The 72,089-nt window shown below is 31.3% G+C and overlaps 3 protein-coding genes across 3 annotated transcripts; all 3 read left to right on the top strand.

The window, feature by feature from the left end:
- The first annotated feature begins 13,884 nt into the window (after positions 1-13,884).
- LOC124939142 (caffeic acid 3-O-methyltransferase-like) lies at positions 13,885-15,757 on the top strand. The gene is made up of 4 exons (XM_047479651.1): positions 13,885-14,309; positions 14,404-14,723; positions 15,321-15,385; positions 15,461-15,757. The coding sequence occupies exons 1-4, from the start codon at positions 13,885-13,887 to the stop codon at positions 15,755-15,757; spliced, it is 1,107 nt and encodes a 368-aa protein (XP_047335607.1).
- A 35,086-nt stretch (positions 15,758-50,843) lies between these two features.
- LOC124939132 (NAC domain-containing protein 43-like) lies at positions 50,844-51,993 on the top strand. Its single transcript, XM_047479644.1, has 2 exons — positions 50,844-51,027; positions 51,131-51,993. Exons 1-2 carry the CDS (start codon positions 50,856-50,858, stop codon positions 51,991-51,993), a joined length of 1,035 nt encoding a protein of 344 aa, XP_047335600.1. The 5' UTR covers positions 50,844-50,855.
- A 17,487-nt stretch (positions 51,994-69,480) lies between these two features.
- On the top strand, positions 69,481-71,102 carry LOC124922697 (protein IQ-DOMAIN 18-like). Its single transcript, XM_047463413.1, has 4 exons — positions 69,481-69,662; positions 69,745-69,873; positions 70,276-70,458; positions 70,529-71,102. The coding sequence occupies exons 1-4, from the start codon at positions 69,546-69,548 to the stop codon at positions 70,994-70,996; spliced, it is 897 nt and encodes a 298-aa protein (XP_047319369.1). The 5' UTR covers positions 69,481-69,545; the 3' UTR covers positions 70,997-71,102.
- The last annotated feature ends 987 nt before the right edge of the window (positions 71,103-72,089 follow it).

Below are 72,089 nucleotides of genomic sequence, written 5' to 3'. Positions count from 1 at the left end.
ATTAATGCATATGACTTAGGCTTAACAGACTTCTTTCTGCTAGCAGCTGATCTGTTAACCTTAGAGGACGGTTTTTGCTTAAAGCTCCTTAACTTCTTGTTAGGTTTTGTTTTGCCAACCTCGCTGAATGCTTCCTTCATAGGTTTCATCCATCTTACAGTTGTCTTGACATAAGCAATCTCATCCTTTAAGGTTAAGTTCTCACAGCTTGGATCAGTCCCTTTATCAATTAGAATACCCATGACAAAGCTTATAGTCTTAAGTCTATCTTCCACTAGGTTTAACTTCTTAGATGACTGGCCTAGAGTAAAATTGTCAAATCCTAAATCGGATCTACATTTGGCAGGCCTCAACACACTTATTTGTTGTTTGATTACATCTCTAGGCCTTGTCCAGGAACTGACCACATATGTCAACCGTTGGTTTTCAGAAAACAGTGTTTGAACCTTTTCTTTGAGCTTCTCATTCTCAGATGAAAGTTAAACCACTTTATTTTCAAAAACTTCTGATTCATAAGATTGAGATGAAGAAGAGTTATTAGTTTCATATGTCAATCTCATTTTATTACAAGAATCAGACAACTTCTTGTACTCAATGACCATGTTAGTAAGTGCATCAGTTAATTCATCTCTTGTAAATTCTACAAAAGAGAAATCAAATACCTTAAATTCTTTTTCTTCTTCTGCCATGAAGCATGTGACCTCTTAATCATCACTATCGTTGGATGATGAGTCATCTGAGTCGCTTTGGGCCCACTTGGCTTTGCTTTCAGCCGCCACAAGAGTCTTCAGCTCTTTCTGGTTGTCCTTCTTCTCATCTCACTTTGACTTCATGCACTCCGACTCGAAGTGTCCTAGTTTATCATAGTTAAAACACTTTAAGTTAGTCTTATAGTTATTCTTATCATCATTGCTATTTTTTGAAGAGCTTGAGTTAAAATTTCTCTTCTTAATGAATTTGCCGAATTTCTTCACGAAGAGAACCATGGCGTCGCTGCTGATCTTCTCTACAACAGTCTTCACATCATTGGCAGCATGTGGCTCCTCAACAGTCACCAACACCTTGGTTGCAATAGCTGATGTGGAAATCTCTTCTTCATTCCTAGAGTTTATCTCAAACTCATAAGCCTTCAGATCGGCTAGCAAGTCAAAGAGCTCCATCTTGTTGAGATCTTTAGACTCCCTCATTGCCATCGTCTTGATATCCCACTCTCTGGGCAGAGCACACATGATTTTGATTGAAACCTCTTTGTTGATGTACGTCTTGCCCAAGGTGGAAAGAGTGGTGATAATCTTGCTGAATCTCCCATCGAATTCAGTCATCGTCTCTCTAGGACGCATCTTAATGTTATCAAACTATTGTGTGGAAAAGATGAGTTTTTTCTCTTTAGTTTGCTCGTTGCCTTCAAAGAGTTGAGTCAACCTCTCCCAGTTTTCTTTGGTAGAGTTGCATGATATGATGTAGTTGAACATGTTGTCATTCAAAGTTTTGTACAAAATATCTTTGGCCATGTTGTCGAGATTGTTCTTCCACATGTCTTCATTGGTCCACTCAGATCTTCCCTTCTTAATCTTTATCGAACTTTCGGTTATGACAAACCACATGTCATCATCTATGAAAGCTAGATGAGTGTGGACTCTCGCCTTCCACACGACATAGTTTTCCTTTGAGAACATGGGAACCTTGTTGGTGATAGCCATATACATGATTTAGATGATGTTGGTGCTTGAGAATAGAAAACGAGGCTCTAATACCACTAATTGGGATCAATGTTGGTAATAAATAATATGGTCTGACTATTGTGAATAGCTTACTATAAACAATTCGATAATAATCCTGTGAGGGATTAGTATATGTTTCTATTCTTCGCAAATCTTCCAAACTCTTAAAACAGATTCAAGTGCGAAACTGTTTGTTGGATTTAAAGCTTTAGATAACTGAATGCAAATAGCAGAAAGTAAAGAACACAAGGATTTTTATGAATATTCGTAGATAAAACTCCTACGTCACCCCTTCTTCCACAACTAGAAGGATATCCACTAAAGACTTTAAATTGGATACAACTCACTGAGCTAACTAACTATCTGTTGAACAGAAAACCGCTGTTCAACTTACAATACTTGAGATTTCTCATAGTGAAGATAGTATGCAATTATAATATGATCACATCTAGACAGACAATAAGAGTTATGTATTCAACAATTGTTCGTTTGTTTTTCATTGTGAATTTCTATCAATTGATTTTTCTAGTAATTTGACCGTTGTCCTTGAACTTCTATTTATGGTTGAAGTACACCTACGGTCGAATATTTTTGAGGACATGTGGCATGTGTCCGTCGGATGGCCTCCTATAGTACCAGAGTATAGCAAACTCTAAGTAGTTGGATCGTGGCCGTACCAAACAGGTAGTGCGCCGAGTATCCTCTAATCTTGTCTTGTAATGGAAATATATTTAAAAGATATCCGCATATGTGGCATTCTCATTTGATAGAATTAGCTGGCTTGTCAGACTGTTGAAGACATGAGTAGCAGACAATAGAGAGATCGTGGTTAGACGGATGCTTCCTTTAGACAGCTACTAAAGCGAGGCATTAGACGTATTTCTTTAGATCGATTCTAAAGGAGTTAGAAGTCCTCGTCTAACTACGCTTTCCTTTAGACCGCGTCTAAAGGAGTTAGACGTCCTCATCTAACTACGCTTTCTTTTAGACTGCGTCTAAAGGAGTTAGATGTCCTCATCTAACTACGCTTCCCTTTAGACCGTGTCTAAAGAGTTAAACATCCTCGTCTAACTACGCCTCCCTTTAGACCTCGTCTAAAGGAGTTAGACGTCCTCATCTAACTACACTTTTCTTTAGACCACGTCTAAAAGAGTTAGACGTCCTCGTCTAACTGTGTTTCCCTTTAGACCGCGTCTAAAGGAGTTAGACTACCTCGTCTAACTATGTATCCCTTTAAACAACGTTTAAAGGAGTTACACTACCTCGTCTAACTTCGTTTCCCTTTAGAACACGTCTAAAGTAGTTAGACTACCTCGTCTAACTATGTATCCCTTTAGGCGTCTAATGGAGTTAGACTACCTCGTCTAACTACATAAGACGTCTAAGACAACCTACTTCAGACCGCGTCTAAACTAGCAAAGTCTTTTAGATTTGTGCTTACACAACACAAATAGATATCTTAGTCTTATTAAAACTACATCATCAAAATTAGCGATGTAAATGAGACGATCCGAGCCGAACAGTATCATGCTCGAGCTCGACTCGTCTAGTATATATTCAGACTCGAGCTCGGTTCGAGCTCGTTTCGAGCTTTTACAATCGAGCTCGAACTCGGCTCATATGGATTTATTTGAGCTCACGAGCCCCTCGTGCTCGGCTCGTTTAAAGCTCATTTAGAAAGTTTGTTTAGAAAGCTCGTTAAGAGCTCGTTTAGAAAACTCGTTTAGAAAGCTCTATTTATTAACCCTAAGTTTAATTATAGCTTTATAGGTTATTATTATATTAATATAAATATAATCATGTAATAATATTAATTATTATAATATATATTTATATATTACTATTTTTTTAATAATTTACAAATTATATTTAAACAATATTATAATCGAACGTGTTCGTGAGCCTATAAACGAACTTGTTCGCGAGCTTATAAGCGAGCCTATAAACGAACATGTTCGTGAGCTTACGAGCCGAATACCGAGAAGTTCAAGCTCGGCTCGTTTAAATTTTCGAGCTTTTAAACGAGCTTGAGCTCGACTCGTTAAGACTAACGAACGAGCTCAAACGAGATTTTTGTCGAGCCAAGATTCGAATAGCTCGCGAGCAGCTCGGTTCATTTACATCCCTAATCAAAATTATGTTCCAAATCATAAAATTCGTTTGTATTCTTTTAAAGTTAATTAAGCTATTTTATTCTTGATTAACTTTCTCTTTTCTTTTTTTCTTTTTTCCCAACAAATTATTATAATAATTATTCCAATTAATTTTTTGATTTTGTCTTAACTTGATTATTTTGAATTTATTTATTCAAAATAATTATTAAAACTTTATGAATTGGGTAGTTAAGTTTTAGTGCTTACAGAATTCCCCTTTTGAACCGAGTTTGTAAAAAAACAAACTAGTTTTTGAAAATGTGAGTTCAAGTTTTGACATATGAACACTATATTTTCCTAGACAATTCATGGTTCTATTATGAGAGTAATAGAAAGATAGAACCTAGAGGTGGTGATGTTGGTGTTACATTCGTATTGATGTGTGTAACCGTTATCGAAATCTTCCATTCATTCATCTTTGATTATCAATTTTTTTTTGTATGTATTAGTGATTATCCTAACAAGGACCTATTCCTTACATGGGATTGTTTGACCTAGTTTTGTTTATAAATCATAACAAACTATAAGTATAGATTAGCATGATCATAGATATTGTCAAGAGATTGACTTTTATCTTGATTTAACGTGAATATCAAGTATTTATCCATGTTAAATAATATTTTTAGAACTATCGGCTAATAATATTTGGTTGATTGTTGTTTCTTTAGAATGATCATATATAAATGATCTTTATTAACATCATAAGTATTATGTAGATAATATTTTTGAATAATCATGTATAAATGATTGAAGTAATATTAACAAATTGATTTAATTTGTTTTGAATATTAATAAACTATTTATGTGAGTTACTAATAAGTCGTGTTTAGGGCGAACAAATATATAAATGATCGTGTTATTATCAATAGATATGTTTAATTTGTGTAAATGTTAACAAACTATTCACGTGAGTTACTAACAAATAACGTTTAAATTGATCATATATAAATGATTGTATACTATCAATAAATATGTTTGATTTGACGTGAATGTTAACAAACTATCCTCTGAGTAACAAACAAGTAATATTTAAAACGATCGTATATAAATGATCGAGGTACTATCAATATATAAATTTGATATGACGTGAATGTTAACAAATTATTCACGTGAGTTATTAACAAATAACGCTTAAGGCGATCATATATAAATGATCGATGTACTATCAACAAATAGGTTTGATATGACGTGAATGTTAACAAATTATTCACATGGGTTACTAACAAGTAACATTTAAGGCGATCATATATATAAATGATCGAGGTACTATCAACATATATGTTTAATTTTATATGAATGTGAACAAATTATTTATGTGAATAACTTACTAGTAACGTTTAAGACGACCATATATATAAATGATCGAGGTATTATAAACAAATATGTTTGATTTGACATTAATGTGAATTCATTATTTACGTGAGTAACATTTAAGTCAATCACATATATATATATATATATATATATATATATATATATATATATATATATATATATATATATATATATATATATATATTATTTGACGTTAATGTTAACAAATTATTCACGTGAGTTACTAACAAGTAAGTTTAATGCGATCATATATATAAATGATTGAGGTACTATCACCATTTAGGTTTTAGTAAAAATTTTAGTGTTTACAATTACATATTTGTAAACACATTCAATCGTATTTGATAATTTTAAATGCATATATCTCAAAACAATACTTAATTTAAAACACAAATATGTCTAAATTGGTAAACTGTACATAAAGTTATGTCGTTATAAAATTTATGAAGAATAAATACCAAAATTATCTCTTTTCAAATTTTTTTCAATATTTTTATATTACATATTTTTTAGTCACTCAAATCAAATTCGACAAATCAAAATAAGTAAATCTTGATAAAAATACTAGATTTAAAAAATAACAAATTAAAATCGTAAATCTTTTTAAAAATACTAAATTTAAATAACAATATCTCCATAAATATTATTTTATTTACAAACGTGGTAAATTAATTAGAAAAACAAAAATAATAGGTAAAAATAAAAAATTGGGCGTTTTAAAAATTTTATAAAATTTGATGGTTCAAGCCTTATATGACATAATTTAAAATTCAATCCCCACTATTCAATTTCAAATCTCAAAATTAATTGAGTCCTACAAATAATAACCTGGCAAGCTATTATGGTTGATTAGTGGACCGGAATTGCTAAAATTTATGAATTCCTACTCCACGGCTAACTTAAATCCCAATAATATAAGAGGATCTCGATCTCGATTCATTCTTGGTAACTCAATCACTGCAAACCATTGTCACCCAAAAATAATTATTGTTAATTATACAATATAACACAACATCCAAGAACAAAGTCAAAGCATTCATTTTCTTTGCATTATGGAAGAGGAATTATAAGTCAATGCGTAGGCAACTCACTTGCATTGATGTCGATTGCATGATGTCGACATGCTCGAGATCATAGCCAATGAAGATCCTTAGAACTTTTGGGTAGGTATTTGTGCACTAGTTTTATTATCCCTAAATTATGAATAAATCTTGAATGATGAGATAACAATGAGATGATATCAATTTCAAGCCAGGTTAATTCAAAAATATCACATGATTCGATTTAATTAACTTATACCTCATCTTTTTATTTTATTGAATAGTTATATTAATAATTTGGATTAAGACCTAAATGCCTAATAAGTTTTGAAGTTCAATAAATTGACTAGAATCAATCAAATGGAATGAACATATTATATAAAAAAAAATATAAAAATAAAAGATTAAAGTTGAAGAAAATAAAGTGAATTAAATTTTGGCATTTATTAAAACTTAAATTATATATTTATTAAATTATAAGAGAAAGACAAGTTAAGAGTTGAGTTGGAATTTATATATTTTGAATTTAAAGCTTGGGTGTGTTAGAGTTTAGGTCAACTGATTAAATTTTTTATGTTTATATATATCATTTTTATTATTTTATCAAAAAATGTTAATTTATATTTAATAAATTCAAAAGAAAACTTTTTAATTAATTATTCAAATAAATGAATTTATGTGATTGATTTTATAAATAAAATTTTCAAATTTTATTTATATTATTTTTTATCTAACTTATACACATTTATATATAATATATAACTAATATTTTTATAAAATAAACCCATACTATTTAAAATAAACTTTAGCATTTTATGAATTAGAAGACCAATAATTTAAAAGTAAACTATGAATGTCAGCTTAGTTAAAAATAAATGAGTTTAGGATTTTTAGCCTACGACTCGTCGCATCAAAATATATGATTGTCGGGTCAAAAAAATTTAGTTAATTTAGATACCTAGATGAGTGTAAATGTATTTCGGACGATTTCGGTTTCGGTTTGAATTTGAAATTAGAATTGGAATTAATATTGAAAGTCAAATTTTAAATTCACACAAATTGACATTAAATTACAATTCAATTCTCATGTTTGAAAAAAATATAAAATTATATTTCAATTCCAATTTTTATGTTTGAAAAAATAAATAAAAATAATTTGAATATATTTTATTTATATTATTAAATACCTGTTCGCAAAATCTATTAGAATAGCTCAAGAATCGAGATCGATTGACAAAAAAATATTGGTTCGACATGTTAATTTCCTAAATTAAAAAATAAATATTAGTTGAATATTTAAATTCTTAAATAAATAAAATATTATTTCAAAATGTCAACTTAAAATTTCTAAAAAATAATTATTGGTTTAATACGTTAACAATGTTGTAATTAATAAAATCATTATATAATTTTGTTTAGAAAACATAGGTAAGTAATAAAATTTCACCAATCAAATTTATAAATTTTAGAATAATTATTTTGATTAAATAAATTCTAAATAATTAAAATTAATCACAAAACATGAATAACTATTTAAAATAAAGACCAAGAAAAATAAATAAAATAATTTGAGATAAACGTTGTATTTATTTTATCTCCAATTAATTTTAAGCGGTAAAATGTTTTAAAAAAAAGGTTAGGATAAATGTGATATCCATTTTATCCCAAATAAATTATTTATAAAATTTTAAATATATAAAAATAAAATTAATTAATAAAATAAATATTACGTAAATTTTAAATATTTTGCATATTTTATAAATTGAAAACTAAGCCATTGATGAAAGAAAATTAATTTAAAATAAATATTAAGACTAACAAAGGATTGTGATCTACTGAAACCGGAATTAAAAGAAACTTGTGTAGCAAACCCCACAGCCAACGGATGAGCGCAGTAATCTCATCCAACTCCCAACATCTTGGCGCGTCGCCAGCTCCAATGAAAGAGAGACGCGTTCGCGAAGCAGCAGATCAACTAACAAGCGACTCAATGACGTTAGTCAAAACGCACACGAAGCGTGCATCACTGACGGAACTCCCAGGCGTCCGCGCTTTGGACAAAAACGACGTCGTTTCAAGACCCTCACAATGCTTAAACACAAAAGAAGCAAATGTCGTCGTTTTCGCTCTGGTTTGTCTTCTTTATCGCGACGAACAACAATAATGTTCGGTCGAAACTTTTGATTTTTTAAAAGTGAAACTCGATCGATACTCAACCAAATCAGCTTATTCAAATGTTGAAAGGATCACCCTAACATGGTGATCATTTCACCTACGATTATAAGAGCAATCATGCCCTATAATGATCAACTAGATGAAGAATAAACAAAATCTATTAACGACGTTTTGTCTGAAATTCGATCCACTGAAAAAGATCCCATCAACTAGAACGAAGGTAAGAATCGGAATCCTAAACTCTCAATCCAATTCATACGAAATTAGCGATTAAATTTTCATTAAAAATTTTAAAATTTTGTATAAGGCTCTAAGGCTCGATTCTGGGCAATCACAAAACTTTTAAAAGAGTTCAGAAATGTTCTCTAACTCAATATAAGCTTACATTCATGTTGTAATTCAACTTATGAATTCAAATTGAAATTTTCAGTTCGACCAGATTTATATACTGTTTGTTTGTTCAATTCCTTGATTGAAAAATGATCCTGAGATCATTTTCAAACTTTTTGTCTAAAACAATTTGAATCAATTGATTCAAATCAAAATTACCGAAATTTGATTTTGAAAACTTTTCAAAATCGGGTTTCTATTTTTTAGTTATATATCTATCCAACCTTCTTAACACGTTTCTAAGGGTTTCAGGAGTATATTTAGACTAATTTCAAGCAATCCCGGTCATATTTAATAAAAAACTAATTTTTTTATAAAAATAAAAATTTTAGTTCTTTAATTGGTTAAAATGAACAACTAGTGTTCGTGTTTTGGTTTTATTCGATTATAATATGTACAAGGAAGTTGTTGGTAAACTCCTTACACCTGATAAAATCTTTAAAATAAAAAACACGATTTTGTCCAAAACGGTTTGAATCTAATGGGACATCATCCAAATCGAATGATGCATCGGGATAATGTTATAAATGATCCCTAGGACTAGACGAAGTTCTCGGTCATTTGGATTGAAGGAAAAATGCCCAAATCAAAATCATCAAACCTGCAGTTTGATGTTCTTGACGTTCGACCGAAGTTCGACTTGAGTTCAATTTCCGACAAAGAAACCTCGCACCCGACCGATGGATTTTTAGCCTAAGCTTGATTTTCGACCAAGAAAATATGCCCGACGTGGTTTTTGACTGATTAATATTATCCCGACCGATGACTCCCCTACACCTGACCGATGATTTCTAGCCCCGACCAAGAACTCCACTCACCCGACTAAGGATCGCCCGCATCCGACTGAGGAATTTTAGCCTCTAACGAGGACTCCTTTGCACCTGACCGAGGATTTCAAGCCCCGATCGAGAACTCCCCACACCTCGATCGAGAGCTTCCCTACACCCGACCGAGGGATCCTAGCCTCGATTGAAGATCCCTCGCAACCAACCAAGAGTCTAACGCCTACGACCAAGGGGATCGGTCCTAGGGTCCGTTGGTTTGGAATTTTTAATTTTAAAATTGTTTTTTAAATTAGAAGTCTCAACTATTTTCTAAAAATTTGAAAAAAAAATAGAAAACAATTTCAAAATAACTTAGAATATTTTCATAAAAAAAATATTTTGATAATGGCTAGTTTGAATTTATTTTTAAATTATAATGACTTAAACTGATATTTTTCAGGTACCCTTATCGATAATCATCGACATCAATTGCATGTACCATTATTTAAATATTATTATACAATTTTAGATGAAAGAAAAATCTTTGAATGTTTAGGACTTAAAGAAAAATTTGTTAAATAAAACATAATCAAATTGTTTTTTCAAAAAATCAAGATATTTATAAAGTTGAGACAGTTCTTTAATGGGTTTAAATAATATAGTGCGAAAGCTTTTTTCTGAGTATCACCAAACACTGAATTTAAAATAATCTCTCGTTAATTATACTTTTATATACGTATACAACAAATTTTATTGATTTTAAATTAAAAATCAATTAACGACACTTTTATTAAATAAATAATCTTTTAAATTAATTATTTTTAATTAATTAAAAAAAACAAATTTATTTTAATTAAATTATAATTTGATTATTTTAAATTCAAAGATTATTTAAAATTGATCATAAAAAATAATTATTATTATAATGTATTTTAATTTTTCAAAATATAATTTGTATAAATTTTTTAAATAATATTTTATTAAAATATTTTTGACATGCAAATTGAGTTTGAAATTTTTCGAATTTCGAAGTTTTCCGGAACAAAGGATTTCTGAGGATTACAACATAGAAGACATGTTTTTGAAATTATAATTCTGAACAAATAGTGAAATCGAGAATTATAAAAATACACTCATTTGAATTATATTGAAATTCTAATTTCAATTATTCCTCAATCATAAATGCTCCATCTTAGGAATTAGAATTAGACTACCTTAATTATATGGTTTACCCAACACATTTAAAATAGTGATTTTATTAAAACAAATTAAGTTATTTGATTTTTTAAACATACAACCATCTACCTCTCACCTTCTTCTTTTTTCTTATAAGTTTGTTTTTGTATGAGCTTTCTTTTTAACAATGTTAGATATTTAGAAAGTAGAATGTTGGTAAATGAATTTTTTATTTAGATTGTATGGTTCGTGGTTCTATTTATTTTATGTGTATATTAAAATTAAGTAAAAAAAAAGAGATTTTGAATAACTAAGTATTTAGAATTTAAAAATGATGTGATTTGTAATGTGAGTTGAGTGATTTATTTTAAGTTGTTAGTTATATAATTATATATTAATACATATAATTATAAATATAAATCAATAATTAAAATTGATCTTATTGTTAAAGTATTCATAAAATATTAAGTATAAAAAATAATAATAATTACATTTATTGTAAAAAAGAGTAGTATTATTTAAAAGACTAAAATAAAAGTAAAGTTAATAAGATTTTTAATAAAATTAATTTTGAAACAAAATTTTAAAAAATATTTAAACTAAATAAAAATACATATAACTAAATAAGTTAAATTTTAGAGGTATTGAGAATTGTATTTTAGATCCTTCTTTTCCTCTTGTCAAATTGCCAGTATAAAATAAAGTATCATGGCTTTTCTAAGGCCTGGTTAATAAATGTAGATACCAGGTTGCTTAACGTCAACAACATATTATTAATACTAATTTTATTTTTCTTGGAATCATTAAGATAATTTGCAGCCTGAGCCACGTGCTAGGCTTTTCCTTATTAGATTATTACTTAGACTTATTATATAAACTAATAAAAATAATTTATGATTAAAAGGCATCATTTCTAGAGGGACGTAAACATTATGATAAGATTTATTATACATGAAAAAAAATGGGACGGCAGGTTAAATATATAACACACCCGCAAACACACTTAATCATTTAACTATATGTAAAATTTTCTGTTTGACAAGTTTAAACTCAAGACCGACCTTAATGACGCTAAGAATATTCATCTCGTATTGACATTAAACTAAAAGAGAGTATAAAATTAAACAATGGATTAAACAATTATTTTATGAGTAGGATAAGAGTAATAAATTAAACGTGAAAAGATTGTATTTATAGTTCATATGACTAGATATTATTGTAAGATGTCATCAAATTAAATTAATTTATAAATAATCTCAAATAGGGATTCAAAAATTATAATTAACTTGGACTTACAAAATAAAAAATAGTTAATTTAAATGAGTTAGATAAAATAAAGTGAAAATACATCAGTTACGAGAAAAAAAATTACTATTATTATTTTTAAAATTTTAGAATATGTCTATAATTCGTTATATCTTTGATATTAATTATTTAAAAAATAGTTATTTATTATAAAATATTATTTGAATATAAAAATTATATAAACACAATTTAAGAGATTGAAAATACTCATAAATTATAAAATCACTCAAATAATCATATCAACAAATCTTAAAAATAATTATCATCCAAATAATTATAATTAAAAAAACTATAACTAAAAGAGAAGTTCATCTCGCATTTTTTCCCTCCAATAGAAGAATTATAAATGCAATAATAAATTAATGGAGGTCATTAGGTATGATTTTTGATCTTTTATATTTATCATGGAACTCAAATCTCTTCTGTTCCAAATTTAGTATTCCACTCTGCATCACATTTATAAAAATTGGTTATTTTGTAAAATAAGTCAAAATTAATAAAAAAAAATAATGAAGAGTTAACATATATTCTGTGTGAAGGTGGTAGGCGAAGCATTAAATTTGAAACAATAAATTGAGGTGATCAATACAACTTTTCATTTCATATTTCAAGTCCTATAAATAGGATATATATTAAACATTTTAATACACTGATTTGGATAAGCATTAAGAATTTCTATCGCTTCATCTTAAAAAACACTTTGTCATCATCATGGGTTTAAATTGGTTGAATAAAAGCTTATTTTATCCTAGGTTATTTTATATAGGATCATGTCAATGGTCCTTATTCTCGTGGCTATTTCATTTTTATTTTTTTCTGGAAGTCTAAAATTCATACATCCCCTCTTCTAGCCTAGTGGCAACAAGAGGTGGATATCCCCCAGGCCTCCATGAGGTCCTGGGTTCGAGCCTGTCAGGCGGCAAGTTCTGCGCCTGGTTAATTGGTACTCATATCTATCATGATTCATGAACATATACATCATCATACCATTATTCTTCATAATAAATAAAATAGAGTTGCCACCCTCAAGCAAAGTTGGGAAATGCTTATGTTTTTAGTCTTTCTTTCAATTTAAAAAATGATTCCAAGTCAAATAACTCTTAATAAAAATATACAACCATTATGCAATTTTTTTTTTGTTGAACGCAAAAAGAATTTATTTAAATTATATAACAATACATGTTGAAATATAGTAAGTCGAACAACCTAAACCAAATATTATAAGATAGTGAAAATTGTACTTAGTCGATAATCGATAAAAAATAAAGATACTATCAAATAATAACTAATTACAAATACTCTTTATTAAACACATGAAAAACATCTCAAATCTGACCGCTTCATCTCTTTTGCGGCTAAAATTTGACAATAAACTAAAAAATATCACCAACACAATCGAAAAAAGATGAGTAACTAACGATCCATTAAATACTAAAGAGTATTAATCAGATTTTAAAAAATTCGATTAAAATAAACAAGATACGTACCAAATAAAATACAAAATGAACCCATCTAAATATATTTTAAAAAAACGCATTCTAATATTTAAAAATATGTTAGTGAATGCGGTGAAAATAACAAAAATAGTCAAATCAACTTTATTTATATATATTAGCCCCATTCATTTAATAATAATAATAATAATAATAATAATAATAATAATAGAACATACATGATTAGTGGAATGGACCCGTTTTGTCAAACCTTTCGATTCACAACAAACTTTCTTGTTCAAATCCCAATATAAATAATCTAATCTTCATTCTTGGTAACTCACATCAAAGTCATCATCATCCAAAGAGCTTTCCATTGTTAGCTAGACACAATGACCAAGAACAACGACTCCACCATTCATTCTCTTCATAATCAGAAAGACAACAATGAAGAAGAAGAAGAGGAGCACCGAGCATATGCAACCCAACTCGTTAACTCAATCGCGCTTCCAATGACAATGCAAGCAGCCATTGATCTCAACGTGCTCGAGATCATAGCCAAGGAAGGTCCAAAGGCGATGCTTTCTCCTTCGGAGATTGCAGACAGAATCCCATGCAAGAACCCTAATGCTCCCTCCATGCTTCAAAGGATGCTAAAGCTTCTCACTAGCTTCTCCGTGTTGACAGTAGAATCTCATGATGGCCAAGAACGTTACGGGTTGGCACCGGTTGCCAAATATTTTGTGAACAACGAACATGGCGCTTCTTTGGCGCCATTAATGACCTTGGTTCAAGACAAGGTCTTGGTGGCAAGCTGGTAATATGATTTTTCTTTTTCAAGTTTTGATTTCACTTTATTAAAAAATATATATATATCGATACCCTTTGTGTATGTATATGTACATATATAGGTATCGCTTGAAAGACGCTGTGGTAGAAGGAGGGGTGGCATTCGACATGGAAAACGGGACAAACGCGTTCGACTATCAGGGTGTGGACCCGAGGTTCAACGATGTGTTCAATAGTGCAATGATAAACCACACCAAGACTGTGTTGAAGGAGTTACTACTAGCATACAAAGGCTTCCACGAAGATATGGAGAACATGACATTGGTGGATGTTGGTGGGGGTCTCGGTGCAACCCTAAACATCATCACATCCATGTTTCCGATGATCAAAGGCATCAACTTCGACTTGTCACATGTTATTTGTCACGCCCCACCTTATTCAGGTATATATAAAATGACCTAGCTAGCTAGTCCCCCTTAGAGTATCCTCATCGGTAGGTACAAATCTGATGTGGACAAAATTTGTACCTGGGTACACTAATGGGGAGATGGGTACAAATAAGGAGAGAGAAAATTGAGTAGCAAAGTTTTGCTACGGGGTACAAATGAGAAAAAGTCAAAAAAAAGTGGTCCCCACCCCCACTTTTTTATGAAAAAAAATAAACATTTAAAATTTTTAAAAAATAAATCGTTTTATTTAATTTTTAGTTTTTAAAAATTATTGATTTTTTTTAGTTTTTAAATATAATTTATAAATATTAGTTTTATTAATTTAAACAAATTAATATAATAAAAAATAAAACAAGATTACTTGAATGATTGAATTAAAAAATATTGTATGAATTAGATGATGTGGATGGTGGGATCACAATTGTATTGAGATGGTTGGGGAATAGAGGTATAAATTGAGAGGTATAATTTATTTGTGATGTGCCTGCTGATGTGGCACATATTTGTACCCATGTATGGGTACAAGGATGGGGATGCTCTTATGTACAATATTCAAATTAATGAATTGTTTGACGAATACAATTTATAAGGTGTGGAGCACGTAGGAGGCAATATGTTTGAAAGTGTCCCAATAGGTGATGCAATTTTCATGAAGGTAAATATATAACAAAAGAAAATAAAGATAAACCTTAAATTAATTTTACGATAAATGAGTGAATTTCTTATGTAGTGGATACTTCACGATTGGAGCGACGAACATTGTTTAAAGTTGTTGAAGAATTGCTACAAGGTGCTCCCGTCAAATGGGAAAGTGATTGTGGTGGAAGGAATAGTTCCTGAGGTGCCCAGTATCCAAACAAGCGTGAAAAGCATTTATCAACTTGATATAGTCATGTTAACCGTGAACCCTGGAGGGAAGGAGCGAACCCTCAAACAGTTTTACGACCTAGCAATCAAAGCTGGTTTTGCTGGCATTAGATTAGAATGTACTGCCTTTAACTATTGGATTATTGAAATGTACAAATAGAAGAAGTATCCCGACATTACACCTGGCTACCTCATGCAATAGTTCATGAATTTATTTTTTATCATGTTTTTTCTGTGACATTCAGTTGAGAGTTCTAAGATGTTAGTGAATCTTTTGCTTGTAAATGTATAAATTTCAATTGTTCTATCTTGCCTTTGTTTAATAAATTGTAATGATTTGTGACAACTCAATTGATTTTATTAGTTTTCTCGTCAATATTGGATATTTTGATTGGAATTGTAACATTAATAAGTATTTTTTATTCTTATTTGTGCGTTTAACAAATAAATATATAATAATAAATTATTATTAAACAAGTATTTTTCTTCAAATGCAAACAAAATACTTCTAAAAATTCTATGTTTATTTTTAAATTGAGTTATTTTGAGAAATAACATTATATATATATATATATATATATATATATATATATATATATATATATATATATATATATATATATATATATATATATATATATATATATATATATATATATATATATATATTGTTGGGTTTTGCAACAGCAAAACTATGGATCTTCTTCGAAATCAAACCTGTAACAAATCAGTTTCCAAATTGTCTATGACGACAAACAGATTACGAAGACTGAAATAGCACAAAGCAATAAACGACAACACAATATACGTGGTTCGGTCAAAATCGACATACGTCCACGGGAGGGATAAGTTTCACTAAATCAAAGAAATGTCAATAGTAAAAACTTACATGCCCTGCTCTCAAATGAAAGAAGTGATTACACTAGGAATGATTGGACTACTCCACAATTAAAAGCTCCCCCAATCTTTCTCTCTGGATCAGCCAAAGAACAAGAAGAAGAAGGAAACCAGAAAATCCTAGATCTGTAATTCACTCTCTCTCAACCTTGCTCTGTTATAAGAAAAATACCCAAAAAAGTATTTATACTCTAACCCGTTTTCATAAAAGAAAACTCTGACTCATTTACCCGGAATTTAAAAAAACCGGTCTGCAATGGCAAGGAACACCTCAATATATATATATATATATATATATATATATATATATATATATATATATATATATATATATATATATATATATATATATATATATATATATATATATATATATATATACACTGGTAAAAAAAGTGTCTTTACCGACGGTTTTTCCCGAAGGTTTTGTAAACCTCTCCTAAATACTCCCGAGAGGAACAAATCCTTCGCTATTAAAAATAGATTCCGAGTGGGGTGTAAAACCTTCGGGTTTATTAATTATTACCGAAAGTTCTACAAAGAACTTTCGGTTTTTACCTTCCCAAAAAACCCAAAAAAATTCTAAGTGTTGGATGTGGGTTATTTGCGAAGGTTTTTGTGAAAACCTTCGGTTTTGAAATCCCTTGGTTTTTTAATTCCGAAAGTTTTACAAAGAACCTTCGTTTTTGAAATCCCTTGGTTTTTTAATTCCGAAAGTTTTACAAAGAACCTTCGGTTTTGCTCATTAAAAAAAAAATAATATTTTTGAAATTGTTTTTTCCGAAGGTTTTTTAATAAACCCTCGGTTTTGACTAATATCAAAACCGAAAGTTTTATGAAAACCTTCGGCCTCAACCTCTATAAATACAAACCCTAACCCTTCTCTTTTTCATTCCGCTTCTCTCCTTTCTCTCTCTTCCGCCTCCGCCGCCGCCTGCCTCCTCCAAGCCGCGGGTTCTTCTCTTCAGGTAATTTGTTTGATTTGGTTTTTTTGTTTTGTTTATTGTAAGATTTAGATTTTTCTTAAGTTTGTATATATATATATATATATTATAGATCTAGATTTTTGTTAGTTTACGTTATTTTGTTTGATGAATATATATATATATACATATATGATCTGAAATGCATTTAGGATATGGGTGATGATTCGACATGGAAGAGACTTCGGCGTACACCGGAGAAACTGCATCCGTGTTACCAGAATCTGATAACACAATCAGAAATTGCGGCACGTGAGGAAGAGGTTAGAAAGATGACGCTTGAAATGGAACAAATCCGACTAAGGGATGCCGAAAGAGGTCGTTTGCTGAGTGAAATCAAAGCGGACCGGGCCGAAATGTCTCAGAGATTAGAGAATCTTGAACAGGAACTTGTCTTGTTGAGGAGTCGACTGAATCAACCACCCGCCCCTTCCACCCCATCTAATAATTAATTTGTAGATTTATTATGGATTTATTATGGGTTTATGACAGTTATATTTTAATATTTATGAATTATTGTTATTATGTTTGTTTGGTTTGGTTTAACATGTTTTATTAATTAATTATGTTTTTATTTACTTTTCATATTTTTTTTAAAAAAAACCGCATCGCCAAAACCGAAAGTTTATTTGAAAACCTTCGGTTTTGACCCATTATTTTAAAAATATTGAGGTAAAAACCGAAGGTTTTCAAATAAACCTTCGGTTTTGGCCTAGCATTAAAAAAATCAGATTTTTTTCTAAGTATGGGGAAGGGTAAAAACCGAAGGTTTTCAAATAAACCTTCGGTTTTGGCCTAGCATTAAAAAAATCAGATTTTTTTCTAAGTATGGGGAAGGGTAAAAACCGAAGGTTTTCAAATAAACCTTCGGTTTTGGCCTAGCATTAAAAAAATCAGATTTTTTTCTAAGTATGGGGAATGGGTAAAAAAAAAATCTTTTTTTCTAAGATTTTTTTCTCCCCGATTTCTCTCTCCCATTCGATCTTCTTCCGCGCCGCCTCCTGCCTAGCCGCGTCCTCCATCTATCAATCGAAGACGAAGCCGCGCTGCCCTCCTCCAATTGACGACGCCGCGCTGCCCTCCTCCGATTGACGCCGCCGCAGATTGAAGAAGCCTTTCCGCCGCCAAGTCGCTGCCTCCGCTTGGATCGACGACGTCGTTCGCTGCCCACGCTTGGATCGACGACGCCGGTGATTGAAGACTGCCGCCGTCGATTGAAGACAGTCGCCGCCTCCTGCTGCCGCCATCCGATTCAACCTACAGCCGCAAAGGTTAGTTTGATATATAGGTTTGATTTGGGATTTTAGGTTAGATTGATTTGGGATTTTAGGTTAGATTGATTTTGGATTTTAGGTTAGATTGATTTGGGATTTTAGGTTAGATTGATTTTGGATTTTAGGTTAGATTGATTTGGGATTTTAGGTTAGATTGATTTGGGATTTTAGGTTAGATTGATTTTGGATTTTGGATTTTAGGTTTGATATTGGTTTGTTTAATTGTTAAATTAGTGAGATTTTAGGTTATATGAGTTAGATTGTTCAATTAGTTAGATTTTGGATTTTAGGTTAGTTTGATTGATTGTTAAATTAGTTGGATTTTAGGTTTTCTATTGGTTTGTTTAATTGTTAATTTAGTTTGAATTTATGTTTGATTTTTGATTTGCTTGATTGTTAAATTAGTTGGATTTTAGGTTTTCTATTGGTTTGTTTAATTGTTAATTTAGTTTGAATTTATGTTTGATTTTTGATTTGCTTGATTGTTAAATTTGTTTGATTTTAGGTTTGATATTGGTTTGATGAATTGTTAAATTGGTGAGATTTTAGGTTAGATTGATTTTGGATTTTGGATTTTAGGTTTGATATTGGTTTGATGAATTGTTAAATTAGTGAGATTTTAGGTTATATGAGTTAGATTGTTCAATTAGTTAGATTTTGGATTTTAGGTTAGTTTGATTGATTGTTAAAGTAGTTTGATTTTAGGTTTTCTATTGGTTTGTTTAATTGTTAATTTAGTTTGAATTTAGGTTTGATATTGAAATGTTAATGATTGTTAATTAAGTTTGATTTTAGGTTTGATATTGGTTTGATTTGTTAGGTTGGGTTTCTTAGATTATATTTTGTTTGGTATATGATATATATAGTTTGAACTTTGTTGGATTTATGTAAAATTTAAGTTAGATAATATGGTTTGATTTTGTCTGATTTTTGATTAGGACCGTCCGTCTATTGAAGATCGCCGAGGTTATTCCACCTTCACCTGCCTCTCCACCGTCGCTGCCACAACTGCTGAAAAAGGTCAGTTTTTAAGGATTTTTATGTTGTTAGAATTAAATTGGATTTTATGTATGAATAAATTAGATTTTAGGCTCGAATTGCATTGTTTGTATTATATTGGATTTTAGGTATGAATTAAATTATTTGAATTATGTATGATTGAAATAGTGTTTGACTAAGTTAGAGTAGTTTAAAAAATTGGTTAGATTAATGATGATTGGTTTGAAATGTATATGAATGAAATGTTAATGTTTGTTTAGGTGAAATTTGGCTTGGATAATGTTAGATATTGTTGAAATGTATATGAATGAAATAATGTTAGATTAGGTTTGAAATGTATATATGAATGAAATATTGTTTGTTTAGGTTGAATTGGGCTTCGATAATGTTAGATGAAATTGATTATTGGTTGGATAATGATAGATTAGATATAAATTATGTTAGCATTATGTAAGCCTAATTAATTTAGTGAAATAGAAGTAAATAATAATGCGGGTTGTTTTCCATTTTATTAGAAATATGGAAGTACCCGATAAAAGCTGGATGACCTTACGTCGAGATCATCCAGATTACGAGGAAGGTGTTGACAAATTCCTCGAGTATGCTGTTCGGAATACATCCCGACAAACCGTGAAATGTCCATGCGTGAAATGCTTGAACACGCCGTTTATGGAAATAGACGAAGTGAAGACTCACCTCATCGTTTATGGAATAAATATTCATTATGAGTATTGGTATTTTCATGGAGAAAAGAGACGTACTACTCAAGTGGTTAATGAAGATGTCGATGAAGATGCCGATGACTACGATGATGATGACGACGATGATCAGTCGGAGGATGCCGTGCCGGAATTCAACGATCCGAGACAGGAGATGAATAATACAGTTAATGAACAGGTCAACGAAGAACGTTATATGCACGAATTTATAAACGATATGTTCCCCAACGTTAATGACGTCCCGAGCAACGATGAACCAGTCGAAGATGCGCATAGATTTTATAAATTGCTTGATGATTGCAAACGGCCATTGTATCAAGGTGCTCGAATAACGAAATCATCGGCACTACTGAAACTACTTCACATAAAAAATGTATGTCAATGGACGAATTCTTCGTTCGATATGTTGCTGCGTCTGCTTAAAGACTACATATTACCGATTGACGCTCAATTGCCAAACTCGTACTACGAAAGTAAAAAATTCATTACTGATATCGGGCTAAAATATGACAAGATAGACGCATGTAAGAACAACTGTATGCTATTTTGGAAGGACGACAGAAATGAAGATTCTTGCAGAGTTTGCGGTCTTTCAAGATGGAAAGTCGACCAAACAAGTGGGACAGTTCGGGAGAAGCAAAACGGGAAATTCATTCCAAAAAAGGTGTTGAGATATTTCCCTTTAATACCAAGACTGCAAAGACTATACATGTCCTCAAAAACGGCTCCAATGATGAGATGGCATAAAGAAGGAAGAGTTGACAGTGATACGTTGAGACACCCCGCTGATTCCTTAACTTGGAAGACGTTTGATGAAAATTATACAGATTTTGCTTCAGAATCCCGAAACGTAAGACTTGGTTTATCAAGCGATGGATTTCAACCATTTGCAAATGGGAAAAAATCATACAGTGTTTGGCCGGTAATTCTCGTCCCTTATAATGTGTCACCCACGACTTGCATGGATTCTAGCAATTTCATTTTATCTATGTTAATTCCGGGTCCAAAGAGTCCGGGAGATGCAATTGACATATTTCTCCAGCCATTGATCGATGAGTTGCATGAACTGTGGCAAACAGGTGTGAAAACGTTTGATGCACACACCTCGCAATACTTTAACATGCGAGCGGCGTTGTTGTGGACCATTAACGACTTTCCCGCATACGCGAATTTATCAGGCTGGAGTACGAAAGGTAAATTTGCTTGTCCTTGTTGTAACAACGACACGGTATCCCTTCGATTGGTCCATGGTTCCAAACAATGTTACTTGGGTCATAGACGTTTCCTTCCACCGAAGCACAAATACAGAAGGGATAAAGAGTCGTTTGATGGTCGAACTGATTATAGGGATCCCCCTAGATTGTTAACGGGCCAAGAAAGTTATGAGCAAGCACGAGACCTAGAAGACATTATTCTTAGTGCGGATATGAGCAAGAGAACCAAGATATATCATGAAACGCGGGGCGACAATTGGAACAAACTTAGCATTTTCTTCCGTCTACCTTATTGGAAATCGCTATTATTGAGACATAATTTGGATGTGATGCATATTGAGAAAAATATCTGTGATAGCGTGCTGGGAACAATAATGAATGTGAAAGAGAAGACTAAGGATGGTCCTAAAGCTCGTAAAGACTTAGAACTCTTGGGCATAAAATCATGGTTACATCCTATAAATGATGAAGGAGTTGTTCATTATCCAGAAGCGCCTTTCAGTTTGACATCCGAGAATAAAATACGTCTTTGTAACTTCTTGAAAGATCTCAAGTTGCCTGATGGGTTTTGCTCAAATATCGGGGGTTGTGTAAATTTGGAAGAGAAAAAACTTTCGGGATTAAAGAGTCACGATTGTCACATCTTGTTGGAATATCTAATTCCTTTAGCAACTCGTGGAATGCTTCCAGAGTATGTGTATGATGCGTTAGTAAATCTGTCTCGTTTCTTTCGGTTGTTGTGCTTCAAAGAGTTGATTCAAGAGGACCTGGAACAATTGTACATGGATATTACATTGACACTTTGCAAATTTGAAATGATTTTTCCGCCGTCAATCTTCGACATCATGATGCATCTCCCGGTTCACTTGTCATTTGAGGCTTTGCTTGGAGGACCTGTTCAGTATCGATGGATGTATCCCTTTGAACATTACATGGGTACAATGAAAAGATATTTGCGGAATAATAACCACCCCGAAGCCTCTATAAGCGAGAGCTATCTTGTTAACGAAAGTATTAGCTTATGTGCCAGGTATATGGAGGAACAAGATCAAGAAAATGCACAACCTGAAATCTCGGGGATTTCAATATTTGCATTATTGGAAGACCTATCCAACGGAAAAGTATACAACTTGGATTATATAGATCGAGTGACAGCCCATTCTTACATTTTGAAAAATTGTCCCGAAGCAGAACCTTTTTACATGTAAGTTTCAAAGTTGCTGTTACTAATTAGCATTAAAGAGTGTTACTAATTAGCATTCGATCTATTTGCAGAGATTATAACAACGAGTCAAGTGGAGAAACGTTTGCCGCATATTTCAAACATCGAGTGAGTAAATTACAAACCATATATCCTAACTCTTTTTATTCATATTAACAACTTCATTTCGGATACATATATAGGTCGCCCATTTAACAGAAATGAACGACATATCAAGAGACCTCAAGATCTTAGGAGAAGGTCCAAGTATGTACTCGTCTATGTATGTTTGGTGTAAAGTAAACGGATTCAAATTCTGTACAGAAAAACACGACGAAGGTTTGACAACTCAAAATAGTGGGGTGGTTGTTGAGGGGTACAACGGTTCTGAAACTATGTCATACTACGGAGTTTTGACGGATATAATCGAATTACAATATTATTCTCACAAACGAGTTGTTTTATTCAAATGTAAGTGGTTTGATACACACTCGGGGGAACTAGGAGTGAAAGTGGATAAATATGGCTTCGTAAGTGTAAATGTAAACCGAATTTTGAAAACGCAAAGTCAAGACCCGTATATATTGGCGAGTCAAGCAAAACAAGTATTCTACGCCCCTGATATGTCAGCCCGACCCGGTTGGAAGATTGTGACAAAAATAAAACCGCGGTTTACAAACATATAGTTCATATTAATTAATTAGGTAGATTTAATTATGTTTTTAACTTTATATTCATTTTTATTACTACTTTATTTCAAGTATTCACTCATTTTTATTAATGGTGTGAATTAAGAATGTCTGAAGGTCCTAAAACAGTTTGGAAGAGTATGAGGAAGACACCCAAGAAATTGGATAAGAGTTACCAAAACCTACTTGCCCAATCCGAGGCGTTAAAGCAACGAGGATCGTCTTCGAGAGACCAACCACCGATTCCTGTGGTCCCGATAGCTACTGCGCCTCCCCGAACATACGAGTCTGAAGACGATATTGATGACATCGCAGAGTATATAGAGAGCACATTCGCTGCTGATAACCTGCCTACCGATGAGGCTGAAGACGAGGGTCTTGAGGAGCCTATCGAGGAGCAGGATGACGAGGAGGAGCACGGGACCACTCCAGACCCATCATCGACAGGTATTTCGTTTACAAATTAGTTAGTGTTTCAATTGATTGACATATTTAATTAAGATTTTGATAATTTCGAAGAATCTTCTGCCCGCAAGAGACGGGGGAAGAACAAGAATATTGCGCTGTCTAAGAGGCTAGCGGGGACGAGGATCCCTCTAACGTTTAGAGAGAAGGATGGGAGGCCAGGCGGTACAGACGTGGGAAGGACACTGTGGTCTAGACATGTGGGGTCGATTATCCGGAGCCCCGCAGCCGTCTCACACCGTCTTCTCAAGTGGAAGGCTTTAAGTGCAGACCAATTGGATTCACTGTGGACTGCTATCAAGGTTAATAATTATTACTTGATTATACATTACGTCATGAAATAATTATTTTTCACATTTGGATGTTATTTTTTTCAGGATCCGTTCGAAGCGACTAATGGTGACATTGACTCTTTTCGAACGAGGGGGTTGGGACACGCCAATCAGATATGGGATAGATGGCGGTCGGATTTGAACAAGAATTATATCCGCGTCCACAAAGGAGACGAGGCGGCGGTACTGGCTAATCCTCCACCGGACTACGATCGAGATGATTGGGAGTTTGTGTGTCGCAACCATTTCTTCACAGAAACGTTTAAGGTACGGTTTCATAATTCAAATAAGAGTTGATATTAATTAATCTAACTTCATTTGTTATTTCAAATACAGAGACACAGTACTACAAATATGAAGAATCGGAAGAATCTGAAATTCCCACATCGAATGGGAAGTAGACCGTTTGCACAAATTGAAGACGAGTTGGTAAGTACATTATTTGTAATAACTTAATATAAAGATTGTTATTAATTATATAAATCATTTATTTCAACAGGCGATTGAAATGGGACGGCAACCGTCTGTAATTGAAGTATTCAAGAGGACCCGTACACCAAAACCGACACAAGAAAACCCAACACCCGTCCCGGACGAACACGTGCAAGAGAAAATTGTAAGTGAATTGAATATGCCTAGTTTTTTTATTATAGAAATGAGATTTTATTTTAATTGTGCAGGCTGAGATGGAGGAGGTTGTTAGTAACGAACCGGGAATATCTGATTTTGAATTGACGGAGAGGGTGTTCGGACAACAAAAACACGGGGTCGTCTTCGGAATGGGATCAGGCGTCCGACCCACACACTTTCGTGAGGATCGTCGTAGTGGAAACAGTTCACAGCGAAACAATGAGCGATTGTTAGAAGATAATCAAATAATGAAGCTCAAGCTGGAGGAACTGGAGAAGAGAGATGAAGAAAGAAGGCGGAAAATGGATGAAATGCAATTGGAAAAGCAAGAAATTGTGGAAAGAATGGAGAGGGAGAAGTTAGAGATTACCCAAAAAATGGAGAGGGAGAAGTCAGAGATTACCGAAAAAATGGAGAGGGAGAAGTCAGAGATGAACGCGAGAATGGAGAGAATCGAATTATATATGAGGCAACAACCACCTCCTCCCCCCACAAGCTAAGGTTGTTTCGATTATGAACATGTTTTCATTATAGTAGTTGAACTTATAACAGATTGTTCGGAATATTTGTTTGGTTTCGAATTTTGTAATGTTCACGATCAATTAATGTGATCGTTTAATGTATGCTGCATTTCTTTTATCATTAATATATTGGTTTGGCTGAACAGGTTTTGGTTATGTTTTGGTTGCGAGCAAAATAATCCGCACATTTTTAAAAATTTAGGGGAAAAAACCGAAAGTAATATTGAAATCTCTCGGTTTTTCTCTTTTTGAAAAAAACGAGAGATATTAGAAACCTCTCGGTTTTAAGCCAATGAGAAAACCGAGAGTTATATGACAAACCCTCGGTTTTTATCCTTAAGAGGAAAACCGAGAGTTATTCACAAAACTTTCGGTTTTCCTATTCGGGTAAAACCGAGAGTTTTCATATAACTTTCGGTTTTCTTGAAAAGGAGAAAACCGAGGGTTTTGCAAAGAACTCTCGGTTTTACAAGAAGAGGAAAACCGAGAGTTATTTACAAAACTTTCGGTTTTAACCGAAGAGGAAAACCGAAAGTTTTGTATATAACTCTCGGTTTTCCTCTTCGGGTAAAACCGAAAGTTCTTGGCAAAACCCTCGGTTTTTCCACACAGAGAAAAACCGAAAGGTCTGTATAAAACCCTCGGTTTTTCCAAAAAGAGAAAAACCGAAAGTTCTTGTAAAACCCTCGGTTTTTTCAAAAAGAGAAAAATACGAAAGTTTTCATATAACTCTCGGTTTTTCTCTTTATGGAAGTCCCGAGAGTGTCAATAGCGAGGGATGGCGAGGGTTACTAAAACCTTCGGTAAGGTGTCTTCACCGAAAGTTATAGGGTCAAAACCGAGAGTTTTAACTCTCGGTTTTGACCCTTTTTTCACCAGTGATATATAATATTTATCAATTATCAAAATCTAAATATAAGTTTGATATTATTTATAATTTGGTGGATGGTAATATGTTTAAAAGTGTGACAAGTGGTAATGCAATTTGTGTGAAGGTAAATATTAGTGGAAAATATAAAATGAAATAAAAGAAAAACTTTATATTTGGTTTTGATATATTTCTGTAAACTGTTCAGTTAGTTTATATTCTGAACGCACAACCAAATTATGGATTTGGGTAAGAAATTATCTCAAATAGTTAATTTCAGTTTATAGTTAACATTGATGGATTAAAAGATTTGGTTAGATTTACATTTTTTTCATCAACCATCATTACTAACTAATATAATTATATTTCATATAGTTTCACAACTTTTGCATTAGATTGGAATGCACTATATGTATTACGGGTAGACCTTCAAATCGATTCGAACCGTTTAACCTTTGTATCTAATCTGAACCGAAAAACATCATCTATATATGTCGATTAAATTTTCGAATGTAGAGTCTTGATTAATATAATTCACGTAGTAAGGCCAAATATAAGGTCTATTTAAATATTGAACTAATCTAATATGTACTAATAAAATATTAATTAGTACCTGAATTTTACATATATATGAACTTGATTTTATATTTTTATTTTAATATTGTTTGCAATTATTATTATATTGATGATTTTACATAATTTTATTAAAGTAGTTATTTTTAATGGATATAAATTGTGGAGTACTAAACAATTGTGTGATCAAACAAATCCAATATTTGATATATTAAATACTTTGGATACATGGTAGGAAGTAGAATCTCATTTGAGATCTTCTGCTATCAAATAAGCCTGTTACCCCTGTTGCCTCTCACAAGGAGGAGAGGGATAATATGGTAAATAAATGAAACACTATTTCATTTATTTACCATATTACCCCTCTCCTTGTGAGAGGCAACAGGGGTAGCAGACTTATTTGGTAGCAGAGGATCCTGTTCCGTAGAATCTTTGGTTGGAAAACAGTTATTACTATTTTATTAAAAATTTTAAAAGTGGGATGGGTCAAAATCAAAGTTAGATAATCTCTATCTTTGATTAAAGGATGACAAAAAACGATCCTGGAGTGTCTGATTGGAAACAACAAATAAACAAAGATTACATTAAAAAATAACAAAAGCATACAAGACCTACAGTTTTAAAATTTTGTTTCTGTTGTGAACTTCCTCGTTGACTATTCTTACTCTGCTTTAGAATTCCAATTTGCATTCCTCAAAACACAATTTGCATTCCTCGAATTCCAACGATTATATTTACGTCTCATCCTCACCTGTTTGGATCTAGGCTTTATTGTTGGTGATTGAATTGTTGCATATGATGATATTTTTTTGTGAGTTACGCATTCAATGGTTTCAACTTTGCTTGAGTTGTTTCGATCTACTTTTATAGTCTCCTCTTAACTTTCCTCCACTACTTTTCTATCACTTTCATCTGCTAATTTTCCATTGCTTTCATCCCCTGATTCTTCACATTCTTTCTTTCTCTAATTCTTCTTCATTTTCACCCTCTAATTTTTCTTCTTTATGTGATTCTTCATCTTCTCCTTCCTCTGATTTTTCATCTTCTCCTTCTTCTGAATCCTCAACATTTTCATCATCTGCTTCTTCATCTTTAGTTTCCTCTAGATGCTTTTCAGTTCCTGATTCTTCAGTTACATTTTCCTGGGCTTTCTCATTCTTCTCCTGAACTATTAGGCTATCCTTCTGCTTTTGAACTTTCAAGATTTCCTGTTGTTCTTCAATTTTTTTTCACATTGATTACTCATGTTCAAAAATATTGCAGAATGCACATCTGTTGGTCTCCATTCATATGAAATATCCATGACTGTGGGCTTACCTCTTCTGTCAATAACTGTCATTTTTGTTGGTAGAGTACTTCTAGGGCGCACTTCAATGCATATCCTAGCATATGTGATGTGTTCTCTTTCTTCCGTGATTGGATCCATATACAATGGTTTTTCTAGTAGACTAGCAAAATGATTAAGTGCTTCTTCATTGTACATATGAGCCGGAATGTTCCTTAGTTTGAACCAAATTTGAGCTGTTTCTTTCGGTTTGCTACGTAGGTTCAATCCTTCAGACCATCTTTCCAGCTTCATGCATTTTGACCCAACATAAGTATGCCTCAACTTCAGAATATTCTCCAAATTTGTTCCCTGCTTGAACTTTAGAAAATAAAGATCATTGATATTTACAGATACCTTTTCCAGTCCAATGTGCTCTCATTGTTTTAGCAAGGCATCCTTAGTGACTAGGAAAGATACACGATTTTTTCCTATAAAGTTACCAACAACTACATATTTCCACTCTTTAATGCATTTCTCTTCAACTTCAAGGGGTAATTTAAACTCAAAAGAAGATTTGAGAATCTCAACCTTTGGTTTAAAATCCCCCAAGAATCAGTGCCTAAAAATCAATGATCACGGATTCAATTTTCATTAAAAATCGTACTTAAGTTAAAGTGAGAATTATGATGGTGAGAGATCGTGCTGATTACATATATATATATATATATTAGAACTCTTCGAAATTATAAATTATCAAATAATCCCGAGGCACAAAATGATTTTCTAAAAAAAAATCCTATAAGGACTTGTTTCATTAATGATTTTATATCAGTCGGTTTTAAAATAATTAAAATTCAAATTATTTTTATATAAAACCAATAAGTTTAAATAATAAACAAAATAGATAAACATACTAAGTAAGTATTGTGTATGACAAATCTTATTTGTGTTTGTTTTTGAAGATAATTAAAAAACAAATATGTAATCCGAAAGTAGTTGACGACAATAATGTGAGGCCACCAGACCACCGCGAACAATTTGGGGCAATCAGCCATGCAGGAGGACACTAGTAGAAAAAGGGTCGTCAATAACGAATGTCAATAACATTCTTATAAGACCGTTACTAAAATTTAGCATTACTCAATCTTAGACCTGACATGGTTGAATTCGTCAATGCTAAATGACCCTGGTGCATTCCACAATTCCAAAGATGGCTTGGTTGCATTCGTCAATGCTAGATGGCCTAGATATATTCGTCAATATCGGATGACCTAGATGCATTCGTCAAATCTAGATGACATAAATACATTCGTCAATATTAGATGACCTAGATGCATTCGTCAATTTCGATGACCTAGATACATTAGTCAATGTAGGATGGCCCGATGTTCTATATTCTCTCTTCTAGATATAGAGTTATCTCCAAGACAACTTAAAAACTTTTTTGTTAACCTAAATATTCAAGTATACTCAACGAATCTCCACATATACTTGAATACTCTAAGATGTTCTAGATGTATTAATCACCTCTTTTGAGACCTTGATGATGATATTATCTACCAGACACAACATAATTGTTGAATGTGTCTTCTCCTTTAGAATGACCATCTCATCAGTTGTTTTTGATCATACTGATAACTTTAGTGAACCCATATGCTCTGTTGTTTCAGTAGAGCATGTATCCTTATTTGTCATTCTATTTCTTGAGAATGACCATATTAATGGGTACTTCTATTTCTTCCAACAACTTTAACGACCTCATAAGCCCTATTATTTCAAAAGAGCCCGCATATTGATTTGTCATACTTTTCCTCGAGAACGATCATCTCAACAATTATTTGTACCTCTATTAAAAATTTAATTGACCCCATAAACTATGTTATTTCAGCAAAGCCCGCATTTTTATAATATTATTATTTTGATTAATCATAATTATTTGTATATTGTATTTTAAAATTATATTATTATTAACTGAAATTATAAATTTTTATCTTAATTATAAATGTTTAGTTCTCTATATTTATTTATTTTCTTTCGGAACTTGAATTGTAATCAATATAAAATAGACTAGCATATTGTGAAATTTTAAAAATTTTAAAAATAGTAAGGTTCAAATGTAAATTTGATTTCTAGGTAAATATATGAGAAAGAACTTTAGTATTTTGTTTTTGTGGCATTCATAAGAAAAGTATGTAAACTTATGTCGGTGAGTCACAACTTTGAGTGAGTCATCCTACCCAAATCATAAAGTAGGTTGTTTATATTAATATTCTTTTCTAAACTTACTCTATTACTAGCTACATGAGTATGAGTATGAGTATGAGTATGAGTATGAGTATGAGTATGAGTATGAGTATGAGTATGAGTATGAGTATGAGTATGAGTATGAGTATGAGTATGAGTATGAGTATGAGTATGAGTATGAGTATGAGTATGAGTATGAGTATGAGTATGAGTATGAGTATGAGTATGAGTATGAGTATGAGTATGAGTATGAGTATGAGTATGAGTATGAGTATGAGTATGAGTATGAGTATGAGTATGAGTATGAGTATGAGATGAGTATGAGTATGAGTATGAGTATGAGTATGAGTATGAGTATGAGTATGAGTATGAGTATGAGTATGAGTATGAGTATGAGTATGAGTATGAGTATGAGTATGAGTATGAGTATGAGTATGAGTATGAGTATGAGTATGAGTATGAGTATGAGTATGAGTATGTTAGGTTAGGTTAGGTTAAGTCATTATCACATATTTATCCTGGTCCATGTTCCCTGTTTCTTCTCCTAATGAGAGACAATATAGTAAAAAAAATTAAATGTTTTTTTCCCTCTCCATGTGAGAGAAACAGAAAAAAAATCCCAGTAACAAATCCTATCCCAAAGAAAACATATAAATGATTTGCAATAAAACAACATATAACAGTTATTTATCACAACAATTTAAGAATCAAGTTTAATTCCAAATAACTAAGTCTTTTTTATGATTATGTTCTATATTAATTTTCTCAAGAAATTATCAAATAACTATTTTGAATTGTGAGATGTTTTTAAGAATATTTACTAGCTTTTACTTTTGTAGTTTTCACACTTGCATCCACATTCTACAACACTCCTACAATAAATTTGTGACTCCAACAAATCCAATAGTATGTACCAACTATTGATGGAGGTATGTACATCAGCATGTTAAATGTGAAATATTTTAATTTTAAAAAATAGAAAGCATTCTTTTTACCTAATAATAACATATTAATTATCATCTCAAAAGAAATATAAATAATAATTTGTATTGAACAACATCATTAGTATTATTAATTGTACTATATTGAATAGGCAAAATAAAAATATATCTATCTAGAACAATCAATCTATTTATCACATCTAGTATCAATTTACATTTTCAGAAAAGAAAAAGTTATGTTTTATTTTAATTTTATGACTATTCATTTCACACTTAACATATTCTATAAATCAAAATAAAATGAATTCTAATAAAAGAAAAGATTCATATAATATTGGTTTATAATTTATGAAATCACAACCACTTTAAACTCATATTTTAACAAAATATTCAACAAAAGTTATATTGTTTATTAAATTTATTAAATCTAAATCACTTTTAAAAAATATTTTAACAAAAAAAAGATTCTACAAAAGTTGTATGGGTTCGTCATATATATATTTGAAATTTAACATTAGTTATGTGAATCAATATTCATACGTAAATGGATGTAATAAATTAATTATATTAAATAACAAAATATAATTTTATAGTTTACCAACTTCCACCACTTATACGATGAAATACTTTTTATTTGAATTTTTTTCTCATAAATGTTTTTTTTTTTAAAACGGTTAAAACCATTTCATTAAAATCTCAAAGGTGGGAGGGTCAAGAATCAAAGTTAGACAAGTCTTAGCTAGGATTATAAGGTGACAATCAAACGACCCTAAAGAACCTGATTAGTAGCAATCAAACATACAAGAAATAGATATTACAAACAAATATTACAAACTGTATCAAATCCTAATAATCCCAATCAGGATTTTTATTTCCATACCAACATGATATTTCAACATATTGTCTTCCTCTTCCCCTTGTCCTTCCTCTTCCCCTTCCCCTTCCCCTTCCTCTTGCAATGAACGGGGGATGAACTGAAGAGGTTGATGAATACTGCATATTCTCATCTTGATTTCTTTCTTTATATGAACTTGTTCTTATTTGATAGAAAGAATTATTCTTCAAAATTTCTGAGCTCTTCACCTTGTTGTTCTAAACTTGAATTTCGAGATCATTGCCTTTAATTCCTCCAGCTTCATCTTTGGAATCCTCAACAACTATAGATTCCTTTGTATCAACATTGACATTCTCTTCTTCCTCTTGATTAACCTGAGTATCTTCCTCTCTGTTTTCATCAGCAACCATTTCAACTTGATTTGATTGAGAATCATCATCTATCTCTTCAACATGATTAGGTTGAGGATCCACCTCCTTCTTCGTATTTCTTTCTTCTTGTACATAATTTTCTTTATCTTCTGTTTCATGTTCTTTAACCACATTTTGCTCTTTAAAACTATACACATTTGTATCGTTTTCCTGCATCTTTACTTTCTGACCATTATGAATTTTCTGATCTTCTTTCTTAGCCAAATCACATTTTGGGCTTGCATGTTGGAAAATATTGCAGAAAGAGCATCTGTCTGGCCTCCACTCATAAGTGATTTCCATGACAGTAGGTTTTCCTTTTCTGTCTACAACTGTCATACTTTTCGGCAGTGTGTTTCTAGGATGCACCTCAATGCTAATTCTAGAAAATGTTAAGTGCTCTCCTCCTCCAGTAATTGGATCCATGTATAATGATCTACCCAATAAACCTGCAAAATGATTAAGGGCTTCAGAATTGTACATATGTGCAGGTATATTCTAGAGCTTGAACCATATCTGTGTAGTTTCTTTTGGCTTACTCAATAGGTTCAAGTCTTCAGACAATTTTTCTAACTTCATACAATTGGATCCTATATATGTATGCCCATTTTCTAGAATTTCTTCTAGATTAGATCTCTTCTTGAATTTAAGGAAATATAAATCATGAACATTTGCTGAAATCTTCTCCAGCCATTTTCCTTCACATTGCTTCAACAATGCATCTTTAGTAATTGGGAAGGATACTCTGTTTTTCCCTTTGTAGTTTTCTACAACTACATTTTCCCATTCTTTTATACAGTTTTCCTCTACTTCAGTAGGCAATTTAAATTCAAATGGAGAATTCGTTTGTGTATTAACCAAGTAGATTTTCCCTTTATAAGAATGATCTTCTGACTTTTTTGCATTGTTGTTTTTCCAGACTTCATTAGTTTTCCATGTCGAGTTGCTCCTGATAGTATATGACTTAGATTTGAGAGTCTTCATTGGTTCCTTCATTGTAGCAACTGACCATTGAACAATTTCTTCATATTCTTTTTTTTTCAACAGATTCCAGTCTTGAAGATAGTGGGTGTTGAGTTGAATTGTAATCTGTTGTGCTTTCTCCTTATTGATGATAATTTCTCCCCTTTTGGAATGCATAGGGAGCTTTGTAATCTGATTCTTGAACCCAAACAGATTAGCTCTTTCATTATAGCGTATCTTCCAAGCTCCTTCATTATCACATTGTTTTCCTATATTATTTTCAATAGGAATTTTCCCAGCAGTAGTTGGAGCAGATTGGTTAATTGTGTTGGTATCCTGTTGTTTTTGATAACTTCTTTAGAAATTCTTTCAAATTCTTTGACTGTTGCTTCCTTAATTTCTTCCAGCACAACATTTCTAACTTCTTTAGATTTATTACTTTTGTTCTTCCCTTTCTCCATAATGGCAGAGACATAATTATAGAACAAATTAATTGTAGAAACCCTAAGAGATGATCAAAATTAAACCGCAATCGAGGGCAAAATCTAATGACGCTTACAAATGTACAAGAAACCCTAGACTAACAACACTTAATGAACGACGCAAGATAATACCGTGATGCCCGTGTCGATCGTCCTGTGCCGCCTGTGCCTATTGTGTCGCCTGTGTCGATTGCCGATGGTGCTTCCTTTGATTAACGGTAATTCCGATGTCCATTTGATGACTTACGGTGTAGGACAATATCGTGTCGTCCGTGCCTTTCTGCCTGTGCCTATCGTGTCGCTGTACCAATCGTGTCGCTGTACCAATCGTGTCGTCTGTGCCGATCGTGTCGTCTGTGTCGATCGTGTCGTCTGTGTCGATCGTGTCGTCAGTGCCGATCGTGTTGTCCGTGCCGATCGCGAATCAAATCTCCAGAATTTTTCTCTCTCTCTTTTCTGATTTTGATTTTTTCTTATAAATGTTTAAGTCAGCTAAAGTGGGATAAATGTGTGGGACTTTATTTATAACTTTTTCAATAAAATTAGAAATATTAAAGTTAATTATAACGATTGAGTAAGTTAGCACAACAATTTACTGATAATTTATTCTCTTATCAATTAATTCAAGTCTATTATACATTTGTAAATATCTTCAAAATTAATTTTAGTTAGTTAATGAAAAAAATGCTGAATTTAGTTTAATATGATTTTTAATCTTGTTATAATTTATTTGTGAATTTGAATTTTTGATCCTAGGTATATTATTAATTATTAGGGTGAGCTATAGAATATTAAGTATATATTATTCTATTATTAAATGTATTTTAAATTTTTATATTGAATTATATCACAATTTGACTATATAAAGTCATCACATACTTAATCAAGCATATTAGAGTTTTTCATATTAAATGAGAGAAATATGAATTATCTCGTTTCGATAAAAACTTAAGGAAGAAGAAAAATAAATGTAAGATAGAATATTGGACGTTCTAAATAATATATAAAAGAGTGATAAATAATTTTACATATTATAATTTGTAGAATACATAGCCAATAAAGTTATACTAAAGTAGCCAATTAACTCTTTAACAATATGGATAATCTTAAAATAAGATAATTTTATTTAATTATTAAGGCCTTGTTCGGATGAGAGTTTTTGAAAAAACTTAAAGAGGGAAAAAAGTAATGATTGTGATTATTTTGAGGAGATGGTGATTATTTTTGATAAAAAGACTTAAAGGGTATTCATATATATGAATAAAATAAAAAATAATAATTTAAAATAAAGAGTATTTTAATATTTTGATTAATGAAATGAGTGATGTGATTGTTGAGAAATGATTGAAAAATTGATTTTGAATGATTTTTTTTAAAACCCAAAAAAACAAGGCCTAAGTTATTTTATTAACATATTTCTCTTTTATTAAACATGATAAAAAAAAAATTTATTTAATTTTAACTTTTCTCATCTATATATATATAATGATGTTTAATTTTTAAAGTGTCTGAATTGCCGGGTCGAGAGCTGTGGTTAATTTGGATATATGTGAGAGTAAATGGATATTTGGGTCGGATTGTGGGTTGATCCGCCCATAAACTTAAAACGGTTAAAAATAAAATTAAAAATGCTATAGGTATGGTTCTAACTTGCAACCTAACAAAACAAGTACAACCTTTTAACCAACTAGGCTAATAACACTTTATATTTTAAATTTAACCCAAAATTTGATAAACGCGTGACATTTTAACAATATAAGTTCAACTTTTTAACTAACTAATCTATATATATATATATATAATGATGCTTAATTTGTAAAGTGTCCGGATTGCCGGGTCGAGAACTGTGGTTAATTTGGATATATGTGAGAGTAAATGGATACTTGGGTCGGATTGTGGGTTGACCCGCCCATAAACTTAAAACGGTTAAAAATAAAATAAAAAATGCTATAGGTATGGTTCGATCTTGCAACCTAACAAAACAAGTATAACTTTTTAACCAAGTAGGCTAATAACACTTTATATTTTAAATTTAACCCAAAATTTGATAAATGCGTGACATTTTAACAATATAAGTTCAACTTTTTAACTAACGAATCTATATATATATATATATATATATATATATATATATAATGATGCTTAATTTTTAAAGTGTCCGGATTGCCGGGTCGAGAGCTGTGGTTAATTTGGATATATGTGAGAGTAAATGGATACTTGGGTCGGATTTTGGGTTGACCCACCCATAAAATTTTTACCGTAATATTTTTTTCACGATTTTTTATATTTTTACTCGTGCAAATGCACGGGATACATGCTAGTTTCCCTAAACACTCTTTCTATTTCATGAACATTGTTACTTCTATGGAAGAGAGTCGACATCTTAGAAGGCTTGCCAGAATCTCAGATTGACGGGCACTCGACACTAAGAGTGATATAGAGCAGGAGTATTTAGCTTTGGCTGTCCAGATTTGTTTTTACTGGAACACTCCAACATGGAGAATACCTGTAACAAATCGTATAGTAAAAAATGAGTTTATATAATAGTTTGAATTATTTGTTTATATTGTGAAGTTTTGTAACAAAAAAGAGAAAGAAAATATAACAGTATGAAAAATCAAATTTTCAAAAATCATAAACATTTAATCTTTTCATAATTTCTATTTAAACGTTAATTAAAAATAATACGTAACAACTTTATACCTTTTATCCTTTAATTTAGTCTTGAATATCAGTAATTTTTTTATGAAAAAAGATGTGTCCAAACCACTTATGAACCGATTGAACACTAAAATTATGATGCATCTAACAGTATTTATGTGAAATCTCATGTCTCAAATATTAATATTTGAGAATCTAACTAGCAATCTCAAATATTAATACTTGAGAATCTAGATAGCACAATGGCAATAACCTGTGGTTCAGACTTCTACACTTATGAGTGTTTCTAGAGAGAAAAGAAAATCTAACACTTTGACATACAAACAAAGATGTGGGCGATTGTACTTAGCATGAGCTAAACATGTATTTATACACAATGTTAGGGTTTTCTTTCCCAATATGCGTATAAAACTATTTTGGCCCAACCATCAACGCATGGGCCTTTTGGGCCCAACCATTGGGTAGAAGATTTCCTTAAATATTTTACTATTACATTTTGTTAAACCATATATTAAATATTTTACTATTTATAAATATCAACTCATTCAAATTTAGAAAAGTTATATATCACACTCTAAAAGATTTAACAACAAAATGAGGCTACATGTTTAAAATGTGTAAGTCAGGTTTTATATGTAAACAAATCATATCAAGTTTATTGACGAATAAGGTTTTTCAATAAATTATTTAAATACAAAATAAAAATATAGGAATAGAGTATGAAATTCTATAATACATTCCTTAAATGAGTAAATTCACTCATAACAAAACAATTAAAGAGATTTTAAACTAAAAATTTCTTTTTTTTTATAAAAAATGTTGATCTTCATTTAAGAAATAAAAAACTCACTACAAAAAAAACTATTGATTTGTAATAGGTAACCCACAACTATTTTTGCACTAAAAATTGACATTAACAATGGTCTTAGCATTAGTTCAGAATTTCGCAACATTGCAAATATCTTGTTGTAAATTTGCATTAGTGTTTACACTAATTGTTTTAACAAATTTTCCATTAAATCTAGTTATAATGTAGAAAATCCATTATTTTTGAAACTGTAACTAACCATGGTTAATAAATATTTGTCATAGGATTTGCAATATATATTTTATTAATAAATCTATTATTTTGCAATAAAAATTCCAATAAAATGAATTTATTTAACAATAAAAATATATTCAACATAAACTGCAATAACGTATAAAATTATGAACTACAATATGTTTCGCAATAACCAATATAACAAATATATGAAAATGAAGCAATATAATTTGCATATTTCTAGTAAAAGTATATTCAACAAATACTGCAATAGCTACATTATTTATATGAAACGTATATTCAACAAAAATTATAATATCTACACTATTTATATGAAAACGTACATTCAACAATATATCTGCAATAACACATTAAATTTTGTATTGTAATAATATTCGTGATATATATATATTTATAATTTGCATAATCAATTACAAATATATCTGCAATTCGATTTGCATTAATTCGTTTGAAATTATATATATATTATCCAATTTATATTTTTGTATATTATAACATTATCAGTTGCATTATACTTATGTAATTGATTTGCAACTTTCTTTGCATTATCACAACTAAAATTATATTATTGATAAAATTGCAACTATTTCTGTAATTACCTTATTCACAACTTTGCATTAATATTAACAATGACCTATACAGCTTTAATATTTGCATTAATTTAAATGCACGATTTGCATAATACAATATAATATATATCAAATTTTGCCTAATTTTTGCAACGGTCAGCGCATTATTTTAAAAACTAATATTGTAATTCAATAGAATACAATTTGAAATGATTCATTTATATAAATAATAACCAAAACAAGATTATATTCATCAATTTGAAATGATTCATGTATCAATTCCTAGTAAACCAACATAATTCATTACAAATTTACAAAACACATTTGCAAATTACATTCATCAACTACTTATGTTCCATAAATAAGACAAAAAATATTAAATAAAAAAATGGCATTTCCAAATAACTTCAATTCACCCATCTCCATTTCTGCAAACCAGTATAAATTCAATAAAATGAGCAATTAGATTTACTATCCAGTTTATATATTGAATGATATACAATTCTAATTTTCTTATAGCTTTTGAAGTCCAAGACCCATTCGCATTCTCAAATAGAATTGACAACATTATACAACTAATATATTGGTCATAAAACTAAATCACTTGAAAACATAAACATGAATTTAAATCACTTGACAACATTAAAAGAACTCATATATTGAACCTAAAACTAAATTACTTGAAATTTACTAAATAAATTTCATAAAACACCAACCTATTAATTATACAATATTAAACATGAAACTAAATCACTTGACAACATTAAAAAATTCATATATTGAACATAAAACAAAATCACTTGAAAACTTACTAAATAAATTTCATAAAACACTAACCTATTAATTAGACAACATTAAACATGAAAATAATCACTTGACAACATTAAAAACTCATATAATGAACATAAAACTAAATCACTTGAAAACTTACTAAATAAATTTCATAAGACACTAACCTATAATTCAACCTACTTAAATCTACCTATTAATTTTTCAAACCTATAATTCAACATACTTAAATCTTTGTTATTATAACTAACATTAATAGCATTATGATAATAGCATATGAATAACATTTGAATAAGAAACATAATTTCAAAATTAAAGATTCAATCACTAACCTTCTTCATCAGTCATCCGGAGTGGTAATGTTTGAGATCGTTTGTTGCCCTGACTTAATCCATAATGCTAGGATAATGTCAAAATTTTAATTTAAAGACTGTACTTGAGTTTGAAGAACAACTTTATCCTGAACTAGTTCAACTTGGTTGGACTCTAACAGTTTATTTCTCTCTTGCTATTTTTACATACTCTATCTTACATCTCTCAACTTCTTATTTTTGTAGTGCATTCTCTTTCTCAGAATTTAGAATTTATAAAACACTATATATCGGCTTCTTTAAGTGTATTTAACTCCAAAGATTTTATATGGAGCAACCTGAAGGTTACAATAAGAAATGTGATGAAAGTAAGGTGTGCAAACTTGTCAAAAGTCTGTACGGTTTGAAGAAAGCACCAAGGCAGTGGTATCTTAAGTTTGAGTCGTTCATGACCATCCATGGGTATATGAAGACGTCTACAGATCACTATGTCTTTGTGTAAAAGTTTGCTTCAAAATATTTTATTATACTTCTCCTGTATGTTGATGACATACTAATTGTAGGAAGAGACAAGCTAAAGATTTCCAAGTTGAAAAAAAATTTAGCTAAGTCTTTAGATGAAAGACTTGGGTCAAGCAAGACAAATTTTTGGAATGCATGTCATTCGTGATCGGGTGAATAAAAGGCTATGGTTGTCTCAAGAGAGATATATTGAGAAGATTCTAAAACGATTATGTATGGACAAGGCAAAGCCAATTGCTTTTTCATTGGCTACACACTTGAAAATAAACAAGACAATGTCTCCCAAGGATGAAGAGGAAAGACAAGAAATGTGCAGTGTTCCATATGCTTCAGCAATAAGCAGTTTGATGTATGCAATGGTCTGTACAAGACCGGATATAGCTCATGCGGTTGGAGTAGTTAGTCGTTTCCTTTCAAATCCCAGTAAGACACACTAGGAAACAGTAAAGTGGCTAATGAGATATCTTAGAGGGACCTCCAAATACACTTTGTGTTATGGTACTGGAAAGCCACATGTTGAAGGGTTTTCTGATTCAAATATTATTGGTGATATTGACACAATGAGATCAACTTCAGGGTATTTGTTTACCTTTGGAGAAGGAGTTGTATCATGGCAGTCTTGTCTACATAAATGTGTTGTTTTGTCTACTACAGAAGCTGAATATATTGTCATTACTAAAGGTTGTAAGGAAATGAGATGGGTGAAATATTGTTGAAAGAAATAGGCATTACACAAGACAGGTTTGTGGTGTATAATGACTCACAAAGTGCTATACTACATGTGAACAAACATCCAAACTTCCATTCATGTTCAAAACACATCCAAAGAAGATACCATTGAATCCGTGAAGTGCTCGAGAAGAATGAGTTATACTTGGAGAAAGTGCATACAGATGAGAACGGGTCAGATATGATGACAAAGGGTTTGCCAAGAGACAAGCATCAGATATGTTGTGCCAAAGCCGAAATGGTTCTGGTAGGAGCGTCACGGTGATGAATGTTTATAGCAACATTCTCTCATTGCTCGTAATTGAGAGAATTGTTGAGGTTTCTTTGTCATTGCGGGCAGGTTTTAAATTCTGAGCATACAGGTTAGAGTTTTTTATTATAAAAATGGGTTAGAGTATAAATACATTTTTTTAGTATTTTTCTCATAACACAATAAGGTTGAGAGACAGTGAACAGATCTAGGGTTTTCTGATTTCTTCTTGTTCTTTGACTGATCTAGAAAGAAAGATTGGAGGAGATTTTGATTGTGGAGTATTCCAATCATTTCTAGTATAATCACTTCTTTCATTTGAGAGTAGGACATGTAAGTTTCTATTATTAACATTTTTTGATTTAGTGAAATTTATCCCTCCCGTGGACATAGGTCGATTTTAACCGAACCACGTATATTGTGTTGTCATTTATTTTGTGTTATTTCAGTTCTTGGTAAATCTGTTGTTCGTCATACACGATTTGGAAACTGATTTGTTACAGGTTTGATTTACAAGAAATTCGTAGTTTTGCTGTTACAAAATCCATTTGGTCGGTAGAATTATTTTCTTACATATACCAATTAATGTGGTTACATTGATGAGCCACTTAATGAAAACTATGTATCCTTCCCACTAGAAGGGATTGTGTTGAGAAACGATCTAATCTAAACACGCGATAAAAGAAGATATAAAGTTAAAGTGGTAAAGAATAATAAAGAACACAAGATATAACGAGGTTCGGCCAACAATGCCGAGGTTCGGCCAACAATGCCTACATCCTCGGGGAGTCGTCCATTCTATTGATATTCCATGGAATAATGGTCCAAGTAACCCTAGGTTACAATGTCTCTATTTATAGGAGTACATCAAAAGCCAAAAGACTAAACTACTACTTTTAAGCCCAATAAAGGCTTAAAGCCCAATTACAATATATAAACTCTAATTAAATATGAGCCCAAAACCCAACAATCTCCACCTTGGGCGAATGTCGCGCTTATTGAGATGTGATGAATAAATAACAAATCTCCACCTTGACGAATTTCACGTCACTTAGGAAATACACGAGCCGTACCCATCAATCTTCACCTCCACTCCACTCAAGAGCCCTTAGAAGAATAACAATCTCCACCATTACGTATATCGCGCCATCAATTAGTTATGAGCCACACATCAATCTTCACTGTTCGAGCCATTCACGAGATAAATCATTATACCTCCACTTCCGTTCAAAAGCCCTTAGAAGATAAAATCATAGAGTTTATAACACCAAGTAAACTTGGCAACTACGCTACTTCAACGACTAGAGACATTCAACAACTCTTCCCAATCTTTGTTCATACCCGTTGACATATGCGGAAACTAGAATTAACAATTGTTTATTATGTCAAAATAATCTTTACCTTTGTTTGCCACAAACTGAGTGTCTTATTTTTCAAGTCCAACAATCGACTGAAACCAAAATATCGAATAGACCCAAGACGAACTTTCATCGTCGACTTTTTCAGAATCAGATATCTATCGAAACTGAGGACATCCAAAACGAACTTTCATCATCTACTCCTCAAAATAAGATATTGATAAAAAAACGAGAAGACCCAAGACGAACCTTTATCGTCTACTTCATAACAAATAAATTAGGCTATCACGACATCTCTTTTCTCTAGCTCAAGATCTGACAAAGTATTTGTCACCCATCTTGCCTTGAACGTTGCATACTCAACCAACTTGAACACATTAACTTGCAATATGCTAGTTTCTTGAGTCCAAAAATGCCTAGCAATCCAAGAATATTATTTCAAGATTCACTATCTCTCTTCAATTGTCTTCACCAATGCTTCAAATGATCATCTATAGTTTCTCTGAAAGAAATCGAATATCCTTCCATTTGAATTGATCGAACCTCTCATCTAGCCCCTTTTTCATGACTAGGAATCCCTATTCAAGGTCTCAATCATCCCATTCATCTAATATATGATCCACAATGTATAGACAAATAAGATAGAACAAAAGAAGTAACAAAATCATCACCTACGAATTAACTGAGTCTCCCATCTAGCCCCTTTTTCATGACTAGGAATCTCACTCAAGGTTTTTATTTATCTTCTCACATTAGAAGATAATGCAATGATTTCTTCTCGGTCGTTTGAGAGTTGCTTTCAAGATGTCTCCACCTCAACTTATAAGTGTCTTTCATTAGTCTTCCTCTTCCTGGTCTTTCATTGATAATATGTGTTAACTGAAATTGTTTCAATCCTTAATCACCCGCCAACTCAATGTAATCTTGCAATTTGGCCTAAAGGATTGCCCTGTTAACATGTCGACAATGTTATCATCGGTAAACACCATATAAATAATAACTTTTCATACTCGATCATGTTTTTGTCAAGTGTAAAAGCATATAATCTCACCACCGTCTTCATCTTGATTAGCTCTTCCAATAAGATGAGGTCATAACCAAAAAGATACAAACTTTTTGGTCCCAAATAAGTCAAATAAAATTAAAATTAGGCAGACACTTTAAGCCCCAGAAAAAAAAAACTTCGAGACGTCCAAACCTTGATCCGACCGTTGACAATGTAGAGGAATGAGTTACCAACCCTCTCGACAAAATCTCAGCGCAATCGGACTCTGTTTGAATCTCCCATCGTTAGTTTGATGAACCCTGTGCGGCTGTAGGCGAAAATCTACTACTAGATTTTCTCTCTACCCCTCTTTTAATTTGACTTCTTCAATAACCGGTTTCCAAAGAAAAATCTCTCCAAACTTATTTCAGCCGAGAATTTATTCAAGTCAAAGCCCTCGCCATAGTGAAATAATGTCACCCATGTATGCCAAGACAACAATCGGTTATAATAAAACCTCCAACTAATTTTCAATAAGCATGAAGATGTATCGTTTGTTCTCCACATTCTTCTAGCAAAATCCTGCATAGAAAGAATCTAACAAACCATATATATGATTAGTGCACCTTCAATTCATACCTTAGAAATTATCATTCTTGGTAGAACCCTTGAGGCATCAACACCCACTTGACAACTTCGCACCAGCACTTACCGGATATTGCCAATCAAAACCTACTCACAAGGTTTGATGCAAATCCAAATTCGGCCTTTAAACACACATATCAAAAATACACTCTTGCAAACAAACATTAAAGCCACCCGCTTTAATCAGAAACCCCTTTACATGTTGCATCAATTGTCTTTCACAATCTACAACATCGAATAAGCACTCCACCTTCTTTTTCAACTCCAATTTTCAATCTTCCCATTGACGAATATCAAATCTCTTAGAAGATAAACACAAATCTCCATATTTGAGAAATTCAAGTCAAACAAGCCTCAATATAAATCCAAGATCAAAGCATACAAAACTTTGAGAATTTGATTAAAATCAAACAAGGCTTTACTTATGAAAATTGGAACAAATAGGTCTTAAACCTATTTTATAAAATCAAACTAGACTTAAATAAAAAGTCTTAGTTGAAAAAGTCTTAGTTGTTGACCGCTTCAAAGATTCTTGGTTTCTCTATATATTATATTATATCATAATATAATATCTATTTATATGGAATATATATAGAGATATATATGGAATATATATGGAGATATATATGGAATATATATTGAGATATATATTTTTTCCTTTTTTATATTTTAATAGACCATATGTCCCAAATTAAAATAAGTCAAAAAATATACCTCATCTTCTTCATTCTAGTGTCGCTGCCCTACACGTTTCGTCACCTGCACCCATTGGCGCCTCCGAGAAGAACAAAAGACCATTGTCTTCTTCTCTCTTCTTCTCAAGACAACATCACCCAAAAATAAGAATTACTTTAACGACCGTTGACATCTTCTTAGCAATTGAAGATTCCGACTCAAATCTTCACAGCGGCTAATTCTTCTATAACCAATGTCGTTTCTCCAATAGCCATCTTCAACAAAAGTACAAATATCCAACAACTTCTTCAATGGTGGTTAGGGTTTCTATCATATCTTCACAAATAGATTATGTTAAACATTCTCAAAACATGCTCTGATACCACTTGTTGAGAAACGATCTAATCTAAACACGCGATAAAAGAAGATATAAAGTTAAAGTGGTAAAGAATAATAAAGAACACAAGATATAACGAGGTTCGGCCAACAATGCCGAGGTTCGGCCAACAATGCCTACATCCTCGGGGAGTCGTCCATTCTATTGATATTCCATGGAATAATGGTCCAAGTAACCCTAGGTTACAATGTCTCTATTTATAGGAGTACATCAAAAGCCAAAAGACTAAACTACTACTTTTAAGCCCAATAAAGGCTTAAAGCCCAATTACAATATATAAACTCTAATTAAATATGAGCCCAAAACCCAACAGATTGACCTTAATTTGTTTGCTAGAAATGTCCGATTCTTATAATCTCGCATTGATATGCTACCATATCGTTTATATGATGGACTGATCTCCAGTTGCAATAGAATATTCACTTAAGATATATTATGATAATTTCTTTTGTAAACAGAATGTTTCTAGAAAGTGTTAACAATTACTGTACAAACCATGCATTATGCCCAGTGATGATCGTGAAGAATACTTCTTAGTCCATTCATGGTATGCCTGAGCCCTGCCTATGTACTTTCTTCAACTTCGCAATCCCTAATTATTACTGTCTGTCAATTTTTACATTTAAAGAGTATGTATGATTGAATGGATTTTATAGCTTTTAATTTTCACATTTGTTACTCCAAATCATACATACTTACTATACATAAGCTCCTAATAACCTACTTACTTTACTTTAGAATACTAGCCCTATACTAGTACTGATATATATATCCTAATCCTAGTATATACATATTAAGGTATAAGATTGTTATCGATGAAGGAAAAAAACAGTTAGATTTAGTAATTAAGTAGTGAAATAAATGGAATCAAGATTATTAATGACATTTGGAGTTGCTATATTAAATGCAGAGATCATCAAAGAAGGAGAAAGAAGCATGTCACTTAAATGGACTCCTTAAGCTAAACCCTCCACAATCAATGGTTAATGAAGAAATAGGACTACCTGATATGAAGAATAACATGTGTGCCTGCTATGAAGAATAACATGTGTTACAAATATGATGAGAACAGGGTTCTAATTATTTTAAAATTATTTTTGACTCTTTTAGGGGATATTATTTGGATATTTTAGTGATTCATCTCTTCAACAAAAAAAAAAAAATAAAAATAAATATTAACTTATTCAGTATGAAAAGAGTAGTAACAAAAAATTATATAAAAATTAAAAAAATAATAATATTAGCTTAATGATTTTTGATTACTTCTATTATTATAAACAAAAATAAAATATTAAACAAAAATACTATTAATTTTATTTTTGTTTATATTAAAGAATTTGTTTTTAAAAAAAATATTACAATAAAATATATAACAACGAAGAAAAAGAAATAAAAGAGAGAAATTAATTAATAAATAAAAATGAGAGAGAAATTGATTAATTAATTAATTAATAAATAAATAAATAAATTTAATTAATTAATAAATATATAAATTTAAAAAAATAACTTTATTTATTAAAAAAAGGCCAAGTAAACGAATTTTTGATAGTAAATACGTTTAAATAAAATTTTATTAATTTATACGTCTAATTTTTTTTGGTTATACAAATACATACGTTTTAATGAATTTTCCCTTTAAATTATATATGAACTTCCTCCTTTTTACATATAATATAAAGTTACATAATAAATTTATTATATATATATATATATATATATATATATATATATATATATATATATATATATATATATATATATATAATAAAAATGAGAATTACAAAATTTAAATAAAAGGAAGTTCGATAATAAATATAAATAACATTATATTTTATAAAAATATTATTATATTTTAAATCATTGGTAAAACATCCATTTAAAAAATCTCTAAGATAATAGTCTTAATAAACATAACCTATAACATCGTCACAAAAAATATTCCTCTTTTAAATTTGTTGAAGGGATATTTTTTATTTTTAAATATTATTATTATATATATATATTATATCATATTTATATTAAATATATTTTAAATTATATATAAATTAATATATTCATATTATTTATTTTAAAATATAGTATTTTTTAATTTAAATAATTTATTAATATTTAAAATTATATATTAACAAAATTTTATAAAAATTAATATATTAATATAATTTATTTTCAAATAATTTATTTTTAATTTAAATAATTTATTAATATTTAAAATTAAATTAATAAATATATATAACATTATATATAATATTAATTATTAAATAATATTATAAATATAAAAAAATTAATATAAAAATAAAAATATAAAGTTAAGTCAATAGGATAAGATTAAGCTGAATCAAACTAGCCTTGTTTCTCAAGAGAATATGAATTTGGTGGAATACATATTTTATTTAGAATTACACACAAAATACATAAGAGTATAAAAAAAAGTTAGAATTAATCTACATATGAAAATTGTTCTCAAATATCCTCAAATTAATCTCAAAATTCCACAAATAAATTACAATTTTTTTTCTTACTAAATCACGAATATCTTGTAAAGCCTTATTCATCAAATCCATTGGTTGATGTCATAATGACTCGTTAAAATGGACATTTTTAGTTCACATCTATTTTTTTAGTCATGACATTTCCTTGTGAGAAGGGAACATGAGAACAATATAATTTGACAATTCTTTCCATTTTTGTAAATAAATTATAAAGTAAAAATAACCGTGTTTATTTTATATTTATGTCTATTCTCAATCTGGAGTAGATATGATTTTGATAATGAAGCAATTCCAGGAATTGGAATATTTGAGAGAAGAGGTTGTACTTAAGTTTTAAATTATATTGAATTAAATAAAATAAGAATTAAGTTTGTTTTGGAGAAGTATAATTAGAATTAGAATTTCACTAGAATTGACATTAATTTTTAATTTAATTCTTATGTATGAAAAAAATTATAAAATTGTAATTCAATTTCAATTTATATATTTAAAAAAAATATTATAATAAAATTAATTTAAATATATGTTATTTATATTATTAAAATATTGGTTTCACACCTATAGCTTACTTACAAAAGTTTAGAGTTCGATTAAAAAAAAAAAAAATCGGTTCCACGCATTAACTTTTAAAATAAAATAAAAATTAATTTAAAATATTAAATTTCTAAATTAAAAAACAAAATATCAATACGATAGGTTAATTTCTTAAATTAAAATAAAATATCAATTCAAAATATTAACCTTACTAAATAAAAAAAATAAAAATATCAGTTCAACTCCTAAATTTAAAAAATAATATTATCGGTTTAATACATTATTCGTGTTGTAAATGATAAAATAATAAGATATTTTATTTAGAAAATAAGTATTGTAACATATAAAAATAGACATTGATTTGAATTTCATTACAATGATAAGCATACAATTCCAATTCCATGATTATCAAACACATCTTTATTCTAATTTTTATAAACTTAAATAATTTATATAAAAAAACCAACTTTTTCATCTAACAAAATTTTATTTTCATAATGTTTAATTAAATAATCCAAATAACCCCTTAAATAAGCTAAGAATTATGCAATGAGGTGCTAGTAGATAAAAGTGGTTGGCAAGTAACATCTTCACAGCAAGGACCAAACTTATAATTAATGATCACCAAACAGGACCATGATTACATCTCACAAACTTCTCTTTCTAAAGAAAAATAATCAAAATATTTTTCAACTCCCAAATATTGATCACGTCAAGGGAAAAAGAAACCGAAAGCTATGGACTAACTTGTTTTTCCTCAGACCCAAAAAGGATGAAAAATAAACAAGTAGATGTAAGTAGGAGTGAATTTGAATCATCTTCAAGTGGTATGCAAAGATATTCATTTTTCAACAATAGGTTTAATTCATTCTGCCCCATTGATAATGAATATAAATCATATTCTTTTACTTTCATTAATAGGCTTCTATGATCTTCAAACATGATTGGAGGAGAAAGGGTATTGATCACTAATACAAATTCAATATTTTTTTTATATCTTATAGACATGCCCACTATAACTTAACAATTTTTGCTGTTTCCTCAAAGATATATTAACGGTACTTTAAATTTAGAATAAACCAAGTTTATGTTGTTTAATTAATTTTGGTTTTGGTCATTTTTATGTTATAAACTAAAAAATAATAATGTAACATATATATAAATAATCATGCTAAAAAAACACAAATAATAGTTTAGAAGAACCTCCATAAGATATTTTAGGCCTTGTTCAGCTATGAGTTTTTCAAATAACGCAAAAAAATTAAACATCACTTCCCCATCGTTTATTAATCAAAATACTAAAATAGCATTTATTTTAAATTATTATTTTTTATTTTATTTATATATATATATATATATTAATACTTTTTAAGTTTTTTTTACTAAAAAAAAAACATATTCACATTTTCTACTCTTTAAATTATTTTAATATCTGATAACAAGGAGTTATAAATGATAAAATAGAGTTACAAAGTTATATCTTCCAAATCTTACTTTGCTTCACTAAACCAACTTTTTGGTTTGTTTAATAAATTAAATTTAATAAATGGAGACTCATTGCTTAGTATTAGTGTAAAAAATATTATTAGAGAAATGATAAAAATTATACAAATAAAACAAACAAATCACAATATAGCTCTCGTTTGATATAGTTTTTTGAGATTTGTATTTGAATTTTATTCATTTTTTTTATAATTTTTTATTTATATCATGTCACTATCATTCTAACTATCAAATAAAAAAAATATAATAAATAATTTAACAAATTAAAATAACCTACTTTTTCGACTACTTTTCCAGTAAATAATGAACAATATGCTACAAAATTCTAAAAGAAATCAATATTATTTTCTCCCTACCTATTCTTAAAATATCAATAATAATATAACATTAATAAGTCAATAACCAAATATTTCAAGAATTAACAACTAAAATAATTTATAAAAAAAAGTTAAAATCACGAGAAAAGGAAAGGAAAGGCATGCAAAGCGGTTGGAGGTGCTTGTGCAAAACATCATTTCTATGTTTCCATAAATGTAGAGTTGAAAACTCAATCTCTCCGACTTTCTTCCCTCAACCGTCCATCTGTTTTCAGTCTACGGTTGCGATGGTGGTTGATTGTTCTCTTCTCTTTCTCTCTCACGCACTTTCATACACACAGTCGACAAAGAGAATTGGATTTTGGAGAGAGGGTCCTTTCTTTGAGACTTTTAAGGTCAGAGGTCGTAATTTCGATGTGCCCATCTCCTCTGTAATCTCTCTCATAACTTTTTTTTTTTAATAAAAAAAAAATCTAGTTTGTAACGGTTAAATTTAAATAAGACGATATTTCATAATAAATTGTTCCGGTAGCTCTCATCGAATAAGTTCCAAAATAATATGAAACAAATAAAAATGATTAGTGTAAGATCAACTAAGCTAAATCAAAATAGCCCATAAATCAAAATAGCCCATACATCGATTTTTTTTAGTATTCCATATTTAGAGATGATTGGATGGATTTTAATAAGTATCTAATTTTGGGAAAGTCTATTGTATATTTTCAATTCTACCCTTTGTTGTATTTAGATTTATATGAGCAATATTGTGTTTTCTACTTACCATTACCAATTGGTTGAGTGTTGACTAAAAAATAATTCAGTGAAATGAAAGAGACAACTAGTGGGTAACCAAACTTCATCTTCTTCACTATATATGATGAACAACCATTAAATGTAATACTTACAAATTCAAACGAACTTCACTCTCTCTCCCTCGTCTCTCCTTGAGAAAGAATGAGCATATCTGTAAATGGGCAATCTCAAGTGCCACCTGGATTCCGTTTTCATCCCACAGAAGAGGAACTATTGCAATATTATCTTAGAAAGAAGGTTGGCAACGAAAAGATTGATTTAGATGTCATTTTGGATGTTGATCTCAATAGGCTCGAGCCTTGGGACATACAAGGTCCACTCACTCGACTCGACTTGACTCGACTCAATTCTTTATTATTCATCTCAATATATTCGTATTCTAATTGATTATACTTATTCTTGTTGAATTCTTGTAGAGAAATGTAGAATAGGGACAACCCCACAAAACGATTGGTATTTTTTTAGCCACAAGGATAAAAAATATCCCACGGGAACCCGAACCAACCGAGCCACCACTGCTGGATTTTGGAAAGCAACCGGTCGTGACAAGGTTATTTATACTAGCATTGCTCGGATAGGAATGAGGAAGACCTTGGTTTTCTATACAGGTCGTGCCCCTCATGGCAACAAGTCCAATTGGATCATGCATGAATATCGACTCGATGATAACCCTAATTTACATGATCAATCTTCGGGGCAACAAGAAGAAGGATGGGTTATTTGTCGAATTTTTAAGAAGAAAAATTACCATAAAACACCGGACGGTCCCAACATCACAAATTGTGCTCATCGAAGACATGTCAAATACCCACTAGATCAAGATCTCTTGAGCTCGTCGAGCGAAGAAGGTACTTTGGAAAATGGTCGCGCTAATAATAATAATGCGATATCGCTCATGATGAGTATCAACAATAACCGGATTATCCAAACTTATGATAACTCAAGGTTTATTAAGCTTCCCGGGCTTGACACTACCAACTTCGCAATGAATAATGAAGAAATGAACGTGGTTGGGAACTCATCTTCGACAATTTATCATAACAATGATTGGGCAACATTTGTAGACGGAATGGTGACTTCTCAACATAATTATGGCCAAATAAGTGGTGATTTTTTCTCTTCTAACATCAACATTAATCATCAATTTTTGCCATCTCTAGCAATGGATCCGACTATGCCTTTTCCCCTCAAGCCTACCGACGAACAAGATGAAATGTTAGACCTATGGAGCTTTCCCAACTCGTCCTCTCATGGTACACATTATGTGAAAAGTGGATAATTAATTATTTGGAAAATAGAGATATTTTAATTAAATGCTTGCAAATTCTTATCTTATCATAATTATATTTACATTAATCTACTTGTTACAATGGTTGAAGCCTATTTGTTTGGTTCAAGTTTTCATATAGATTAGTTTTTTTTCTTTGTTTAAGATAAAGGAAAATTAGAGCTCAATAATTCACTCTCATGGAATTCTCTTGAGTTTGTTTATATATGAACTTATTTGAAAATTGATATTTATCATAATCTGTAGCACATGTATAATTGGATTAGAATATTCTAATGTAAAATTGAAAATGTTTTTTTAATTATTGAATGGTTATCTAGATTATAGTAAATTTTTAACTTAATTTGGTATAAGAGGCATGATGATCTAAATTACTTTTTTCAAGGTTATGAAACCGTTCCGGTTATCAACCCGGTTTTTTTAGCGAACTTCGGTTCAACCGATCGAACCGGTTAAACTACTGATTGGACCGGATTTTAATTATTCTTAAAATATAAATATATTCATATGTAAATTATATATATATATATAATCAATTAAACATATATATTTATAAAATAATAAAATATATCCTAATTAAAATATGAAACTAAATATTTTGTCTATTAGACTACCCACAGCAGGGTGTCAAATTTTTTCATTTAACACCCTGCCACGTCAGCTTAACACCTGTTTTAACACTCACTTTTTAACATGTCATACAGCAGCGTGTTATTCAAGGTATCAAAATTACTTTTTCACTTTCTCACTTCCACATCATTTAAACATATACATAATTTCATTTTTTTTTTAACCACAAACAATATTATTCATCACTTGATAAATCAAACATACAAATATTATTTAAAACGAAGAAGAAAACAAACACTCTAAATATTGGTAATTTTTTAAATAGTGTTTGAAGATTTCAAAAGAAAGGTGATACAAACAAGGATGATAATATGGTAGAAAATTTCTGAAATTTTTTGGTGTCCAAATGACACAAACCAAATCTCTATTTATAGATCGTGAAAAATAAAAAATATTGATATAATTTTTTTTTTATTATTGATCAATTATTATTAAAATGTTTTTTTAAAATAAGAAAACTAAAATCAAAAGTAGATATTATCCTGCCACATGGCAGCCTCTCATTGGGCCAAACAAAATTTGACACCCATGTCAAATTTTGACACCCAAAATTTGACACCCACTTTTGCCCCCTGCTGCCTCTCACCCTCCTCTTTTGACACCCAAATAACACCCCAAATGCTCCCCTGCTGCGGCTGGTCTTAAGTTAATATCAAACCAAATATTGAAATATACTTTGTAATCAAAAGTCAAAATCATATAGGACGTAAAAGACTGTAAATGAGTCCGAAAGAAACAAAATGGGACCCCTGAAATGACAGATTAATAGCTACGAATACTTTTAAAAACTTCCTCCATTGATAGGGAGTTCTTTCATTTTCACATTTTTGCACTAGAGACTTTCTCTCTCTATTCTCAGAGATTATAGATCTGGTTGGGTTTTCTCTTTGCACGTAGACTTTCATTTTGCTAGTTTTCTCTTCCTATTTCTCTGCTCGCGAGGTTCAGAAGAAGTGGAACAAATCGAAAAAGAAGAAGAAAAAAGAAAGAATATCACTATGTACCTTACGAACCGGAAATTTCCAGTTTGGTTTTCCGGTAGGATCGTCCGATCGGACCGGATTTTGACCGATTCAAAAGGTTACCGTATCAAAGGTAAAAACCGGATCGTCCTTTGAACCGTTTTGCGGTCGGACCGGTTGAATCGCCGGTCGAACCGCGTATTTTAAAACCTTACTTTTTCTTTTATGATCTTTCAAATTATAATATATTACTTTTTTTTTAATTAGTGTGATTTTATAAATATCACATTTTATTATTATTGTGATTTTATAAATATAATAAGTGTATTGATTTTAAAAATTGCTTCTCATAATTAACGTGTTACCAAATCAGCTTGTCAATGGAGTAAATCAGCCCCAAGTGGATTTACATTTATACCCTCAGGACAAACCCAAGGGAGGGCTGAGGTGGGTTTAAGCCCAACCTTAATTTTTTTTTACAGGTGACTTAGTAACTTACCGGTTGTAAACGTGTTACCTCCCATTGGGTTTGTCGGTAGCAGGTCAAAAACTCACATTTGACTTGTTTTTTTAAAAGACATTTTATTAATAATGTATATTTTTTAATATTAAATATTTGTAATAAACACTAGAGTTAAAGTCTTAATTAATTTAAATTACAAGAAATTGTTTTTAAACAACTAATAATGTTCAATCTATTTTTTTTTAACTCATATCATTTAAAAAATTAATAGTTAAAATATTAAAATAACTTATTTTTTACTATATTCATTTACCATATTAATAAAACTAGCATGTATTCTGTACATTTACACGAGTAATAATATAAAAAATCGTAAAAAAATATTACGGTAAAAATGTGATAGCATTTTTAATTTTATTTTTAACTGTTTTAAGTTTATAGACGGGTAAACCCACAATCCGACCCAAGTATCCATTTACTCTCACATATATATCCAAATTAACCACAATTCTCGACCCGACAATCCGGACACTTTAAAAATTAAGCATCATTTTATATATATATATATATATATATATATATATATATATATATATATATATATATATATATATATATATATATATATATATATATATATATATATATATATTGATGAATTCCCTCTTGTTGTAGTATAGTGAAAGAAAGATGTTGATACTTGATATGGTATATATGTTATCAAAAAGATATTTTTTTACTTAAAATTGGGATATGACATTTAACATTTTTATTAAATTTTAATTAATTCATTATTTACTTATCTAATTATTAAAAATTGGATCAAATTTACGTTTATTCGCTTGTTTTATCCATAAATTTTTCGTCATTTTCTTACACACAACTCAAATATTTTTCAAGCCCACCCCAACTCAAATTTCTGGGTCTATCCCTGTATATCCTCTTGTACTTGAAATAAATGGTTTATTTTATCCCGTCCCGTTCAGTTTTGAATAATTATCGCGAGAATAGTTGAATCAAATTAGATCCACGAGAAAAGAAAACTATTTTTATGGGATTTACTACTATAGTTAAAAGATATCACATATATATCACATATGGTGTTTGGATGTAAATAAAACCATTATCAGTATATATATTACTATTGACGATTATTCAATGTTGAATAAAGTAACACCATACAAGATTGATTCTACTCCACAACAGGTAGAATTTGAGCAATCTCTTCAGAAGAATGAGACATGCAAGATGACACATCTACCAAAAGGGAAGAAGACTATTAGTTGTAAATGGATCTTTGTTAAGAAAGAAGGATTTCATGAAAAAAAATTATGTTCTCAACAAGGCAAAATTGGTAGCTAAAGACTACGCTCAGAAGGAATGAGTTGATTATAATGAGACACTTTCTCCTGTTGTTAAACACTCTTCCATTAGAATTTGGTTAGACTTGGTAGCGTAGATAAATTTGGAGCTATCTCAGCTAGATGTGAAGATCGTATTCCTACACGATCATTTGATCGAGGAAATATACATGACTCAACTAGATGGATTCAAAGTTGTTGATAAAGAAAATTGGGTTTTCAAGTTGAACAAATAATTGTACGAGTTAAAGCAATCGGTGAGACAATGGTACAAGCGACTTGACAAGTTTTTGATGGAGCACAAGTACAAAAGAAGTAGATTCAATTCATGTGTGTATTTGTGCAAACTGCAAGATGAGTCTTATATATATCTACTCATGTACGTTGATGATATGTTGATAACATCAAAGAGCCAATATAAATTTGACAAACTGAAGACTCAATTGATTAAGAGTTTGAGATGAAAAACATGGAAAAAAACAAATCTAAACATTATTTAGATTTTATAAACATCTTCCGCGTTTGATTCGGCGTTGAAGAGCGTCAATTGAAGCACTTAAGAACTATTTTTAATAATGAAGATTTGTATTGGATATTGTGCCAAAGTGGAGATTTTTTGTTTTTGACGCAATTAGAATTCCACATCGAAAGATGATGGGAGTGAGAGAAATTTCTTAATATATATAAGAGAAACTCTCTTCACAATTAGAATAGAATCCCACATCGGAAGATGATGGGAGTGGGAAGTTTCTTAGTATATAAAAGAAATTCTCCCCCTCTTTGGTCTATTTCATCCAAGACTTGTATCTCTTCTTCCTTATTAATTGATAGCCTTAGTTCTCGGAAACGTAAGCAACATTTTGGATGAACTCCATTATTAAATTCTTAGTGTGTTCTTTCTTACGTTTCTTCTTTTATTCTGTCAGTTTTTCCCAACAAGTTTGTCAAGGGATAGGAGGCATGTGAAAGTGTGGTTGATTGAGATTGTGGTTGGTTTACCGAGGGATAAAAGGCGTATGAAAGTGTGATTAAGATTGGTGGTTGGTTTTCCATGGGATAAGAGGCATGTAAGAGTGTGATGTCATTAGATGGAGATGTTCATTAGGATTAGTGGTTAGTTTGGCAAGAGATAAGAAGCATGTGAAAGTTATAAGGTCAATAGATGAGAGGTCAATTAGAATTGGTAGTTGTTTTTCTAAGGTATAAGAGGTTAGATACACAAATGTTCGTAAGGTCACGAGATCAAATATCGATTGAGATTGGTGATTAATTTGTTGAGTGAGGTCAAAGTGAGGTTACAAGATAAGAGATCAGTTGTGATTGGTGGTTAGTTTACCAAGGTGTTTGGGTCAAATTATTTTGACTAAGTGTCAAAGTATATTGATTGGAATTTTGATGATGAGTGTGTATAAAACTTAATCTATGTCGTCTAATCGTTTTTGGTGCAGGTGTATAGAAAACAGGTTATATTGGACTAAGTCTAAATGAGGTTCATTAGACTGATTGACCATTAAATGTATTGAGTTAGACGTGCAGTCTAACAGATACGTAGTTAGATGTGTAGTTTAACAGACGTAGTTAGACGTGCAGTCTAACAGATACACAGTTAGACGTGCAGTCTAACAGATACGTAGTTAGACGTGCAGTCTAACAGATACGTAGTTAGACGTGTAGTCTAACAAACGTAGTTAGATGTGTAGTCTAACAGATACGCAGTTAAAGTTTAACAGATACGTAGTTAGACGTGTAGTCTAACAGATGCGTAGTTAGACGTGTAATCTAACAGATACGTAGTTAGACGTGCAGTCTAACAAATACGTAGTTAGACGTGTAGTCTAACAGATACATAGTTAGTCGTGCAGTCTAACATATACATAGTTAGACGTGCAGTCTAACGTATGAGAGTTAGACGTGGAGTCTAACTCCTTCAGATTAGTCTGAAGGGAACTATAATTAGACGTGTCGTCTAATCCCATTAGACTAGGTGGTCTAATGGATACTGATATTAGACGTGGGCGTCTAATTTCATTAGACGAGGTCGTCTAAGTGAAATACATCTATTGCCATTCTTAAAACAGTTGCTTGAAGCTAGCACACGTCTACCCACGATCAACTATCTATACGCTACTCCTGCTCCACTTTTCAGTGAAGATCAGTACGACAGCTAGTTGCAACCAATTGATTAATGTCACGTAAGCAAATATTCTTCCCACTACTCGTTTTTGCAGGAATATCCTTGAAGAATATTTGGTGCACTACCAGATTGGTACGGCCACGTTCCTGGTACTTAGAGTTTGTTGTGTACTATGGAGGCGTTCCAATGGAAGCTCGTCACGTGTTATTATAGAAGATTCGACCGTTGGTACCTGTTCCTTATTTAAAGATACTCAAGGACAAACGGAAGAACTACCAAAAAGAGAGAAATACGCATACGAGAGATCTACTAAAGTTACAATCTGAAGAATTACTTTCTTGCTTTACTATGTGTTTATCAAGAGAGAGTTAGAATCAAAGCATTGCTTTAGTTGAGTAATATACTTCATCATATTGTAAGTTGAATAGATTCTGTTCTATTCAACAGTGAGCTAATCGTGTGACCGTATTTGATTCTAAGAAAGTTATAGTGAATCCTTCTGGTGGTTTGAAGAAGGGGTGGCGTAGGAGAGTTTTCTCTGAACATCCATAAACAAACTACTGTGTCATTTTCATTCTGTCATCTTCTCATTCTTGGTTCTTAGCTTCAAACCTGAACAAACGTTTCCGCACTTGAATCGTTCAAGAGTTTGCAAGGGTTTGTGAAGAATAGAAAGTGATTTAAATCCCTAACAGGATTTCTATCAAATCGTTTTTCCGAAGTCGTCATCAATAGTCAGACCCCCGTCTCTATCGATTACGCTGATCCTTTCAATTGGTATTAGAGCTCTGTTTCTATTCTCAAGCTTTCACTAAGAATGTCGACCATAACCTAAGATGCCAGTGCTACCGCAATCCCCACATTTTCTAGAGAAAACTATATCGTGTAGAAGAAGAGAGTTCGTGTTCATCTCTCCTCTCCATGACGACATGTGGAGTGTTATCACAGATGGTCCTATCAAGATCGATAAGGAAAAATCCGAATGGACCAGTGAAGACAAGAGGAAAACAAACCTCAACAACATGGCTCTAGATGTTCTGTATAGGTCTCTTGATAATAGCATGTTCAACTACATCATTGAGTGTGATACTGCTAAGGAGATCTGAGACAGACTCACTCAACAGTGTGAGGGAAATGAGCAAACCAAGGAGAACAAGATTACGGTTGTCACTCAATAGTTTGACTGTTTCAAAATGCGTCCTAGAGAAACGATGAACGAGTTCGACACAAGGTTCATCCAGATTGTCTCCACTCTATCTATCCTCGGTAAGACTGTTGGATCAAATTATTTCGACTAAGTGTCAAAGTAGTTTGACTATTGGAATTTTGATGATGAATGTATATAAAACTCAATATATGTCGTCTAATTGTTTTTGGTGCAGGTGTATTGAAAAAATGTTATATTAGACATAGTCGTAATGAGGTTCATTAGACTGATTTGGCATTAGATGCATTGAGTTACATGTTGTTAGACGTGCAGTCTAACACACGGAGTTAGACATGCAGTCTAACACACGGAGTTATACGTGCAGTCTAACAGACGTAGTTAGACGTGCAATCTAACAGACGGAGTTAGACGTGCAGTCTAACACACGGAGTTAGACGTGTAGTCTAACACACGTAGTTAGACGTGCAGACTAACAGACATAGTTAGACGTGCAGTCTAACAGACGGAGTTAGACGTGTCGTCTAACACACGTAGTTAGACGTGCAGTCTAATAGATGAGAGTTAGACGTGAGGTCTAACTCCTTTAGATTAGTCTAAAGGGATGTATAATTAAACGTGCGGTCTAACTAATGGAAGTTAGACGTGCAGTCTAACTCCTTCAGATTAGTCAAAAGGAATGTGGTATTAGACGTGTTGTCTAATCCCATTAGACTAGGTGATCTAATGGATGTTGCTATTAGACGGGGGCGTCTAATTTCATTAGATGAGGTCGTCTAAATTAAATACGTCTAATGCTAGCTTAAGAAGTTGCTTGAAGCTCGCACTCGTCTAACCACGACCAACTAGCTGTACGCTATTCCTGTTCCACTTTCTAATGAAGATCAGTACGACAACCAGTTACAACCAATTGATTAATGCCACATAAGCAAATATTCTTTCCACTACTTGTTTTTGCAGGAATATCCTTGAAGAATATTTGGCGCACTACCAGATTGGTATGGCCACGATCCTTGTGCTCAGAGTCTGTTGTGTACTATGGAGGCGTTCCAATGAAAGTCAGCCACATGTCATTATGAAGATTCGATCGTTGGTAACTGCTCCTTATTTAAAGAATCTCAAGGACAATGGACGAACTACGAGACAATTTGTTGAATATTGTGAATTACGAAAACTTACTGAGAAATGCTTTCTTGCTTTTACTGAGTGTTCAATCAAGAGAGAGTTAGAATCAAAGCATTGTATTAGCTGAGTGATATTCTTCATATTGTAAGTTGAACATACTCTGTTCTATTCAATAGTGAGCTAGTCGTGCAACTGTATTTGATTCGTTGAAAATTTAGTGAATCCTTCCGGTGGTTGGAAGAAGGGGTGACGTAGGAGAGTTAACTCCAAACATCCATAAACAAACTGTTGTGTCTTCTCATCCTGTCATCTTCTCATTCTTGGTTCTTAGCTTCAAACCCAAGCAAATATTTCCGCACTTGAATCGTTCAAAAGTTTGCAAGGGTTTGTACAGAATAGAAAGTGATTTAAATCCCTAACAGGATTTCTATCAAACTGTTTGTCCTAAACCATTATCAATCGCCAAACCCCCGTCTCTATTGATTACGCCGATCCTATCAGCTTTCCAAGATTATATTGATTTATCGTTGTTCGCTTAGGAGGGAATTGATTTCCTCGGCGATAGCTTTCCATCTTTCGATAAACACGTAGTATTTCTCATTTTCTCTTTGTTTGATTTTCTTCAACCTCTTTTTTGGTCGCTCGAGGTCGAGATGCATTTAGAAATGTTCTATTAACTTTGTAGCTCGTTCCTCTATGCTTTATAGATAGACTATCTTTTTAATGATACCAGCGTAGAGCAACATTATCGAGGTACTAAGGGAATAAGTGGAGAATAGTCGGTTCCCCAAGTCGCAATGGGGTCATTATAGAGGTGTACATTTTGAAAAAGACTAACGGGTCGCTTTTTCTAATCTACATGATATGGTTGGAAGTTTGACACCTAAAGGAATAACTGCTCATTCGACAGGTTTCATAGTGTATTTCAAGTCATAGTGTTCTTTAGTACTTTTTCCCTTAGCTATCTTGTTTAGTTGGGCTTGCATCTCTTCCTGTATGGCTTGAACTTGAGCCATCTAGCGTTCATATTCCGTTAGCGGTGATTGATCAGTCGCTGGAATTTGTTTTTCCTGTGATCCTAGGGGGTTAATTACCTCCTCATGTTGTTCCCGTGTGGTTAGGTCAATTTCCTCTTTAGTGTCGTCGTAGAGAGATACTTCCTTTAGAGCTTGTTGACTAGTAAGACGGGGGTTAATGGGGGTGAACATAATCTGGATAGACTAGTTAGGAAATCGTGAGAAAGAAGGTATGTTTTCGGATGTAGGTGAAATTGGCTGATTAGTTAAAGAAGTTGTGATCAACGCGAGTTGTTCCGTTACATGTTGCAAAGTTGCCTTAATTTTCCTGAATTCGGTCACATAGTTCATTTCAGGTACTAGGAGTTCTTCAGACATCTGATGGCATATAAAACGTCCGGTTTTTGGGTCTCTCTTTTTAGGGACCGTATCGGCTATCGCAGTCGTGGACTGTTGTGAAAAGAAAGAGGTAAGAATTTGTAGTTGTAATAAATTACAATGCAATGAATATGCATATAAATTGAATCATAGTGAGTGAGCATCTCCTTTGTGATTCGAAAAGAAAACATAGAGTTGTTATATAAACATACTCGTTAAGTTTATTACAAACACAACTCTATTGTTGATATTTTACAGAGAGAGTATAAAAGGGAAAACGTTAGAGGTCATAGGCTTGTGGTCCTACTATAGCATGTTCCCATGCTAGAAGATTCCTCCTCTTCATTTTTCTATACCTTCTCGTATTCCTTAAGAATGAAGGTCAGGTAGTTCTTTCACTCCTTTGGAATACCCATCTAAGAGGCGTTGTGTCATTTCTCGTGGTATCTTACATAAGCTTTGTGATCGATTGATATGTCTATAGCAATGGTATTTCTTGTATAAGGGGGCCTAATTTTAGGACCGAAGTGTTTGTAGAGGTCATGAGTGTAGTATGATGTAACCCATTCTAAGCCCATAAGCATTATCATGGGTTCATCATTCATCATGTATGTCATTTTCTTGATGGGATACAATAGGAACAAATCTCTGACTTCATCGTCATTCTCTACAAGCGGTTCAGGCGAAGCTTTCCTCATTTTTAGGTATTGAATAGAAGGGGATAAGATGTCTCTAGGACATATTGGCGGTAGACGTCCTAGCTTGTCAAGTAGCCAGATATAGAGAATTTTAGGTGAACCACTTTTACTCACAGTAGAGGTTAAGAACGAGTCGTTCAAACCCATTAGAATTTCAGCCAGGATGATGCATGAGGGGTCTTTCTCTCTACAAATAGTTTCAGATGTAGAATATTTTGATGTCCATCATCAGGATAGCCCATAATTCTTCTATAGTTTGGCACATGGGCCTTTCTCACATATAGTAAACATTTTCTGTATGGCTCAACCTCCTTTACATTTGCATCATGAATGTGAGATTTATTTTAAAGTTTGTGAACCTCATGATGGGGGTTAGTCCATCAATCCCATGGTTCCACTCGTTTTTGTGGAAACTTTTAATCAATGGGATTATCTCGACATTTGTCAGCATTGACATTGTCTGAGATTGGAAATTCAAAACATTTACAAAAATACATTTGTTTTGAAAAGAAGGAACGTGTTTGAGATGTTCACTTAGACTATTCATGCATACACATAATATAGTAATCACATAAGGGTTGTATTGATTAGGTTTTGGTTGTCTATGTATGACAAACAACCGATTTGGTGATAGTATTCAGGTTTTTTGTTCTAAGAGTAATCACAAGAGAGTACCATTCTTAGATAGTGGAGAGGGTAAAAACCGTCGCCATAAACCTAGGAATATCAACTCAATTGGGAATTTCTCCAACCTCCACAATGCCTACATCCTATCGGACATATCATCGTCAAAGGGTGGGGTCAATCCCGTGCATTCTAGTTTTTTTCTCGCAACATCACTCGTTTAGTAACAAGTTGTCATTCCTCATTAACAATATTTACACATATGTATAGAAGTACTGATCACGTTCCTCTACTTCTTAGCAAATAAGAAGAGGGTGATGTACCATTTACATGTAAAGGCTTTTAAATAGGGTAAAACATATGTGTGTCTTAGGTGTTGCATCTTTCAAGACAAGCTTATTATATTGAAAACGTGATACAAACGTTTCAAAAGCTAATTTTATGTTATCGAGTTAAATATTTATCCCCAACAGAATCACCAGAAAGTTGTATTCCCCGTAAAAACTCTTTTGTAGGCTTCTGTAGAAAGTTTGAGGTTCGAAAAAATTCTACCTCGGTTTACGTGTCATGAATCTTCTTTTAAATAAAGAATTATTTTTAAAAGATTTTAAAATGATCCCTAACAACTTTTGAAGTTAATTAAATATAATTATTTTGGGGTTCAATTTTAAATAATCCGGAGATTTGTGGTAATCAAATTTAAATTTAATTTTTTATAAATTCGCTGTTTAAATTAATTAAACATAAATAATTTTAAAAATTAATTATTTTTTAAAATAGAGTCTCCAATTGATTTTTAAAATCAATAATAGTAGCATACGTATACAAACGTATTATTAGAGTTTCTTTTAGTTCGTAGTTTAGTGATACTCAGAAAAAGGATTTTTGCTTCATCCTCCGTACCCGTTTTAAAAATAGTTTATACTTATAAATTTGAATTTTAAAAATCGGTTGTATGACATTTTATTTTACCGATTATTCTTTCGTTCCTAAGAATGGAATGCATAAGATTTGTGCGTTATTTAAAATAATATAACTACATGTTGCTGATGACGTTGACTTAGGGAGGAAATACTTAAATAACATCAGTTTTAAAGGTATTATGGTTTAAACATAAATCTGAAACAAGTATTTATCAAAATATTCTTTTGTGGAAACATCCCAAAAATATTTTAAAAGAATTTTCTAATTTTTTGGGACTTTTAAAAAATATTTTGAGGTTCTAAAATTACAAAAATAATTTTGGATTTTGAAAATGCGAAACAAACAAGGTCCTAGTCCTTGGGTTCGTTTTCATTGGTCGGGGTTTAGGACCCTCGGTTAAACTCATCGGTTCAGGCTAAGAAGCCTCAGTCGAGGTGCTAATGACTCTCGGTCCTTAACTGATATTATTGGTTGGGGTATAAAACCACTGGTCCTAGGTTAGCCCTAGGCTAACTTTATCGATCCTAGGTTTAAGAATTCTCGGCCAGGGTCGAAATTCCTCGGTCATAGGTTCAACCTCTCAGTCCTAGGTGGAAGCCATCGATCCTAAGTTCGAGGGTTCTTGGTCCTAAGTCGGATGTAAAAATCCTCGGTCATACCTCTCGGTTCTAACTGAAGAATGTCGGTCGGACCTCTCAGTCCTATCAAAATTCTCGGTCGAACCTCTTAGTCTAGGGTTAAGATTTTTTAGTTGGACCTCTCGGTCCTCGGTCGGACTTATCACTTCCTAAGAACACCAAAATTGTAGGTTATTTAATTTTGATCGAGTCTTTGATTCTTCAATCCAAGGGCCTAGGTAGCTTCACAAAGCTCCTAGGAACATTTAGAACATCACCCCAATGCATCAATCGACCTGGGTGATGATCAATTTGTTTAAAACAGTTTGTAGCCAAAAATCAAGGTTTTGGTTTTAAAGTTGTTTTGAGGTGAAAGGAACTAGCCAATAGCTTCCTTATACCTCATATACTTAATTGGTACCAAAACAAGAATACTGAATGTTCGTTTGGACCAAAAAACTCAAAATTTTAAATTATTTTAAAAATTCTGATTTTGATCAAATATGATCGGAATGGATCAAACATGATCCAAATAGTTGTCTAACATTAGTAGAATCATATTATGAAGCATTTTGGGTTATGATCATCAAGGATTAACCCAAGAATAGCAAACAATTATTTTTGAAAATCAAAATTGGGGTTTTCTTTATAAGACTAATTGATTGGTTCTAGCTTTCACGAAAAGCTCATAAATGATCATAAGATCGATTTCCAATGATCAAATTCAAGAACCAAACAACATACAAGCTTATAAAAACTTAAATATAAAAATTTCAATTTCAAACTAGAAATATGAATTAAATGATGATTGGAAGCTTACCAAGGATTGGAGAACACTCTTTAGACCTTAGAGAAGCTTTTGGAATGCCTAGATCCAAGCTTTAGAGTTGTAAACAGAAAATTCGAAAAATCTGAAGTTTTGAGCTTCAATGGCGAATTTTCAATTTCTTTTGATTCAAGACTTGAGATGTTATCTTTTACCGTCGAAATGATTGAGGGAGGCTATTTATAGCTGTCAAAGGTCGGTTGATCCATCCAAGTGGATTGAATCAGCAAAAAGCCATTAATAGTGTTTTAGATGTTCTTGGATAAACTTGATGATATAGGCACTAATTATGCCTATATATAGGGGAAATGATCACTGTGGTAGGGTGATCATTTCGCCTTTTGAATGGAGTCAATCCATCCAAACGATAAAATTCCATCTATGAAAATCAAAGATAGTTGCGGATGGTTATCCATTCGGCGTAATATTGAAGAAGAAGGTGGCGATTAAAACAACATCGTTTTGGACGCATTGGCGTTTCGTCAGCGATCTGTCAGACGTCGTTGCATTTTGGTGCTCTGTTAGTGATTCACCTAATGGGACATTAGCTGATTGGGTAAGGTGTGGGCGCGCGTTCCCTTCGTTGCAGTGGGCTACGTGGGCGCGTTTAGAGCGATGAATGAAAATCCAGCGTTGATCCAACAAGCGCATTCGCGATTGTAGCCTTATTTCCTGATTTTGGCTACACATGATTGCGATTTTATTTTATTTATTTTATTAAAATCTTAAAAATTTGTTTGAAATTGATTTTTCTTTCACCTATTTGGCTTTAATTTTGATCTTTTTGAATACACAAAATGTTAAAATGAAAATGAAAAATATTTTGCCAATTTATATATATTTTTGAGTTAAATAAATAATTTTGGGGGGATGAAATGGGTACCTCATTTTTTTACTAAATTATTTATTTTAATCTCTTGTATTTTTCTAAAAACATTTTAAGATAAAATGAGTAAAACATTTATCCCAAATAATTTTATTTTTTATTTTGGCCATTTTCCTTAATTAATTAGGTTTTAATTATCAAAATAATTAATCTAATTAATTATTTAATATGGTTTTTAGTCATGGGATTAATTAGTTTAATTTTATTTATTCAAAAATAAATTAAAATAATTATTTTAATTTTATAAATTAGGTGGGTAAATCTTTTACAGCAGTATAAATTTATATAAACTTGAATCAATTAAAATTTTCTTAGGATCAAGATTTATTTTCTTGAAAAAGTCTAACACAACAAAAATTATAACATGTCATTTAAATATTATGACATTCAATTAATGTATTAAGTGGACTTATTTCATGTAATGCCTGTAAACATCATTGTTTCATTAAATGATGAATATTATTTATAAAAAGAAAGAGTAGTCAATACTATTTTTAAAAATCTATTGAATGAATGGTTTATTTTCCATTAAAATAGCAAATTTATTTTCGGAAATAAAATTAAGAACCGTCAAAATTTAGGCATGGTTTAATTTGGATTATTTAAGATTTAAATTATCCAAATTTAAAAAATATATTTTCACTCACTCTGTTTCATTACATCACTCATTTTATTAAACAAAATACTAAAATCCATTTTATTTTAAATTATTATTATTTTATTTAATCATTACATAATATTACCTTTTAAATTTTTTAATTAAAAATAATATTTTATATCTTTTCAAAATCATCCCATCATTATTTTCGAAATAACCCGAGTTATAGCCCCAACTTAAAACCTAGGCCGAATACCAAGTCTTGACCAAATTAATAGGTGAAATGATTGGAACAAAGGTTAAAGTTAAAACTGCACCATGAATTGAAAGACCAGGGATTATTTTGGAATTATAAGGATTTTGGGGGACCAAATTGATGGATCCTTAATTGCGCAATTGCTCCACCATCATCTTTTTTGGTTATTCTACATGTGACTCATTTATATGTTATCGGGTCAATCTTTCTTTGTTGGAAAATGTAAACTAATAAACCCACAGCTTTATGCCCAAAGTACAGGATTTATCCTTTCTTTGTATAAAAAATATCAATCAAATGAGTTCCTGTCACATCACAAACTTCAATATTCCTTTGAAATGTGAATTAACATTAAACTACTTTTAACCTTTATACTTTTTACTTTAAATGTATTAGTCGGATGTATGATGAGATTCGAGTTTAGATAAATAAATCTAGATAGTTAGAACGTGTTTGGTTTGTTTGAACCAATTGTCCTTATTATTATTATTTTATGGTATAGTCAGAACGTGTTTGTTTGAGCCAATAGTCTTTATTATGATTATTTTATGGTATAGGTTTAGAAAAATCATTTTAATAACAATTGCGAAATAATTGTAAATTCTCTCTTTGTATGCTACAATAAAATAATAAAAAAAACGAATGTGAATAGTAAATAATTAAATCAAACACTCAAATACACACAATTTTAGCGTGAAAAATATTTAATAAAAATAAAAAACTACAGAACCCATAAGTTTATTAAAATATATTAATTATATTAAAGTGAGTTATACCAAAATAATCTAAAAGTTCACTAATATAAAGGTTTCACTGTTAATGATAGATTACAGTAACAAGAACAATAACAAAAAATTGTCTTACTGAAGTGGAATACTTACACGAGTATCTAAGAGAAGTCCAAACAAAATCTAGATGGGTTATATTATAGAGAACATTGCAAGGATTCACCACCTATAATTCGAGTCAAAACTGATACTCATCGACTACTCGATCGTCTCGTATAATCTCTGAATATCTAACTTTAACTTTTCTTTATGTTTTCACTCTCGTGCTCTTTTTTTCTATCTTCATGTTTTTGACTAGAAATCTTTGGTGATTATTATATAGTATAGAATAATATTATATACTGCAATGGATTGGAACCCTAACACTCATTTACTAGTCTGGACTCAACAATATATCATTTAACTTGAGAGGAATTGTATGATATTTACGTTCGATTAATACGTTTACTCATATAAAATTGATCGATGCGGGAATCTCATTGACCTTCTTGAATAGTTTTGAACTTATTAATGGTCTTTTTTTACTAGTCAGTAAGCATTTTATTCCTCTATTTTTTTTTGGTTATCCCTCATTTTGTTTCGGATCAGTTTGGCTATATTTTCGGTCGTTTGTATTGTATTTTTTTTTTTACTTAAAAGACTCTCAATTTGTATTATATTGAATGAATTTTAAGAAAATAAATAAATTATGATAGAATATTTACAGATATATAGATTTGAATTTTTCGTCTTTAAATTATAAAAAAATTTATTGAAATTTTTATTAGGTTAGTATTTGTAACTAATATTTTAAAATTAGTTTATAAACATGTCCAATATAAATTATTATATTTATAAGGGTAAAAAGTATATATATATTTTGAAATTATTATTTTTACATTTATTTTTATTTGAAATAGTTAAAAAAATTTAGGGAGTATAGAATTAACCAAGTCTAAGTATGAAAGATTTTTATTATATTTTTATTATATGGTCGAAATTTTAAATCTCTTTGTAACTAATTTAAAAGTATTGATCACGATATGTTTCAATTAGATTGTGTTTCTGAGAGCTTATTTTGATTAATAAATTTGTTTCGTCTTCAAATCAGATTATATTCATTTTCACTCTCAATTCATTCTCTCTAAAGGGATAGTCGTCATTTGGGTATAAGTTATGTATAACTGGCCGATTCAAGTATATTACGAGTTTTATAATACAATATTATATTTTATATTTCGTAATCTTTATCATATTATTTATGTTTTAACTATATGATTATCAAATATCTTTTTCTACTTTAACTTCAACATCTTTATCTATGTAGGGGCTCGGGTAAGTTGAAGTCTGCCCCAAAAAAATTTTATTTTTCTTTTACGGGAGAAATGTAACACCACCTCCTAATTTTTTTTTAAAAATTCAATATTTGTTTATCTAATTATTAAAAAAATAGTGAAATTTACTTTTAATCACTCGTTTTATCCAAAATTTTCTCGTTATTTTTTTAACTACACTCCAAATTTTTTTCAAGCCCAACCCAACTCTAAATCATGAGGATACAATATAAATATATAATATCTAAATATAGGGAGACGAATGAGTAACAACATCGTTAGCGCCTTAGTCTGCAATATCGTTGTCTTAAAATTGAACCTAACATATGTGTCATCGTTTGAGAATTGGGTTAAAGAAGTGATCTCATTATCTCATGCATCCTATGGCGTGAGATATACGGTCAGATGTAGGGTATGAATAGTTTTACAACATAACAAAACCAAATTTAATATTTATTTTAAAAAACCGACTGAATCCGATTTAGATCACCCTGGTTTGATTGAATGATTAATGGTGGAATAAGTTATATGAACAATTTTGATAAATAAATTGAAAAAAAATTAAATGAATAAGGTGGACCACCGAATAAACAGAAATAAGGGTGAATGAAACTAATAACATTAATTGAATAGTACAGTCACTCTCCATTGTTGTTGCCTATGGCTCACGTTCTTCTTCCTATTGAATTTACTCTTTTATCTTTTTGGAGCAAATATTATAATGTTTTCTTTCCCCTGTAAATGCAACGCCATAACCAAATCCACTTCTTTTTCTTATTATGGGGAAGAAGAACCTCTCTGTTTCTCCATGGTTAACTGCTGTCAAAAGAGCTTTTCGTTCTCCATCTAAAGATAATAGTGCCACAAAACAAGAAGATCTTATTGGAGAAGAAAAGGTTAGTTAATTAGTTAATCTCATCTTCTTCTTCTTCATCTTCTTCTGATTTTCGTCTGCACATTTCTTCACTTTCATGGCAGAAAAGAGAGAAGAAGACAAGATGGTTGTTCCGGAAGCCAACCAAAGCAGACAAAAGAGAACCAATTGTTCGGCCGTCGAGAGAAGATTGCGCCGCCATCTCAATCCAGACTGCATTTCGAGGATTTCTGGTAATACTCTCTCTCGGTAACATTTGATCTCTTAAAAATCACTAGTAAATAATGTTTCAAATTAGAGATAAGGAATAGATATAGATCTAATAAAATTTATAACTGGTTTAAAACTGATTTTAAATTATGGATATAGAAATTATTGAGGAATAAAGAAGTTTTTAGCTCATTTATTTTGGGAGGATTTAACTTTAGATAATGTTTGTTAACTTTTTTAAAAAAATATGATAATATTTTATGATTGATTTGATGGTTTATTTTTGTGTAATTTATAAATGTTTATTTTATATCAAATCTTATAATAAGTTTCTAGAGCATTATTTGAATCAATTATTCTTTTTGGATATAAGTCCAATTATAAATATCAATTTTAGTATAACTGGTTATAATTATTATTGTAAGGCAAGAAGAGCATTGAAGGCATTAAGAGGATTAGTCAAGTTACAAGCTCTAGTTAGAGGTCACAACGTTAGAAAACAAGCTCAAACAACACTTCATTGTATGCAAGCCCTTGTTCGAGTACAATCTCAAATACTCAATCAACGCGCAGCCACACTTGAAGACACCCGTCGTCGAAGCATTGAAGTATGTTTTTTTTAATCTTTTTTCGTATTTTGTTTGCAATCAAATAGTCTCATTTTTTTTACTCTTAAAGATGCAAAGAAGTTTAAGAGGAAGACACAAATCTTTTGGAAATGAAGTCGAATCAAATACGCATTTTACACCGCCTTCTAAAGTGCATTCAACCATTAGTCCTCGATACTCTAGAGAAGAAATGTGGCCATATTTCAACAAAAATGGTGTGACACCTCCAAATCAACCGTTGCCTAACTACATGGCGGTTACTGAGTCAGCCAAGGCTAAGGTGAAGGCTCGAGCACAAAGACTAGATATCGGGTCAACCGTTAGGAAGCGATTGATGTATAAAGGTAGTGGTTATGGAACTAGTTGTAGCTCGGTGAGTACTCCAAGCTTCAAAAGTGTGAATGGACTAATGTTTAGACAAGGAGTCAAGGTGGAACAACTATCCAATTACTCTTCATGTTGTACCGATCAAAGTTTTGTTGTTTCTCCTTCCCCACCGCCAAAGTCTAAATTTCATCAAAAAGTAAATGGCATGTAAAGGTTAATTTTAAGATTGAGGACTAGCTTAGTCTATCTAGTTCTTAAGTTGTTCAGATCAGTTTGTTTGCATTTCAAATGATATGTTCAAGACATCACTTCTATTACCACATTTTAGTTCAAATTATTTCAATGAGAATCAATCTTATTACCAGGGGTGAGTTAATAATTAGAGATACTGCAAACTGAAATTAGGTAGGGAATATTGTACCAAGAAAACAAAATATAGGGTTTAAGACAAAGAGCAAGAGAAATAAAGGAGAAATAATTAACAACAAAGTGAAGACTCAGGGTGCAAATGAGTCAAGTCGAGTTTAAGTCAGCTTGAGCTCGAAGTCGACTCGACTCGACTTAGTATTTATTAGCTTAGCTCGAACTCGAACGAGTTTATAAATTTGAGCTCGAGCTCGACTCGACTATTTACTTACAAGCTCGGCTCGAAAACTTGAACTAAAATTAAAATTTTAAGCTCAAACTCGAGCTCAAGCTAGTATTCGAGCTTAAATAAGCTTAATAACAACAATTATCAAAGAGAATACTTCACTCCCGGCACAAAATAGATGGTTGAGTAATTTAAGTTGACTGATTCTCGAAAGAAAAAATATGAAGAAATGAATCAATACAAGAAGGAAGAGTGTTTGTAAATAAGTGAAAGAAATTGTGAAGAATGAAGAGTGTTTGTGAATAAGTGAGATGATGATAGAGACCCATTTTCTAAGTCCCGCATTTTTAGTCGCCCCGATCCATGCCTCCCAATAGCCACTAACGGTTTTCGACATAACCCATTGTATTCCAGTCAAATTTCATAAAAACACTCCATATACTTGCAACAACGTGGTGATCTAAAAGTAGATGAGATGTTGTCTCAACCTCTTTGTAACACATACGACAATGACTCACAATAATCATGTTTTTTTCATACATCTATCGTTAGTGAGAATTATGCCGTGAACAACACTTCAACCAAAAACGGAGATCTTGGTAGGCATTTTAGACTCCCATAAATTTTTTCAACAAAGATTAATCGGTAATTTTATTGAACAAAGTATAACAATGTCCCACATAAAAGTTATTTAGATCACGCCACTGCATAA

Source organism: Impatiens glandulifera, chromosome 1 (genome assembly GCF_907164915.1).
Source record: "Impatiens glandulifera chromosome 1, dImpGla2.1, whole genome shotgun sequence".
Lineage (NCBI taxonomy): Eukaryota > Viridiplantae > Streptophyta > Magnoliopsida > Ericales > Balsaminaceae > Impatiens > Impatiens glandulifera.
Note: the sequence above shows the minus strand (reverse complement) of the source record. Positions and strands in the feature narration are given on the sequence as shown.

Excerpts from the sequence above, each read along its gene's own strand:
- LOC124939142 (XM_047479651.1), top strand. The coding sequence starts at position 13,885 with ATGACCAAGAACAACGACTCCACCATTCATTCTCTTCATAATCAGAAA. Across the intron at positions 14,310-14,403 it reads AAGGTCTTGGTGGCAAGCTG|GTATCGCTTGAAAGACGCTG; the intron begins GTAATATGATTT and ends GTACATATATAG. Across the intron at positions 15,386-15,460 it reads GTGATGCAATTTTCATGAAG|TGGATACTTCACGATTGGAG; the intron begins GTAAATATATAA and ends TTTCTTATGTAG.
- LOC124939132 (XM_047479644.1), top strand. The coding sequence starts at position 50,856 with ATGAGCATATCTGTAAATGGGCAATCTCAAGTGCCACCTGGATTCCGT. Across the intron at positions 51,028-51,130 it reads CGAGCCTTGGGACATACAAG|AGAAATGTAGAATAGGGACA; the intron begins GTCCACTCACTC and ends GAATTCTTGTAG.
- LOC124922697 (XM_047463413.1), top strand. The coding sequence starts at position 69,546 with ATGGGGAAGAAGAACCTCTCTGTTTCTCCATGGTTAACTGCTGTCAAA. Across the intron at positions 69,874-70,275 it reads CTGCATTTCGAGGATTTCTG|GCAAGAAGAGCATTGAAGGC; the intron begins GTAATACTCTCT and ends TATTATTGTAAG. Across the intron at positions 70,459-70,528 it reads CCCGTCGTCGAAGCATTGAA|ATGCAAAGAAGTTTAAGAGG; the intron begins GTATGTTTTTTT and ends TTACTCTTAAAG.